The following is a 61,397-nucleotide window of genomic DNA, read 5'->3' on the forward strand; positions in this document are numbered from 1 at the left end:
TGCTGCTGGTGGGGGAAGGAATCTGTCACGAGTGGAACGCTGCTAGTGTTCCCATGTCTACCTCTCTTCCTGCGTGATTCAAACAGGCGGCCTCTGATCGGATCACTGTAATTTTAAAACGTGCTTCCTCCCTCTCTCAGCCATTGTTTCAATTCTTTTCTCTTTGTTAGCTCTCCGGGAGGAGGCAGGAAGAAGAAAGTGGATTTGCGGAGGTGCAGCAGCTCCATCTGTCACTGGCAGGATAGGTGAGGGAATAACATTAGCAACTTCTCACCCAAAGGCTGGGTGCGTAGAGCGCTGTGGGTGAAAATAGAAGTAAGCCCAGCTTCCACACCACCAAATGAGAAAGCGAGCACAGAGGGAACAGCCAGAGATGCTTTGGCTTACTATCCAGTCTCAGACCTCAAAATTACAGCACTTTAGCGAGTTCCCCCCACTGTTGTATGTAACATTGATCCCCATTTGTACTCTATTCTAAATAAAAGGTTGGGGGCTTGGTTTTGTTTTTTTATTAAGGTACTGTATAGTGGTTTAAGAAAACACCCTTCCTCCCCTGAGATCCTTCTTCAGCTCTTTGTCCTGTATTCATACCTTGGGTGTCCCCATCTTCTCCTTGTATTCACCTTCTTTATGCTATATTCATACTTGGGCCATTTCAGGTCCTGCTGTTTCTTTATCCCCTGAGGTCGGTACAGCTGTCCATGCTGTATTTATACCCCAGGTGTCTCGCAGGCCACTGCCGTATCAGCATATGTTAAATGGGCACTCATCACGGAGTGCCTGCTCTTAATGTGTGCCAATGCACCTGCCCAGCCCCCAATTTAATATCTAAATTACCAGCTAGAGTAAAAAGGAGGTGGTAGCTAAAATTGTGCATCCCTAGCACCTCCTCAGCATCAGGCACCCAGGCAAGGTGGCTGAATGAGGTTAGGATAAACAGCCACTCACTTTTATAAGCAGGCCCTTGTCCTAAGCTGCACCCCTTTTCCTAACCTGACAGCTACAGCAGGGCACATTTGTGAAACAGGTTATAGGACCCCACTACTGCAGCAAAGAACGTGAGCAGGCTCCCTCCCCACACTGTTTGGGGAAGATCATAATCTTTTGCTAGCCAAGTACTGAGCTCCAGGCCCTAACACATGTAACAAAAGCAGCCTTAGCAGGAGCTCTGTCTTATCAACCTGGTTTGGTCGGTGTGGAGTTAAAACAGCAGCACCAGGTTGTCTCTTTCCTACTTGAAACTTTGAACTGATTCACTTACTTTCCAACCTCTCTGCCCTGACACACAAACCCCCACTTTTAAACTGGATAACGTTTGAGTTTGGTTTCTTGGAATCCGACTGGAGTCAATTATGGAAAAAGCAAACTAGAACAGGAAACAAGCTACGGGCACCTTAGTTCTGCTAGAAATTGGATTCAGCAGCCATACATCAAACCCAAGTGCAGGCTCTGCTCTCCAGAAAATGTTAGAATCTGCAGGCGGGAGGAATGGGGAGAGCAGGAGGCTAGTGCCGTCTGCTAGCAGCACAAAGGCACAACCTGGCAGTGATTCAGCCCCCCCCCCCCCTTCCTTCTGTTCACACTTGTAGGAAGCAGCGCAGGCAGGTTGCTGACACAGCAGCACTGAAGCATAGTAGGAGGAATAAAAACAGGGAGAGGAACATGAGCAGGACTGTTTAACCCACTTCTGTAAAAAGAAAATATAGAATTGTGGCACACAGCCCTGCTTTAAAGAAAGCTGAAGCAGAGCTAACAAGAACTCAGCAGGAGATGGAGCGGGAACCATTTAGGCAAAACTGAGGCAGCAGCCAGCAAATGGTACTTCGGGAAGGAGTATGGAGGACCACAGTGCAATGTGATTCCAAGGGGTGGCTCTGCCAGCTCTGTTTAAGGTACAGGGTACATGAAAGACAAATCAGAGAATGCAGCCTCCTCTGCCTCAAGGCTGGTATGTGATAGGGGCTGACCTCACCCCACGTCTGCAATACTGGCGCTCGCCGCCATCACATTTGCTCCCACTTTTGTTAAACCAATTCTCAGCAAAAGGTAAAAACTGAAGATCGGTGCCCACATAAGATTGCCTCCCTTCCGTCCAGAGTTGCACAGGTTCACAGGTGGTCCCACCTCATTCGCTCCAGCCGAGATTAGCCACGAAACCCATGTTCTTATAGATGGCCTAGGCTGAGGGAGGCCTGCTTTTCCTCCTGGCCTTTTAGTGCTGAAAGGAAATGAGTTACAGCAGCCGTTCATTTCCCAGCATGCAACAGCATGCACCCAGGAAATGAGACAGCTGGTTAGGTGCATCACTGAACAGCAGCCCACTGGCTGTCTGGAATATAGAAAAGCAAAGCTGACCGCTCAGCCTCTGAGTGGGCAACATAACTCATCCCATTCAATATTCCTTCCTCCCCCCTCTTACTTTGAGCTGCAGTGAGGAGCTGGGGGAGGTGATAGGACAAAAGCTGAGGCAGGTTATTCCATCCTGAAACACAAAATGGAGTCTGCCTCAGCCCACCCTCATACTGACTGATGAAGCTCACCTACAATTTAGCATATGTCTTTTTGTAAAAAAAAAAAAAAAAAAGCCCAATAAACAGAACTTTAATTTAAAAAAAAGTTTTATTCTGTCACAGGTTGTCATCTTTTCATATGAAAAGCAGCAGCAAAATGAAAAAAAATCCAAAGATGAGAAAAAGCAGTGTAGAGGATAAAAAAAAGCAAAGAGCCAGAGAAGACTGGGAAAAGTGAGGAGGGGGGTCATGGCTACCAGCTTTAGGAGGTGTGGGGTTGCAAATCATTTTAATGTGGTGCGAGTTTTAGACCAAGGAGGGGCCTCCCTACAGCCCCAACAAGAGATTGCTCTGTGAATAAAGCAATCATCCCCCTTCACCTCAAAAAACCAGCAGGGCTAAGCCCCCCCCCCCCCCCCAAATATTGGCAAGTGGTGGAAGAGCAAACCAAAAAAACAGGGTCTTTAGTTTTTTTTAAATTCCTACTGGGGTTGAACCAGGGAGGGAGGGAGTACCCAGTGCAAGAGAACTGGAATTACAAGTCCCAGAGATGATATTTGGAGGGGAGGAGAGAACCAGAACAAACTGTCTGTCCCTGCTGGCCTAGATACTCAGAAGCCCAGATCATTGCTGCATGCCAGTAATGAAAGGCTACAGAGTTTGGACACTCTTGAAATAGTTTGGACTCTACTTTTGAAAAAAAAAAAAAAAGACATTAGTAACAAAAACAGGAATAAAGACAACCTATGTGCAAAACAACAAACAAAAACACACTGTGTGGGAATCTGTATCAACTACTGATATTCGTGTCATGTTTCCAGATCCTTCATTTCCCCTCCCACATTCGTTAACATGTTCCAAGTCAAGGCCTACAGAGAGATTTTGCTGTGAAACCTGCACAAGGCAAGCACAGAAGCCACTCATACACAGTCACAAACAGAGAAAGAAAAAAGAAGAACGAACAAGGTTTACAAAGCAAGAGAAGAGAAACAGGAGGAGGAAAATGCTCTCTTTAATGGCATCTCAGCAATAATTTACGAATGGTAAAAAAGAAACAGAAATAAGTGGGGAAAAGTCCAACCTGTAAGCTGAAAAAAAACAGGGCCAATCTTTGGACCACTCAACCAACCACCTCCCTACCCCCCCCAAGGTAAAAGCTTAGCAGAAGGAGGTAGAGGTTTCAGATTTCACATTTGAGCGGAAAAGAGAAGGGAGAAAATTAAGAAAAAAGCTAATTTCTTTTTTGTAACATTTGCTTAGGCCTCCTCCTCCGCCTCCTCGCCGAAATCTTCCTCTTCCTCAGCTGGTGGCATCTGGTACTGCTGGTATTCGGGAGACCAGGTCGTTCATGTTGCTCTCTGCCTCGGTGAACTCCATCTCATCCATGCCCTCGCCCGTGTACCAGTGGAGGAAGGCCTTGCGGCGGAACATGGCGGTGAACTGCTCCGAGATGCGCTTGAACAGCTCCTGGATGGCGGTGCTGTTACCGATGAAGGTGACTGCCATTTGAGGCCTCGGGGCGGGATGTCGCAGACAGCCGTCTTCACGTTGTTGGGGATCCATTCCACAAAGTAGCTGCTGTTCTTGTTCTGCACGTTCAGCATCTGCTCATCCACCTCCTTCATGGACATTCGGCCACGGAAGACGGCAGCCACCGTCAGGTAGCGGCCATGGCGCGGGTCGCAGGCCGCCATCATGTTCTTGGCATCGAAGACCTGCTGGGTCAGCTCAGGCACTGTCAGGGCACGGTACTGCTGGCTGCCCCGGCTGGTCAGCGGGGCAAAGCCGGGCATGAAGAAGTGAAGGCGGGGGAAGGGGACCATGTTGACCGCCAGCTTGCGAAGGTCGGCATTGAGCTGGCCGGGGAAGCGCAGGCAGGTGGTCACGCCGCTCATGGTGGCAGAGACCAGGTGGTTCAGGTCACCATAGGTGGGGGTGGTCAGCTTGAGGGTGCGGAAGCAGATGTCGTACAAGGCTTCATTGTCTATGCAGTAGGTCTCGTCCGTGTTCTCTACCAGCTGATGGACCGACAGAGTGGCGTTGTAGGGCTCCACCACAGTGTCTGAGACCTTGGGTGAGGGCACCACGCTGAAAGTATTCATGATACGGTCCGGGTACTCCTCCCGATCTTGCTGAGGAGGGTCCCCATGCCGGAGCCAGTGCCCCCGCCTAGTGAATGGGTGAGCTGGAAGCCCTGAAGACAGTCACAGCTCTCGGCCTCCTTCCTCACCACGTCCAGCACGGAGTCCACCAGCTCAGCCCCTTCTGTGTAGTGCCCCTTGGCCCAGTTGTTCCCTGCTCCACTCTGGCCTGTGGGAAGAGAACACCCATGAAATCATGAAAAAAAAAAAGGGCGTTTCTTCATCTCTAACTAGGACAGCCCAAGCTTAAATCACAACAGTAAGATGAGTGTCAGACATTAGAACACCATAACGAGGACTGTGCTACCCAGAGAAGTGACCCGAGGTGGAAATATATTTAGAAAATTATTTTTTGTGGAGCCAGGGAAAAATGTTAATTGCACTTCAATATATTTTTTTTTTTTTTTTTTAAAGTGTGATTTTCTGAATTTTAGGCTCCTAAAATTTTACCCAGCACTAGAGATGACCATTTCAGTCACTCTCCAACCTGATTAAAAGCCTGCAAACATCTGTCCACAGTAGTGTCCAGAATAAAGTTGATCCTCTACTAGATCCCTCCCAGCCACCCCCGATTCTAGATGCCTTCCAGTGCTATTTCAGTTTTCCTCCCTGTACCAAATTAAAATTGAGCAGAATAGCTTTCCATCAAGTTGCCTAAGAGCACCAACTGCAACGTCACGTAACTAGTCCCCGTACCCCTCCCAAGTCTCACCAAAGACAAAGTTGTCAGGTCTGAAGATCTGTCCGAAGGGTCCAGACCTGACGGAATCCATGGTCCCGGGTTCCAGGTCCACCAGGATGGCTCGGGGGACGTATTTTCCACCTGCCAAAAAGCATGAAGAAACATTTGATGAGGTATTTGCACAGCTGTGCCATAGAGGCCAAACTACCTTCAAAGGCCCTCCGTGTCCCTTTCCACTACCAACCGTTACTGCATTTAAAAAAAAAAAAAAAAAAAAAAGATTCCTTGTGGCGGGGTTTGCGTGCAAGTCACAAAACGAGGATATCTGCTCCAGCACCCTTCCAGACCTGCCTCGTTAAAGGCTGCCCTGCTCTAGAAAAACATCTCAAGCTTCGGAGGCTGCTGCCACTCTGCAGTAACTGAGCCCGTAAGCCAACAAAAAAAAAAGCTGAACACAAATAGGACCTGAGGAGTCACACTGGGCACAGGCTCAGCCCAGCAAGCTGCCTGAGATATCTTCAGCTGATATTCTGAGCCTCAAGGAACCTCTCCCCCTGTACAGAGATGCCGGCACCTTACCTGTGGCCTCATTGTAGTACACGCTGATTCTGTCCAGCTGCAGGTCACTGTCCCCGTGATAGGTACCGGTGGGGTCAATACCATGTTCATCACTGATCACTTCCCAAAACTATAGTGTACAAAAAAAAAAACCACAACCCTCAAGGGTCAGACTCCCAAAACAGTAAAGTTACACATCATTCCGCTATCCCCCTGCACCCGTCCCTCAGCTTACAATACACTGGCTTGGGAGGAAAGGAGGGTGCGGACTGGAGCAGCTGCAGGGGCAGTGGATCATGGAGGAGGGAGGAGCGTGGGGCAGCCGCAGGAATGATGGGCATGGTGAGAGGGAAGGGAGGGCGAGCAGTCACGTAGACCACTGGAATGTGTCTCCAAAGTCCCTGCTTTGGGGGGGGGGGTGAGCAATCTCTGCCCAGTGCTTCTGCTTAATCAACAAAGCCGTGGCCAAGCCCAACCCCCCAGAACCTGCCAGCAGGGCTGGGATCACAAGATGCGGCAGGGAAACAGCTCGCTGGGCCGGAATCCAACCCAGGCCAGACAATGAACCCTTCTCATTCATCCGCCAACCCCAGCAGCTGCACAGGGATTGGGGGGAGGGAGGTTGAAAGTGGCAGATCTGTCACCTGACACCCATTCTCCTTCCTCCCCTCCCACCACATTTCCTTGTCTGCTTCTGTATTTTCTACAAATAAAGCAACCCTAGGAGGGGGAGCGAAATCTGCTGTGTCCCCCCCATGCAGCAAACCTCAAGTACTAGAAGCTGTTGCCCCCTTGCACCAGGTCTCACCTCTTCCCCCCCCCCCCAAAAAATGGAGGTGTGCTGGGGGGAGCCAGGCTTTACATCCAGACTGAGCCAACATCAGTAACACTGTCCCACTGAATCAGTTGGGGGGGGGGGTATAATGAACATATCCCAGGCTTTCTATTCCACTGCCACTCTGCAGCTTCAGAAGTGTGGGGGGGGGGGGGGTGAGTAATCAAGCTGAAGTCATGAGTAGCAGTTACAAGGAGGCAGCCTGTCCCTGCACAGTCAGAGGGGGGGGGGGGGGGGAGGGACATCCCAGCAAAGCTAAGCAGCCTGAAGTTTGAACAGACCCATGATCTGCCTCAGCAATGCTAATCCTGCGATGTTGGGCTCAGTTTGGGGGGAACCTTAATCCCATTTAAGAGCTGATCTGAGCAGAGGCAGGAGTCAGGGGGGCATGTGCAGGCACAGTTCCAAAGCACGGAAAAAGACCAAGACCGTATCAAGCTGTGACTCGTGTGCGTGTATAGAAAATGGAGGATAAAAGCAGCAGCAGACCCTACACACACAGCCTCCATCCTTTGCCGGATACAAAGCTTGGGAGGGGGGGGCACTGGAGAGCACTGGACGTCCCCCCTCTGCAGCCCAAGTACACCCCAGGCCTGAATACTGCCACCCCCCCCCCACATGGGCCGAGATAAGCAGCTGACCTGGGTCCAGTTCGATCCACTTCTTGCTTTGGACCCCCAATGACTTGTGCTAGCCCTGCCTCTGCCCACCCTGTTCCCTCCCAGGAAAACTGAAGAGGCCACGCTAGCACTGGACCCTTCCTCCATCCCCATTGGCCTATAGCAGCTGTGATGTCACAATGGACCACGGGGACCAATCAGTTTGCACTCTGGGAGGCTGTTCCAAACATGGCCGCTCCTGGGGGAGTTCATTAGAGCTTGGATTGCAATGTGTGTCTTTATTCTTAAACTGAATTTACTGGGCTGTGTTTTCTCTGATCCTTGTTTGCGGTAGCGATTGGGGGGGGCATTAGCATCATCCAAGACCGTGTCCAGACCAGACTTATAAAATAGATTTTCAACATGCATATGACACTCAGTACAGGTGCAACACAGCTGGTTTCTCATCTTTTTCCAGTTCAGCTGCACCAATATATCCACCTTAGACCGGGAAACTAGAAAGGTTTCAACTGTCTGAAAAATGAGCCAGACATCCCCGTCTAGGAATCCAGGGCCGTGGGTCTCAGATTACAGCTGCCCGGAGGCACAGATTATACCTGTGAGAAAAAGGTGGGGCTACCTGCTGCAGACTGTGGGAAGAGATGGCGATGCTCAACACCATACAGACAAAGGGGGAAGCATTTTTACTCAGCCAGGGTTCAAATCCTAGGGAAAATCTGGTTACAGCCTAGCACAGACCCCACACACTGACAGGCAACTTCCACCCCAAAGCAACACTCAGATGTGGTCTCCAGCAAGCTCCCACAGGAGGATGGGGGGGGCGCAGAGCCAGGATCCTTGGGATCATCCACCGACCCCATTAGGAGAAATCTAAGAACCTGCAAGCTCTCATAAGGCAGCAGAAGGGCTTGACCTTGGGTTTCCAAAAAGGATTCAAGGCAGATCCTGCTGCCTGAATCCCAGACACCAGCATCAACCTTAAGGCTGGATCTTCCAAGCACCAAAAAAAGGTTTTATTTTATTTTGAATGAAACATGCACATATATGGTCAACAAAAGACACCTTTCATGGTCAGTGGAGCATGAATATTGCAGAGCTTGCCAATTATTTTAATATGTTTACCCCAATTTGGAACTGTTAGAAAGGGGAGGGTGTGTGCAGCTGTCACTGGAAGCCACCACTCAGTGAATTGTGTTTAAAAAATGACTGGCTGCCTGTGATTGGTAAAAACTAACTAGCCCCTTAAATATTTTCTTTTTTTTAAATTTGAGGTAGGGTGTTTTTACACTGTGTCCCCCAGCCTGTGTAGGGAAGTTGGTCCCCCCAGAAAGAGCTCATGCAGGTAACGGACTGCAGCAAGATGTGGGCTTGGCAACAGAGAAACAAAGCCACAACTCTAGCCCCCCTTACAGGAGGCAGGAAATGGTTCTGGTGGATCACCCGGCTCAGCATAAAGAGCACAGGTAAGAATTATCAGTTTAACATTTTCAAAAGGCACAGCTATCACCCACAGGCAAGGTGCAGGTTAAACAGGAAAAGAAATATTGTGGCTTGAAGTCACACTACAATATATATATATATATATATATAATATACATACATATACACAAAAACAGTTATCTACTATATTAGATAACATTCATCCTATATGTACTTTTAAGTCACTGGTTCAGAAATGTTTTAATGAAAAAAGGTTTTTACATTTTCCTGGATTCCCACCCATTTTTAGTTTCTGATCACATTTCTGGAACTAGGTCAACAAAAAAAAAAGGAAAAGGCAAAATTGGTATAAAGGTGATGCAGCGCATGAAGTTTTGATTTCTGCTTGGAGAGGTAAAGTGGTAGGGAGAGGGGATGTTGTTGCATGATCAGAGGTTACCCTGCAAGGGTGGGGGGGGGGGCTGGGACCAGGGGTTGATCCGATGGGAGTGGAAGAGAGGAGTAATGAGATTTTAGGAGAGCAACAGTCTGCTCTGCAGAGCCTTCAATGCAGACAAAAGAAAAAAAGGAGGGGAATAGAAGGGGGAGGAAGAGGGCGGAGGAGGGGAAGGGGAAGAGAAGGGGAAGGGAAGAGGTGGCTGACTGGGCTTCTCACACTGCCGCCATTTCTGATTCAGCTTCCCCTCTTTAAACAGCTTTTTTTTTTTTTTTTAAATAAAACCCATCCGATTCTTTTAAGAGAAAAACGATTCCCCTCCCCTCAACCTAATTACGACATGCATGATCTATGGGGTTTCTTTGCTACAGGCCTTTTTTGGTCTTTGCTTCAAGCATTTCCGGAGGAGCATTTTTAAATTTAAAAAAAAAAACCCTGGAGTTGAGCTCTCGGGGTCCATGTTAAGCAATTTACAGGCACGAACAGTCAGATCCAGAGAAGGGGGTGAAAAGGATCTGTAATCGGAGGTCGGGATGGGGGCGCGGAGCGTCGATCCCAAAATCTGCATTTTAAATAAGCTGATCTCACTTCCTCCTCCTCTCTCTCCCACCCACCCTTTTTCTCCTTTTGTTACAATGAATTCTCCATTTTGCAACTCCGTAGCCCGTGCCCTCCGGGGTTAAGTTCGTCTGCAACAATCTTACATTTTTAAATGTAAAAAGCTGACAAACGGCGTTCGATCTCACTGCCTGCTACATTTTTTTTCTATCCCTCCAACCCAATAAAAAAAACCCTCAAATGCTTTAAGCTCGAGTCACGCCGCTGCATACCACTCCCTTAAACCAGAGGTACTAAAAAATATGCATTAAAAATAGTGTACTACCCCCCCTTCCCAAGCCGAGCTAGTTTCCCCTTTACAGATACGTTTTAGCAACCCTGATCCCAGCCAAAATATGCAATTCCTAACTTTAAGATCGGTTATTAAATACTGAAGGGGAAACAAAAAAAAATAAAGAGATTATAACATTAACGGAGGTGCAGAATTGCAAAACCCGATTTCTGTTTGCAAAATGTTTACTCGGAAAAATTCTGTATTTTTAAACCCCTCCCATGCGGCAAAGGGTCATTTGGCGCTAAACGTGCAGACGTTAGGGATTCAGGCGCACGTTGCTCCCTTACAATTAAGAAAAGAAAAGTCGCAAAGCATCTGCTCCCAGGGATTAAATCTAGTTTTAATATAGATTTTCAGCTTCTCCGACCTTTATTTCGGAGTCTTAAAAAAAAAAAAAAGCCTGCTTGACCACCCCAAAAAAAGAATGGATTCAAAAGCTAAGATCACGTCCCTTCTATAAAATATTTAAATGTTTTCTACTATAACTTTTCACTCTTTACAATAAAGAAAGATTCTTAATCTCTAACGATGTCTTTCATCTCATATCTTTTAACCTCCCTTTATGAATTACATGCACATACAATGTTTTATATAAAAAAAGGGGGTCCTCTTTTCTGCCCATCTACTACCAAACCCTAAATACCCCGATGCTCAACCGGAAGTCTCTGCATTTCTCCCAGCTCCAGAGATTAAAAAAAAAAAGCATTTAAGTAACATCTGGAAACACTTTAACCCAACAACTTAAATCCAAAAGTGATCTACAAGTCTTTTACTGTTGCCAGCAGATCTAGTCTTTTCACCTAAAATGTCGACTTTTAAGCTTTAGATTTTTTTTTTTTAATGTAGATCACAGGTTAACAGCAAAAAAAAAACAAGAATATAACTAATGAATTAGCTTGAAATGTTACAGATCCATATAAATATAGGTACATTCATGCTAATATATACATATACAGAGAAAGAGGGCAGATTAAAGCACTTTAGAGAGATAACCGAAAGATTTAAGGCTAGGGAAATTCTGCTGGGGACGAGACGCTGGTGTTGGCTGACCTTAGCCCCGATCTGGTTGCCACACTGGCCGGCCTGGATGTGCACAATTTCCCTCATCCTGCGCTGTTGTAATGGGTGACACGAGGAAGGGCTTGGCACGAATGGAACGTTCCCGGGAGCGCGAGGCAACGAACGTGTTACCTCTACGAGCGCGGAGCACAATGGAGCACGCCACAGGCGCGCGAGACCTTAGAGCGAGCCAGACGTTCCGCCCCCTCACAACAAAGCACTCACCGGCTATCACCAGTTGGTTGGCGCAGGGGGGAAGGTGGGCGTGAACCATGCAGAAAAAAAAAGAGAGAGAGAGAATTCCAAGCATTAGGGAGCGGCCCGTGGCACAAGGGATGCTGGGAGTGGTAGTTTTTTTCCCGCTGGTCGCAGGGAGGCTTTTTTTCTTGCGCCATGGTGGATCAATGAAGCAAGGATGGTAACCTTCAAAGAAAGGGATCTAGACCTAAAAGAGATTTAGGGCCGGATGCATTAAAACTTTTTTTCCCCAGTCTGTGCTTATGAAAAAGAAAAGCTCGGTGAATCAGGTCCTTAGCGCCTTTTTAGTGTTAGGCGGTTTATAAATGCAATAAATGTAATGAATGTATATGTCTTCATTCCTTAAAAAAATGCATTAGTAAACTTTTTGTTTCTTTTTTTCCTATTCTTATCTTGGATGAAAAACATACCTGAGGACAAACAGAGCCTCAAGGCCTCTCAAGTCTTTATCCCTTCTTCTGCCCTCCTGTAATTCAGCAGAAACCACTAGATCTATAGCTGTTATCCCTCCCTCCCCCACCACTGTGTCTGTCTCAGCCTCACTTTACCACCCCTGAGCCTAACCCAGGCTTTATCCTTTTATCTTCACCTCTGAGGATCTTCTGTGCGTGTCTCAGACTTACCACTCACGCCGTCCTATTGCTGAGGATCCTCTGTGCCCGTCCCAGGCTTTATCCCTCCTTCCCACATGCTTGAGGATCTTCTATGCCCATGAGGCTTTACTCCTCATTCCTCCATCACGAGGATCCTCTATGTCCATCCAGGCTTTACCCCTCATTCCTCCATTGGCTGAGGATCCTCTGTGCCCGTCCAGGCTTTATCCCTCCTTCCCACACTGCTGAGGATCTTCTATGCCCATCTGAGGCTTTACCCTCATATCCTCCATCACTGAGGAGCCTCTATGTCCATCCCAGGCTTTACCCCTCATATCCTCCATTGCTTGAAGATCCTCTGTGCCCATTCCAGGATTTTCCTCTCACTCCCCCCACCACTGAGCATCCCTGCGCTCATCCCAGGCTTTTGGGAATCTCCATGCTGTTTCTGGCCCCACCCAACAGTTGATGCTGAGTTTCCTTGAAAATAAATTCTCCGTAGCCTCTGAAACCTTTTTTTTTAATTGGCTCACAAAATTATCCAAACACTTGATGTCAGTTGCATGACCCTTCAACCAGACAAGACAAAGGGCTAAGGAATTTATGATCGGTAAACATGAAGGACTGGCCCCTGCCAACAGCTAGGAAGTGGTCAGTGGCAGGATCTTCACAGGGATCCATTCCTGGGGAGACGAAGGGCATATGAGGACCATGATCAGCTCCTTTTACTTCCAACTCCTCACCAAAGAGAGGCAGATTTTGGGATTACCCAGAAGCCAGGAGGAAGAGTCACCCCTTTCCCACTGCCAGTATGCACGAAGCACTCCCCTTCCCCACCCCCTTTTCTGGCCTGCCTCTGCCCTGGGATTGGGCAGGCCCCACTGCCAGATCAGCAACTCCCAGCTAAGGACTTTTGTTATACCCATCCCCCCCTGCAGGGGAAGGGGGCAGCACTGCAGCATTTAGCATGCAACCTCCAAAGGAAAAGGCAATGGCTGACTCAACTCCACTGACTCCAGAGACCAACAAGAACAAAAAACAAAAACAAAAAAAAAACCAAATCATGCCTGCATAAGAGATTCATTGGCAGGAGAGAGAGAGAGAGACAGAGAGGCTGTTTCCCATGCAGGAAGCAGATGGATGATTCTCACTACAAGAAACAAAAAAAAAAAAAAAAAGAAAATGCTACTATCCCCTGGAGTGATTATCTCACGCCACACCCAGTCATCACCGCTATTGACTGTGACCTGATAATAGTGTCCATAGTGTATTTTATTTTTTTCCTGGGAATTTCAGTGTTTTCTACACAGGGAATAGAGATCACCTCCAGGTGTTTCTTTCCTATCTCACTGTATCACACGTTGCAGGAAATAGAGACCATCCCCAGGCATTTCTATCCCTTTAATCTCACTGTTTCACACGTTGTAGGGAACAGAGACCATCCCCAGTTATTTCTTTCCTATCTCACTGTATCACACGTTGCAGGAAATAGAGACCATCCCCAGGCGTTTCTTTCCTATCTCACTGTATCACACGTTGCAGGGAACAGAAACCATCCCCAGGCATTTCTATCCCTTTAATCTCACTGTTTCACACGTTGTAGGGAACAGAGACCATCCCCAGTTATTTCTTTCCTATCTCACTGTATCACACGTTGCAGGAAATAGAGACCATCCCCAGGCATTTCTTTCCTATCTCATTGTATCAAACATTGCAGGGAACAGAGACCATCCCCAGGCGTTTCTTTCCTATCTCACTGTATCACACGTTGCTTGGTTTGATAAAAGATTTGGGCTTCTTCGTGGAAGACAGGTCCGTCAGCAAATCTTAAGCAGATAAACTTGCAGATCACTACCTGGAGTAAGCAACAAAAAAAAAAAAAAAAGGATCTCCCCATCAGGAGCGGCCAGGTAGGTCCAGGCGACCCAGACAAAGACAGGATGCTGGGCTCAATGGACCACGGCTGTGACCGAACCTGCCCCCGCTTATCTTCTTACAGACATTCCCAAGCATTTCTACTCCTTTGTGAACTACCTCGGGAAGGCAGCAAAGGGCTGTGGGAAGGACAGAGCCTGCTGTCTGCTCACCTCCCTTAGGTGAAGAAGTGCAAACGCTGTCCTGGATGGGAAGAGAGAGCCACGCTCTGGCTTGGGCAGCTGCGCTGTATCTTTCGCAGGGTGGTGAGGACTGGATGGGCCAAGCTGGTCCTTTTCTCAGCTGTCACGTAGCATAAAGCCGAGGACTCGGGGGAGCAGGGACATTGGGCGTTGAGAAATAGCACGGGGGAGGGGGGGGCATGTGTGAGGTTAGTCTGGGAATAGGGGACACCAGGGGCAATAGATGGAACGGTGCAGGTAAGCTGGCGGCAGGTGTCAAGCCGGGCGATTACCACGCCATAAATAAAGACAAAGTGAAACAGATTTCACACACGAGATTACATGATCATTTATTTTGGTAACACAGAATGATTATATCCTGAAACACACAAAACACTTTCTACAGCCAAGAGTCATGGGCAAAGCTAGGAGGAAGGAAGCCTGGAGGGGTGGTGGTGATGGCGGGGGGGGGCTTTACATAGTGGCTACGTCGGATGCCTCTTCCTCTCTGAGGCCTTCGTAGTGGTAGCAACCTAACAACACCTGAGAAAAAGTCAGGGGAGGGGACAGCACTTACAGGATGCGAGCGTCTCTCTGGCTGCAGGCGAGCCTGGGTGGGTGCATGGACGTCCTGCTCATAGGCCGCTGTATTGTTTCTTTTTAAGTAATAAGTGCTTCAACGTTTCCACATGCGTTTACTTTAGTCACATCATCGCTTAATGGCGCACGGGGCAAAGCTCTAGCTATTCACAAGTCAGATTAGCAGCTTCAGAACCTCTGGGTCAGCAGTGCATGCTGGGACGAGGGGCATGCAAGGGGGAAAGGGTGTGCACCAGGGCCAGAGCCCCCACCTCCTGTCGCCCTCCCGTTTAAAAGGCAGAGGAAGAGGAGCAGTAATGCGCTGCTCAACCAATTCCCTTCCCCGAGCATGCAGGAGCTACCATCTTCCATCCAGCGTCAATCTAGCACCCGGCCCAGAGTGGAATCCCATGCAACATCACAGCCAGCGCGCACCAATCAGATGCAGTGAGCCTGTGAGGTCACAGACCTCTTTGGCAAGATGTCAGCTCCCAGGATGTGGTCAAGGCAATGGCTTAAAAATGATCCAAACCAATGGCGACTTGTGGTGATAAAATCAAATAAAAGTAAATTTTTAGTCCTTGAGGGGATAGGAGAGGGAGAGAGAGTTCACCAAAGCAGCTTGCGCTGCATACGTAACCAAAGCCAGCACGGAAAGCAGAGGTCTCCATCAGCCCTCTGCTGGGATGGGAGTGGAGCCCAGCAGGTGAAAATAATTTACAACGAGTGATAAGAGATTTCTTCACATTTTGAAAGGTACAGCACTGAGTGAACGTGCTGCAGGATAATGAGAATAGGGGGAGGGGAGAAGGAGCAGGCGATTTTTCTCTCCTCGAGGCAGGAGTTGGGGGGGGGATTGTGGTGGGTGAAGGCTGGGGGGGTTGGTTGGGGAGAACAGGCATCCAGGGCAGGTAGGTAAGGCACTGGCCCAGCACAAAGGAAATAACATTTTAAAAAGGCCCCCAGGCAGGACCCCTGGTGGACACGGTCGGCAGTGCGGCTCCCGGCGGCGTTAGGACATGCGGCCCGGCTTCTTCTGGCCGCTCTGTGGAAACCAGGAAAGAGAAAGAGGGGAAGGAAAATGAACATTGATGAAGTTAAAAAAGATTTTTAATAGGTTTGACCACCCCCCTCCAGAGAGGGGGGAATATAATTAAAAAAAAAACAAAAACCCAGCAGAAATCGGTAGAAGGTGAGGGAGGGAGACAAAGGCAGGATTCTGACTCGCCTGGGGGAAGAGCGCCTCCTCTGAGAAAGCAGAGGTTGCCGTGTGCGGGAGGGGGGGGGGTTCCACAGAAATATTACGGGGCTGTGTCTGCCTTCCCCCCCCCCCCACCTCAGGGCCAGCAGGGGTGAAAAAATGGACTCAAGTGGGAGAGAACCTCCCCTCCCACACCAACCCCAGGGACTTGGGACAGGGCACGACTCAATTTGGTAGCAAGCTGGTGCTAGAAGTGCTCCAAGGAGCCAGGGGACATTACAGATGAACCCCCCCCCCCTTAGGGAAATGTGTCCTGCAGTCCAGGAATATCCTAATTGGCAGAGGTAACGCCCGAGGGGGCGTTGCATCAATGGCCCACGGGGATGTCACTCAAACGCATGCACGAGACACGCCGCTGGCGCTGCTGGGTGGCAGTGGCAGAGAAAGGCCAGGAAGGGTTGGCCTACATTATTCTCATTCGGTGCGGAATAACCCGGAAGGATGCTAAAGAGTTGGTTCCCAAAAGGTCTGAGGGCTGGGGGCAGAGGGGAGGAGGAGAAAGCAGGGCCTGTCCGACAACCACGCGACCCCCCCCCCTTGGCTGGCCGTCTTTGACAATTTATTTTAAAGCAGTCAGGCCCTGGGGGAGGCTCACCTGGGCGATGCCGATGCCTGTCAGTTTCTCCACGGTCTCTGGCAGCCTGTTGAGGATATCCAGGACCTCCCCGGTCAGCTTGGAAGCCCCCACCTCCCCGTTGCCGCTGGAAACCATTTTGATCTTCTTCACCTCTGTGAGGGGCCTGCTGATCTCAGCCGCCACCTGGAAAGAGAGGCGAGAATAAGATATAAAGCTAATTATACAGATTGGGGAGGGTGGGAAGGGGAGAACCCCCTCAAACCATCATCAAGACAGTGGGGGGGAGAGCTGGAAAAATCCAGCCCTGTGATTGGACCACCACTGTGCATTAACTTCCTGCAGTGGGAAGCCCCAGCCAATGGTAAGAGGGCTTTAACAGTGCCCGACATCATCAGCGGACGCTCTCCCAGCCGCAGGTAGTAGGATGGGAACAAATAAGAATCCCCCTCTCGCCCCCAGGAGGACATCCGATGACTCTCAAAAGGAGATGCACCCTTCTACTGTGTAGAATAAATAAGTGGACAAGGTCGCTGATTGTCAAGAAAAGCCCCTTCCTGCCCGATTCCAGCGTACAAAACCATGCATACAATAACTTATTCCTCGGGTCTTGGGTACGTAGACTAACAGAATTATCCTTGGAGACTCGATGCCCAATATTTCCCCAGGCTGGGCCCGATCCTTCTCACACAACCATCAGCAACTCCCGCCGCAGGTAAATTCCACATAGACGAAGCCATTAGCTATTACCGCCCAAGGCCGGAAAGCGTGCCCAAGAGGCCAGGCGCCCAGCACACGTCTTCTACGCTGGAAAATTAACTCCAGCTCTGGAGGGCGGTGTAAATGCATTCGCAGTCCAGGGCTGATGAGAAACATCCATGTTGCAATAAATGTGCCCCTTGTAGGGTTGGGCTGTTTAGAGAGCTTACTATAAGATTGAGTTCTTTGGGGTTAGAACCAAAAATAATGTATAGGGAGTAGTGGAGCGGAGCATGATGATCAGCTAAAAAAAAATGGTGGGCGATTCCTTTCCTTTTTGCAGTGCAGATTTCTGTAATTTCATGCAAACGATGCACTTTTGCTAGCCACGCCTTCTTTAGACATCCATGTGCCCGATGCAATGAACTTTTGGCCGGATCCTTCTCCAATCCTGCGGCCACCATCTTTACCACTCCTCTGTCCAGTGTCACTGCTATTAACATCTCCTCTCCTGCAACCCGGTCACATTACCACTTACCCCTGCTGCTAAACGCACCCTCTTCTCACAGTGCACCTCTGCCATTAATAAGCCCAGGATCGCGCATCATTCCATCCTGGATAGAACCAGCCCAACATTGTACCTCTGGCAGCTTCTCCAGCAGCATGTCCACCATGGCGGCCTCCTGGAACTGCTGGAAGGCCTCCGCCTTCTTTGCCATCTGCTCCGCGTCTGCTCGAGCTTTGGCCTCGATCGCAAAAGCGTTAGCCTCGCCTTTCACCTAGTTTCGGAGACAGACACAACAAAGAAAGAGGATTCATATTCTGTAATAAAAAAAGTCTTCTCCTAAATCAGTCATATGACAAAATGGCTGACAGAACCAAGAAACCTGATTGGTTAGCTGTGGGTCACATGAGCTTGTATGGTATAAAAAGGGCTCCCAGCAAACCCACTGAGTTATGTTGCTTTGGGGTTGAAACCCCTTAGCTTTATTATGGTTGTCTGAAATGGTAAGCTTACTTTTGCTTTTTAGCTGGAACGCTGTGGTGATCTAAAAAATTCTAACAAACAGAATTAAAAAAAAATAGTTAATATAAAATGGCTGGGAAACGTAGCTGGTCAGTAAAGGATCATAGGAGTACATTCAGTATAATAAAATGGCTGAGAACAAATGAGGGCACTGAACCCAAGCTCGTATGGCAGCTCCATGCCACCAGGGCAGAGTTGCCCCAAACTGGCCTGGTGTTGTCACAATATCCGTGGGGAATATGCACGAGATAGATTTGAGATGCACTGGGTCGCCAAAGCCTTCAGACCTACCCCATGCATATTCCTGGTGGATATCCTGCCTGGCTATGGGGCGGTCGCCAGAGACAGAGCCATTCCAGGTTTTACCGCAGAAACTAGCATCCGACAGCAGATCGGGACCGCACGGCCCATCCAGCCTCGGCCCGGTTTGCTTCCTGGTGCACCGCTGGAGACACCACTCGATCTCTGGCTTTGCAAGTAGGGATCCCCTGCGCTTAGCCCAGGCTTTCTTGAATGCCGTTCATGCTGTGGTCCCCATCACTGTTCCCCTGGGAAGATCTTCCACACATCCATCCCTTTCTTTAAAACTTATACATCCCTTTTGCAGTTAGTACAAAGAGATGCATAGCTATTGATAAAGCAACCATAATTACAAAACCAATCGGCACACACCTATAACCCATCACACCAACCAAGTAACAGTACGCACACTCAACTAAGGGAAACCTACACCTTAAACATTAAATGAAAGGAAGAGATTCAAGAGTCTGTGCCCGGCCCCTAACGGACAAGGCCCAATGTGCACGCAGAACAGCTGCTGCCCAGGTCGCCTCCTTCGCTCCAGGCAGCGCTCTCCCTCATCTAGAGACTTTGCTGCTTCCTGAACTAAGATCAAGCATGAGTTTTCTGCCTGAACGGCAACGCTTGAAGACCCGACACAGCTAGTTCCAAAGCGTCCATGGTTCTTAAGAGTCCATTTCTCCCCCTCCCCCCCCCCATGGGTCCAGAAACAAGGCCGTTTGCTTAGTCCTCCAATGCTTCTTGGTGGTGTGTTAGAGGTTGGCCAGGGTTGCAATCCCGTTTGCCCATTATGATGTTTGATAAAAATACTTTTTTTTTTTTTTTTTAAAGTGGGTGGATTCCGAAGAGTAGGTGTTTCTGTTCGTATTATTCCAACACGGGCGGGCGAGGCTCGGCTCAGGTAGCATGCCCACAAATATGCCTGGCAGCACTCTCGGAATGGGAGTATCTCTATAGGGCGTGGCCACCACAATGGGTTTGGATGAGCAGAGCAGGGGGGTGGAATTTTTTTTCAGTGTGGAAGTGCGCAAACCATACCTGAAAAATCGCTATGATCCGGGATGTTCTCTCTCTCGTTGTGTGGATGTATTGCCAAGGATCTGCCTCCTACCTATGTTTCTGGATGGTCAGCACCGGTGGGGTGGCTGGGGGGGGCTTGTGTTTATTTGATACTCCTGTGTTCCGTTACAAATAATAGATGCAGTATTAAAATATCTGTATCTTTGTACGTCTGTACAGGTTATTTTAACCCTGTTCTGTAATCTGCAGTATATGGGCTCACCATCCACAATTGCAGAATATAAATCCTGCACTAAATTAAATTTAAAAGGATTACAAGAGGAGAGCACCAGCATAACAAGCATGAACTTCAAGGTCATAGGGAGGGCAATCTTCAAAAGCCAGCTGACATGCTAATTGAAATTTTAAAGCAGCAAATAAATTCGGCCACACATTAATAGGAGATTTCAATGACCCCAGTACTGGGTAGGTCAACGTCTCATCAGGACATGCTGGAGAGGTTAAGTTTCTAGATGTCATAAAAGACAGCTACATGGAGCAGTTGGTCCTAGAATTGACAAGAGAGGCAGCTACTTTAGATCTAGTCCTCAATGGAACTCACAACCTGGTGCTAAGCAATAGCAATCAGAATGAAAATCAAACTCAACAGTCACTGGTAGAAGAGCATCAAGTACAAGGGAGAATATGATACAATGAGGAAATTAGTTAGAAAAAAAAAAAAAAACCTAAAAAGGAGCAGTTGCAAACATTAAAGATTTGTGTGAGATGTGGCCTTTGTTTAGAAAAATACTGTCTTAGAAGTCCAGATAAAATGTATTCCATACATTAAAAAAAAAGACTGAAGAAAGATCAAAACACTGCCAGCACGGTTTAATGGTGAGGTAGTTAAAGCTAAAAGGGCATCAGTCAAAATATAAAAAGCAGATCCAAATGATGAAAAAAGGCAAGAGCATAAGTGCTGGCAAGCTGGATATAAAACATAGTAAGACAAGCCCAAGAGAGAATTTGGAAGCTTGCCGGAGAGGCAAAAACTAATAATAAAAGTGTTTTCAAGCATATTTGAAGCAAAAAGCCTGCGAGGGAGTCAGCTCTGCTGCTAGATGACAGAGGGGGGTAAAAGCGATGGTCAGGGATGACAAGGAAATAGAAAAACGGAATGAAACCTTTGCCTCGGTCTTTCCTGAGGAGGACGCTGGGAACATACCCGCACCTGAAATAGTCTTTAATGTTGGAGATTCTGAACAATGAGAACAAGAACCTGTGACAATGGAGGACGTAACAGATCAGAGGGACTAAACTAAAGAGGAACATACTACCAAGATGGGATGGCATCCACCTCCGAGGTCTAAAATAATGTAAACATTGACTGGGGAGTTTGCAAACGTTGGGTACATAAAATGAGGCAGTTACGCGTGTAAAATGCCATAGTCACGAGTACATGCTATTTTAGACACCTCAATGTGCACACGTAAATCAGGGTCAACGAATAAGGGCGGGGCCAACATTTGCACAAGAAAGTTGCTATTTTATAACCAATTTATGCATGTAAATTTGGCAGCTTATGCGCATAGTTATGCCTGCTCAATAGCTGGAGCAAGTGATCATAAACATCTTAAAAAAAAAAAAAAAGTGAAACACTGACTGGGTGGGGGCATTCAGCCTGGTCTCGATGACCTGCGGATGGAGTGGGCCAAGCTGGCAGACAGATTCGCAAAGCGTCATTTTCAACCCCGTGTACGGGTTAGAAACTCTCCCAACTCAAGCGTGGGAAAGCTGAACCACGGGGAGAAAAGTGTCTAATTTAAGCATGTTCAAGCTATTCGCAGATCGCTGCAATTAAATGCAAAAATAGCTGGCTAAATTCCGATTTATATGGTTAAGTAGAAGCTTTCCTGAACTTATCTGGATAAGTTCTGAGTTTTCCGGCTAGGCAGCAGCAAAGCCACAAATACAATACCCGGGAACGCGGGTGCGTACGTTAAATCGTGCAAATGCAAAATTCCAAGTTCATTTATTTGGCTACGTGCACTATGCATTTGCACGATTTAACATACACACCCACGTACCCCGAGATTTGACTCTCCCTCCCCCTCACTGGTGAAGCTTTACTCAGCTAAGTCAATACCCAGGGAAAATTTAGCCAGATAAAAAGAAGAAGGGAGAGGATGGGATCTCCCTAAAACATAGCCAAGCTAAGTCTGGTCAGAACCATCTCCATTCATTTCCCCCACCACCGAGGTCAGAAGCTTCACATTCCTTCGCTTTTGCAGCATCTCCATTCGTTTCCCCTACCACCGAGGTCAGAAGCTTCACATTCCTTCGCTTTTGCAGCATCTCCATTCATTTCCCCCACCACCGAGGTCAGAAGCTTCACATTCCTTCAGCTTTTGCAGCATCTCCATTCGTTTCCCCCACCACCGAGGTCAGAAGCTTCACATTCCTTCGCTTTTGCAGCATCTCCATTCGTTTCCCCCCCCACCGAGGTCAGAAGCTTCACATTCCTTCGCTTTTGCAGCATCTCCATTCGTTTCCCCCCACCACCGAGGTCAGAAGCTTCACATTCCTTCGCTTTTGCAGCATCTCCATTCGTTTCCCCCACCACCGAGGTCAGAAGCTTCACATTCCTTCGCTTTTGCAGCATCTCCATTCGTTTCCCCCACCACCGAGGTCAGAAGCTTCACATTCCTTCGCTTTTGCAGCATCTCCATTCGTTTCCCCCACCACCGAGGTCAGAAGCTTCACATTCCTTCGCTTTTGCAGCATCTCCATTCATTTCCCCCACCACCAAGGTCAGACTAATGGGCCTGGAGTTTCCAGTCTTTTCCCTACTTCCACTTTTATAACAAAAGGGACAATCTCCGCCCTTCCCATTGCCAGAACTGCTATGAACCTCCCTAGTTGCATCCCATCCGGCCCCGGAGCTTTGCCACTCATTCTGCCCAAACCCTCTCACCTGCAAATGGCGTGGTATCTACCCCATCACCCTGCCAACAATCAGTGGTCCTTCTCGAATCTCTCCCTCTGTCAATACAGAACAGGAAATGCCGTTTCTGCTTTTTCCTCATTGCCATCCACATGTTCCTCTTTTTCTCCCCTCAGCCTCACAAACCAATTTCTCCACTTCCAACTTTCACTGACAAACACAGATGATGTCAGTAAGAAAATGACCACAGGCCCACCCCATCGGCTCATCAGTACCTGGGCTACTGTGCTGTCATCTGGGGTCTCTTTCCTTCCCTCCTCCTGCCACTAGGATCCCTTTGCAGATCCATAATTCAGCATATTTGTTCCAGCTAAGTTTGGTACTTAGCCCACATAGCATCCCTGACATCGTTATCTGGCTACGTCAGGCTGGTCTGAGGCCCTTTCAGGGTGGAGCCCCTTTATCTGACTAAGGTAATCAGATAACCCCAATTTTCAGCATTATCCGGCTAACCTACCTGGATAACTTTAGGACAGTCGAAAAGGAGGCCTAAAATTAGCTGGAAAAATCTATCTGCATAACTTTAAGATAGCAGGGTATGCAGTATCCCAGCTCAGTTACCCGGCTAACTTTGCTAGCCATCCAGCGGTTAAATACAGACCTCTTTGTGCCTCTCCCGGGATGCCTGAATCCTGCCACAGTTTTGGCTCCTGTAATCTCCGCCGGAAGTCTGTTCCAGGTGATCACCACCCTCTTGATGAAAAAGCCTTTCCTCATTTTTTTTTCAGCATCCCCTTGATGTATCAACAAAAGACCTATCACCTCGCTTTATCCCTTTACCTGTCTTTTCTTCCACGCGCGCCTTCGCCATCCTGTCTGCCTTCCCTACTTCTCTCAGCTTTTCCAGATATTCTTCCGTGTGCTCCTTGTTCCGAGATCCCTCGGGCCTTTCGAATCCTCACCTTTTCAGCCGCCTCCTTTGAAAACCATTCCGGGCCCTTTTTCCTCTTCCATTTATTTCCTCTTCAAAATGGGGAATTTATTTCCCTTCCACTATCTCCTCTTAGTTTAGCTCACAGAGATCATCCCTGCCTCCTTAAGGTGCACCTGCGTTTTAACAAAAGCTGGCTGTTATCCCTGAAGTCCAGGACGCTAACCTTCACTGGCACACTGGGTTATGTACAGGGTCAGCGAAACTCTTTGTCTCCATCTACTGGCAGGGAGGCAAAACCCAGGAGTCTGGACTGATCTGGGTATGTTCAGGAAACTCCCCTTTCTATAGCGTCTTCTCCTTTGCCCATGCTCTGATTTTACTTATTTAATATTCCTCCCTCCCCTCTCATTCCTAACAAGCTTTGAGCTTGCTGATAAAGCAGCTGTTGAAGCAAAATTAAATAAAAGACAAAAAACAAATAGCCCGATATAACCTTACCCTAGCCATGGGACTCGATGAACCACGTCTCTGTGACAGTCATGATATTCCAAATGTGTGAATCATAACATGGCTAACAAATTGAGTTGTAGGTCACAAGTCATCATAAAATGGCTGCCAATGAGAGCTGTTATCATTGGTCAGCTGCGGGACACATGAGCTTTACCGTATCACAAAATGGCTGACAATGGGAATTACCCCTCTCCCAAACATCACAGGGCAATCTGTTATTTGACATGAAATAATATCACCTCACACACTAGGCATAAGCCGGCTTCTGACTGGTTAATGCTTTCGCTGTGGTGAGGCATGACGTGAGTGCAGGAGATAGTGAACTGATTGTTATTAATGATTTCCGGAAGTACGCTCTCACCCTCACTGCCTCGGCCTCAGCCTCCGCCTGCGTGATCAGCTGCCGTCTGTTGGGAGAAGCAGACAGAAAAGGAGAGTGAGAGGCCGAGTGTGTTCCTCAGACTTAAGAGCGGGAGAGAGGAGGAGAAAAAGGTGGGGGCCCCTGTCCCTGCTCTGGACCCCTGATTCCCTCTCCTACTGCAGGTACCTCTGGGCCTCTGCTATCTTCTCCAGCCGGAAGCGCTCGGCCTCGGCCGGTTTCTTGACTTTGGCCTCCAGCTCCTTCTCCCGACGGGTGATCTCCTGTTCCTGCAGCTGGATCTGTTGGGTGCGCTCCACCACTAGAACCTGCATCTTCTGCTCTTCAATCTTCTGCTTTGTCTTGGCCACCTGCGGTGAGAGGAGTCATCACACGGGTTATGGGTGTACGTCAGCCGGACGACGCATCGTGCATTCAGTATCAGGCAGTGGCGTGGCCAGAACTGATTCTTTGGGTGGGCACAAGGTTAACATGGGTGGGCTGTAGGCATGAGGTCAGAGACCTACTAGTTGTATTCTTATTGATAAATAATGCCACATACTGCACCCAACAGTGGCTTTCTAAGCGGTTTGCAACAGCCATTGTGTATCATGTATGGAACTTTAAAACATTTTACCTCAATTATTTCAAGCACTTACCAGCATTAGAAATTCCTTATTAATCTGTATTTTACATTTATTGCAGTTTATAAATGCACAAGTATAGCATGCAAAAAGCAAAGAAAACAAAACAGATCCAATAAATTATGTAATAAAACAAAAAAAATGAATGTATCCTTTCATGAATCCTCTTTGCCGAAAGCCAGAAATCCTCATAACTACAATAAAATAGCATTAATCATCAGAACAGGTGCAGAGCAGAGCTAGGACAATGGACACATTACAACCAACATGAAGAAAATAAATATTCACATTCTGGTGTCACCTCAGCAAATAAATATCCCTCCACTGCTAAACATTTTGTGAAGTAACAAACTCCTGCAAAGAAACATCTAGAACCTTGCCATACCCTACAGTCACAGCACGGACTCTCAGGAGTCACATGAAACTCGATGCTGAACCAGTGGAGTACTGAAGAAAGAGCAAAATACAAAAATATAAGAAATGCACAGTCCCCACAATAACACTTAATGCCACAGAAAAAAAAACTTCTTTACAAAGCTTTTTTTGTGAAAATCTGACAAAAAATGCAAACCACATTTTTGGAAAAGTCAAGAAAAAACTAAAAATCACCATCTGCTACCCTACAATGCAGAGCACAGAAAAATTCTGTAAAAGCAGGAGAGGTCCCAGAGCGGCATCCCAGGATCCACGCCTGCGGCGGCTGCAGCCAAATAGAGAGAGAGCACCGCCGCAGCTAAAGTCGCACCGCCCTCCTCGCTACCTGAAGCTGATAGGCCAGGTCCGACTCGGCTTTCTTGGTGTTCACCTCGATGTCATAGGCTGCCTTCTTCAGCTCGAAGTCGCGCTGTGCCTTGGCCATCTCGATCTCACTCAGGTACTGCGCCGACACCTTCTCCTGCATGGCCTTTGCTTCCTGGTGGGGATTGGGGAAGACACATAAAGGTGGGCGTCAGGGCCACGGGGCAGGATTTGGAACCCCCTCAGGGGCCACACCCCACTTGCGGGGCTTCACAATCCAAAGGGGATCCCCTGTGACGGCAAAAGCGAGGGGGGGCCAACGTAATAAGGTGTGCGCGGCAGAAGGCACCGCTTTATCCGCAGTTGTGGGCCCAGTTTTTCTGCACCACCTACAGCTCAACAAAACATAAGCTCTCCTGGGAAGGCACCTTCAAGCTGGATAGTGTGCACTATGGTGTTGGACATCCCAGCTTTGATGTACTGTTCAGCTACAGGTGCCCTCCCCAGAGAGCTTACACATTGTTCAGCTGTAGAACTTACGTGGGGTCGGAGGTGGAGTACCACACTGGACACACAACCGGGGCCACCAGAAATGTGAGTTTACGCCACCCTCAGAGCCAGGAGGGACATTTCCAATGTAAGCTCTCTGAAGCAGGCACCAGTCAGAGGTCTTCTTTGTTTTGGTGAGCAGCTTATAGTGCCAAAGTGTTGTCTTCAGCTGTTGGTCCTCACCCTGGACAGCCTCTGCTTTGTTCATCTAGCTGTAGGTGCCTTCCCCAGAGAGCTTATACTCACATTTCTGGTGGCCAAACGTTATTCTACTGCCATGCCCAGTGTGGTAGAAAAAGCCAGACACTACCACATGGGCACGGCCATAGAACACCATGGCCACCAGAAACGCAAGTTAACCTTTCCTCCACCTCAGAAGGAGGCGTTAACCTGAAAACAGGAGGGCGGGAGGAAAGGGCTTGAAGTTGGACGGCGTGTGACCAAAATGACCTTGCATGCAAAACTGGCCCTGGGCACGGTCTCGCATGCCAAGGCCGTTTGGGCAAGGCACACCCAGTGAAATCAAAGGGTAAGCTCTCTGGGGAGGGCACCTCCAGCCATCTGGGATACGCAGCACCAAAGTGCCTACTGTTTGGCTGGAGGTGCCCTCCCCAGAGAGCTTACTCCTTGATTTCACTGGGTGTGCCTTGCCCAAACAACCTTGGCATGCGAGACTGTGCCCAAGTTTTGCATGCAAGGTCATTTTGGTCACACGCCGTCCAACCTCAAGCCCTTTCCTCCCGCCCTCCTGTTGTAAAGCACTTTTCTGCATTAGTGTGGGGATTTGCTCACTGCGCCCTGCGGCGACCCGCGTTCCTGGCGTGCGCGTTAAGTAAAACCCGCGCTAAAACGTAACTCCAATTTTAACACAGGTTTTATCACCCCGGCGCCTACGTTTCTACCATTAGCTGACCGCATCGGGACTTTAAAAAAGCATTTTTAGCGTGTCTGTTGAGAAACCGCGCTCCGAATTCCAGCGCCCAGTTGTCAACGCTCGGCCCTCCTGCCCCGCCTTCAATGTCTCCCGTGCGGAGAGGGTGGGGCTCCTGCAATCCATGGGCACTACGGCTGCCCAGTGCACGCCAGACTCCTCTCCTACCCCCACCCCCCCCCAGGAGAAGCAGGGAACAAACCCTGCCTCTCATGGTGTGCGCATGCATCCATCAGGCTGATCCTGAGTGACTGGGGGGGGGGGGGGGCCGCAGAGGACACTATCCAACTTCAAAAAAAAAGTAATGCCCAGCCAAAACTTCCTGATCCTTTTCTGCTCTGCAGGAAGAGCAGGGGAAAAAAAAAAAAATAAAGATGAATTTCTGTTTCAGCACTAAACTGAGCAGATGAAAATCAGGAAGACCCCTCAAAAAAGAAAAAAAAAAAAAATCACCATTTTTTTTTCCTGGAAGCTTTACCTTTATTCCAGCATCTCGCTTCGCCTCTGCCTCGCCTATCCTGGCATCCTTCTGAACCTGGGCTGTCCTGGCTTTCCCCAGGGAATGCAGGTAATCCTGGAAAATAAAAAAAAAAGGGCAGGGAAGGGAGACCAGGGGTAGAGAGAAAGAGAGAGAATTACCAGTCACAGCGAGTCATCCTTGCCCAATTCCCTCATCCACACCAGCTCCAGTAAATCCCGAGTCCCTGGCCCGAGTTCTGATCCCCGCTGTGGGGCCGATTCTTAGGCTCCTGGAAGTGTTACAGGACGGATGATAGGCGGGAGGGCCTGGTGTCGGGATAGCGCTAATTCTTTCTGGCGCTCGTCACCTGATCGTCGTGGATATCCTTCAGGGTGTAGCTGACGACGCTGATCCCCATGTTCACCAGATCCGAGGAGGCCACCTTAAACACCTGCTCCGAAAACTTCTGCCGGTCCTTGTAGATCTCCTAATAGCACAGAGAGAGAATGTAAGTAAAACTGGGAGCAGCGCTGCTGTGCTGCTCATCATCAGAACACAACTGACAAGGGGATTCAGGGAGGTAGATGCTTTATACACAAGGGGAACAATCATAATTAAAGGGGAATACATTCATTTTCTAAAGAAGACCCCTGTCAGACGGTGCCAGAGGATAAGGACAGCCCCGGGGAGGTTACCTCCACTGTCATGTGTGCCATGATAGCTCTCTGGTGTCCCTCCAGCGTCTCCAGGGAGATCTGAGCCACCTCGGCCTCAGACTTCCCCAAGAACATCTGACAGGCAGCGGCCAGCATCTCCTTGTTCTGTCCCTGGATCTTCACCTGAAACAACCGACAAGTAGTAGGGTAGAAGATCATGGCATCCACATAAAAAGTTAATGGGATCTTAACCCAGTGATTCATTTCAGTGAAAAAAAGAAAAAAAAAATTCCAGACAACTACTTTACTGGCTCCAAGTTCTAATCCCTACACTTCTGTGAAAAAAAAAAAAAAAAGAGAGAGAATTACAGAAAAAACGATTGCAGGTGAGGGATGGAGGGCAAGAGGTGGAAGCAGAAAGAAAGAGCAGACTGGTGGGCACCTGAGCAATGCCGGTGACCGAGATGGGGACGCCATGCCTAGTGTACACCTTCTCGCTCTTCACATTCAGCGTCAGGGTGTTCAACGAGATCCTGCGGGCGAGAGACCGGGAACCGATCAGCACTGACCCCCCCACTCCCTTATCCCAACCAAGTCGCAGCAAGACGACACCCGGGTGGGTAGCCCAAAACTCTCCTCCACGGCTCCCCTGCTAAGAGGAAGAGCTCGGCCTGAGTTTTCAATTTCCATTTCTTCTCTGCAGCGAGCGTGTCAAATAAGCACAGAACCCCCACAAGCACTTATAGAAGGAGCATCTAGAAAAACCTGTTGCCCTCGGAATTGCTGGAATGCATGGGGATGGCGCATTACAGGCACGGACTTCTGCACAGCCAGGTAAAATGGGAGAGAGGGGGGGGGCATGGCACCTACCTCTGGATCTGCTGCACGCAGGGAAACACAAACACGCGCCCCCCTGCCACCATCACTGGGGGGCTCCGGCAGAACCCTGCACCAGAGAGAGACGGAGACGTGAGAAGCTCGCCTGCGGCCTGGCTCACCGCAAGCAGCGGCAACGCGAACGTCACGCGCACACACACACAGACAGCAGCGGTGCAAAATTAACACGCACTCCCCCCCTCCCCCATCATAAGACCAGGCAGGGCCGGGCTGAAGATCTCGGCGACCCCTTTGAAGCCGTGCCAGCTTCCCTTCGACCCTGGATATTCGGTGCCCCCCAGGCACGTCGGCTATGCCCCAATCCAGTCCTGACGACGGGGGCAGCGCAGGCAGGAGTGGCACGAGCACGCAACCCCTGCCAACCGTAGCGCGGGGGGGGGGGGGGGGGGGGCAGCAAGACGATGGAACTGGGCTCTGCAGGCTAATAAAAAACAAGCTGCGGCTGCTACGGACACAGGAAACACAGGATCCATGAAGATGCTCACCCGAGACCACCATGGCTTCGTTGGGTCCGCAGGTGTAGAAAACCATCTTGAAGGCAGTGGAATCGTCTGTGGGGACAGGAGAGAGAGATACCCACGGTATGAATACAGCACAGACAGCTGTGGGGTGGGGCAGAATGAGAGGCTGCTAAGAGGGTTTTTTTTTCTCAAGGGGGGCGAGTAGGAAGAGTTACCTAGCCCAGGATCAAAGGGGGGGGGGGGAAGAGACAGGCTGCCCAAGATCTGGAGGGAGAGAGGGCGGTGTTAAAAGTCCAAATAACAGCCTGGAAAGGAAAGGGATGGGGGAAATAAGTAGCCTAGGATCCGAGGAGGAGGGGATAGAGGGAGGGGTGGGAGTAGAGACAGGTAACCAAGTAACGAGGGGAGCCCAAGATCTGGGGGGGGGGGGGGGGGGGGGGGGTGTAAAATTCAAATGACAGCCAGCTCGGAAGGGCAAGGGAAGAGACAGCCAGAGATCAATCCTACTGCAGCCCCTGCCCCTCCAGTCTCTCTTCTCCCCTCCCTTCCAGGTCACAGATCAAAACCAAAGCAAAAATAAAGACAGATCCCCCCCATCACTCAGCACCAGACAGTCAGGATCTCCCCCCATTTCCTAGCACCGCACCCCCTGCACCAACCAAACAAGAGTCAGCCAGGATCTTCCCCCCCTCCGACTCACCTCTCCCGACCCGGGGAGGGCTCCGATCTTCCGGCTCTCTCTCCCGTCTCCTCGGCTCTCTCCGCCCAGGCGTGGCTCTGCCCGACCATAGACTGGGGACGAGGCAGGGCGAGGGCCCGGGGCGGGCTTAGCCCCCTCTGCTGGAGGGAGGAGGGAGGAGAGCTGGGTCCGGGCGCGGTGGGACGCCGGCTCGCTGCAGAGTGGCGGCGTAAGGAAGCCCCCGTCAGCGGAGACTTCGGGATCGGGCCTCCAGGGAGCAAATAATGCAGACAGGAAGTCAGGGCACAGAGGGAACCGACGGCTGCATGGATCCCACTCCCAGGGGAGAGGCAGCAAAAACAGGAACCCTGGGCAGGGCACAGAGATCACAGTAAGGAGGGAGAATGGGGCAGACATGGGATCTCTTATCCGCTCCGGGCCATTGGAAGTTAGGTTGCCACTTCGCCCCGGGTCAGTAAGGCAGGCGGATCTTGCACCCTGGGCTTTGTAGTAGTGATGTTGGTAGGGAAGTGAAAGGGGAAAATCAGAATCACCCTGCATGCCAGGGGTAAGGTGGCAATCCTAACAGGGAAGCTCCATTCTACAATCCCCCTCCCGGTCCTGGAGATTTCTCATCCTCCTTTGTGGGGGGTTTACTGGCTCCATTATTTGTATTTATTTTTACAGGACCATCTAATTCCAGTCCTTGGTTGTTTTTTTTTTTGCCTCCAATTAATCCATGTGGGAGGCCCAAATCCAGGACTGGATTAGCCTGGAAAGGAATGGAGCTGTGTTGTCAAAGCCATATGCAGGAGAGCGGGTCTGAGAACCTCTTGGAGTTGTGCCATGTCCTGGCCCGGACCGAGAGAGGTGAAAAGGCCTGACAAGCACAGGTCATGTCCCTTTCCACAGGGGGTCTGGTTTTCGGGATTTGCACAAGGGATATGCAGGAGGTCTGTTTGCATGGCTTGCCTCCATTTGTGTACGTGGATGTCGCGCATGCCTATTTCATGGGTAGGCAGATAGATCTCCTGCTTATTCGCTGTGGCTGGCGGCCCTTGAGGACTGGGTTTGGAGCAGCCAGGGAGAATCTGAATCCACCTTACAGTAAGCCCTGGGTGCTAAAAAACACCCAGCTGCCACCTAGTGGCTGGAGCTGACATTACACAGTGGCCTGAATACACAAGTGACTGTGGTCAAAGCAGAACTGAGACCAGGCAGAACGAGTTGGGGCGGGGCAGATTATCCATACTGAATATTCATGAGTTGCTTTTCCATGCGCTGTCCCTGTTTATGGTGGATATCTGAAATCCTGACTGGTTTGCAGCACTCAAGGATCAGAGTTGTCCATCCCTGGCTAGCGCGTGCCATCAGAAGTCTGTGGGTCACACGGGAGAGCTGGAGCCAGTTCTTGTTTTGGAAGCCATGGTGCACTTGCTGACGTGGGGGGAGGGATACTGCATCTGCCTTTTTTTGTTCCTATTTCAGTCCGATCTGCAATTTTGCGTTTCTTTACAGGGAATGGAAAACTACAGGCTCCAGCTTGCACCTGGGCAAGCAAAAGCTGATAGAGGAGGAGGAAGAGGCCTTGTACCGACAGGCCAGCCAGCATGTGATCTCAGAAAAAACTAGGGGAAGCTGTGTTAGCGGCATTTCTCAGAATGCCTGGGCGAGTTCCAATCTTCCGTTAATGAGATGAAAGGAATAAACAGGATAGAGTCAGGCCAGAGGGTGGGAACTAAGATGGTCAACAGTCTTCATGGTAAGGCATATGAGAACAGACTTAAAAGATCTGAATGTGGGTCCCCTGCAGCCAGGGAAGGGGAGATATGAGAGGCATTTAAATATCTGCATCTAATATTTAGACATTGGTTAGCATGCAGAGGAGGTGGATCTCTTTCCAAGGAGGTCATGGGCTACTCAGGAAATATTTCGTCACAGAGGGGGTGCTGGATGCATGGGACAGCCTTCTCACGGAGGTAGTGGAGACAAGGAGGTTGTCTGAATACAAGCGAGCATGGGACAAGCACAGAGGATCTCCAGGGGCGAAGAAGGGGCTCTCAAGCTGAGCAGATGTGGATGGAGCGTAGGGTCTGGTCTTTCTTCACCCTCCTGGTCTGTGCAAATCACAGGACCCTGGCATGGGCTGTCCGATCAGGTGCTAGGGCACGGCCATCCCCTCAGCCCTGGGTTATGCTGAGGGGCTGAAGAGGAGACGCCAGCAAACTGGACAAAGCTGCTGGGATAAGCTGCCATTCTATTCTTTAATGCGATTGGAGGGAGCCATTGCCCAGAGTGGCACCATTCCTCCCCTGCCAGGCACCTGCTGCATTTATAGTCAAGGGCTCACTGCAGCCTTCCAGGGAAAATGTATTGCCCCTGCGGGGGGGGGGGGGGGGGGATGAAGTACTGACCAGCAATGGCCTGTAATGCATGCAGCCATAGGACTGATGGGCCCCTGCAGGTAAGGAACCAGCTCGCACCTTTTCGTTTTTGCATTGTAGATGCACAGGATCCACACAGCCAGATGTGTTTGCATAACACGGAACGCCATTGTAATCCCGCATTGTGGGATTAAAACCTGCCCCGGCGGTTAGAGCAGCGGGGCTGAGACCCAGGGTTGACATTCCCCTTCCCCCACTGCCACTCCTACACTTGATCTCGCATTGCCTCCGGTACCCACTTAGACTGTAAGCTCTCTGGGGAAGGGACTTATTGCACCTCACAGCTTCGGAGCATTGTACAGCACTGCATCCAACCAAGAGCTCTTAAAACGTTCTTGTTTATTTGGGTGCAGAGTCTCCATCAGAGGAGGGAAACTTGGGCAGCGAGCACGCAGGGCTGTGGTTTCATTGATTAAACGCACGGACGAGCTGCCTGATGCTTTGCACAGCAGAGGCAGCTTTCCCATGGCCAATTTTTCCTCTTGTTTTGCACACAAGACGCACTAAAAACTACGTCTCCGTCGGCAAGGATTTAGAAGCAACGTACACCTTTCTGCACGGTGTTCCTTAAAGCACCACTCTTGTGCGTGCCCGCTTACAGCCTATAAGCAACATGGTTTACGTCAACAAACCTGACACAGCAAAAAAAAACCAGACAATTATAAAAATAATGCAATTTAATTATTAAACTGGTTTTCCCACATACTCTTTGCAATATCAAATAACTTTCAAACATACTTGCAATAAATACACAAATGATAATATTAAATACATTAATATTTTGGTTTTAATATTCACAGCTGCCCTTCCCGCTCCACCTTGTCCAAACTCTGACATGGAAAAAATATATATACATTTTTCTCCCCCCTCTCCCAAAAAATGGCCTAGTGTAATTGATTTTGGCTTTCTTCTAAGGGTGTAACTAGAAGCAAGTTCATCCCCCTTCTTATAAAACTTTTCCCTAAGTCCAGACACACAGCCATCCAGTCTTCCATGGTCTTATAATCTCGGAGGTCTCCCCTGTTCATTGTGCTGGCACCAGAGGAAGCCACTGTCCCGAGTGGCTTTATCAAGTCTCAGGTGGCTCGTAATACAAGTGAATTGCGAAGAATCCGGTCTTTTTTTTTTTCCCCTCCACAGAAGAAAGTCCTGCTCCTGCTTTGTACCTATGGGAAGGACCAAATCCTTTTGTAAACCTGCCCCCCATGCCTGGCAGTGCGGCTCCCCTGCCTCAGTACTTAGCCAGTGTTCCCTGCCAGAGCTCTGTGATGTCCAGAGAGATGGGGGATTCGACTGTCGAGGCCAAGGCGAGCAGCTGCCCTGGTGCCAAGCTGTCTGCCGACGGAGCCTCCCTCTGCCAGTGGTCCTCCAGCCCCTCTCCCGCTGGGGGGCACCGTGGGGCTCCTGTCTCCGGCACGCTGCAGGACACCATGGCATCCTCCTGGTTCTCGCTGGCGCTGTACACCTGCACCGAGACGACGGCCAGCAGGAGGAAGAGGAGTCGCTGGCCCTGGCATTTTTCCTCAACAGGCAGGTACCGCCTCACCTGGCAGAGACACAACAAATCAGACTATTAATGGCTAGCAATAGTGCTTTCCTCAGATGTGAAAAATATGCTTTTTATCTACAACCCAGCCGGCTGCCCCTTTCCTTCTCTGATCCCACGGATCCCTAATTCCTCCCCACCCCTTCTAAGTTCTTTGGGAGAAGGGTCATTGCAGTCAAGTGAATTATTTTGCACAGTGCTGTATGCATGGATGGCCTCCCTGGTGACAAGAGTTTTCTGCTCAGACTTCAACCGCACAACTGAACAATCTGGATCACTGTATATTTAGGGTAGGGGGAGACTTTACAATATAAAAAGGAACTTAACCCCTGGCAGGGGCTGACCTCAGCTATGAGCAGGGGAGCAGCTCTACAAATCAATGCATTTGGTAAGAGCTGACAGGTTTCATCGGATAACCCATCTTTATTCGCCTGGTCTTTTGTTTCAAGGACAATTGTGCATGTTCCACTTTCAGATCCGGCCAGCTTTTAGTATTTATTTGTTGCTGGACACCAACTCACCACTGGCGGGTAGAGCACTTTCCGGCAGCGCTTCCTGCTCCTCGCGGGGCTCCCGGACAGGGGGTGAAAGGCTCGCCCGTGCGGCGCGTCCGTCTGTGCCGGGGGCAGGCGGGCGGCCCTCGCTCCCCCGGGATCGCGAGCCTTGCACATCTCCGCAGGGGGCAACCCCTCCACACCCGTCGCAACCATAACAACAACAACAACGTCAAACTCGGCCTACGAGAAGCCAACACGGCGCTCTTTATGAATGGGGCACGGCCACGCCCCCGTCGATCCGATTGGCGGCGGCGAAAGGGCACCTCCTCCTCAATGTTCCAACCACAGAACACCGCCCTGGCTTCCGATTGGCTGATGCGGACAGCCCTGCGCGTGTTTGTGTTCTGGAACCGGGAAAGCTGGCTGCACGTGGCCCGCGTGGCGAAGCTCTTAACTTAAAGCAAGCCTTGGTGGTGGGTTTTCGGGGCGAGAGGCGACTTTGCATTGGATTTCATTTTATAATTCGTTTTTAGAGGTGCGCGACGGTGGTTGGGGGGTTCAGAAATAAAAACAAGAGCTGACGTTTGCCTGGAGCACTTTAGATCCTTCCCCAGGTCTTCCCCTATGATCATAATCCCCCCTCCTCCGATGAGTTGCAAAAGCAAGGGGCCGATACAATAAACTCGCTTACAAAGCTGGCGCTGATCAGCCACGGAAACCAACGCCGATAACCCAGCATCGGTTTTCGTGACCGGCGTTGGTTTTTAGTGGCGCATGGTAGTCGCAAAAGCCAACGAAAGCCAATGCTGGGTTTATCAGCGTCGGTTTTCCTGGCTGTCCGACAGCTATTAACGCCTGCTCCTGGCAGGCATTAATAGATGACAGTTAAATGTGCGTCTGAGACGCACTTTTTTGTTTTTTTTTGCGTTGGGAGTCAATGCCTAATAGCCTCATTCACATGTATTTGCATGTTATGAGTGCTATTAGATTCACTCCGTGTTGGACACGCATTGAATATGCGCTAATCCCCTTATTGCATTAGGGGATTGATTAGCGCCTATTCTACCCACATCCGACTGTAGGTTAACAGTGCGCTCGGCTCAGCGCACAGTATTGCATCAGCCCCCTCTTTTGCATTCTTTGTCTTGATTTTTTTTTTTAACTTTTAGTCTTCTGGCCAGTTTTTTCTCACAGCATTGCTCAGACTGCAGATTTGTTATTATTTTTAAAGGTTGGGTGTTTGTTTCAAAGCAGCTGGACTAGCAGGACTGCTCAAAATAGCAACCTGCCTAAGGCTTGATTTTTTTTTATTTTTTTTTTAATCTTGCCTTGTGTTCTTCATTTCTGTTCTCTTGATCTATTTGATTATTTTATTTTGCTTTGCGTTTCTTGGACTTGAAGGTCAGCATACTTTATCATAGCCACCCCTCCTTATTTAAAAAAATTGTGGATTTTTAAGATTTGATTACTTGCCTTTTCAAAGCCAAGCTATTTACTAAAGGTTTTCTCGCATTGTTGTGAGTCTATGGAAAAAAAATGCTGCTTAAACAGGGCCCAAAGTTTGTACGCAATGCAATAGAGGGTGAAGTGATTTGGCCAAGGTTCAGCAGGATTTGAACCCGGGTCCTAAGCCCACTGCTCTAACCACTAGACTAGACCTTCCTTTGGTACTTGCCTCTGGTTGTTGTCCCTGCCTGTCTCTTCCTGCTCCCCAGCAAGTTCTGGTTCTTGTCTCTGCTTTCCCCCTCCCACCACCCCTCTCTCATCAGCAGTTATAGTATTTCTGTTCGCTGGCCTTCTTTAGTAAATTAGAAATTGCATTTTGTTCCTTCGTGACCTTGCATGCCCTTGGTCTTTGTACAGAGGCTCTGCGGATGAATGAATATCGGTTCCCAGGATGCCCCTCCTCCGGCTCCTTTCACCCTCCCTTTTGTCTCTTCCTCCTTATCTCCGCAGTCTCCCCTCCCTTATCCCTTCCCTGCCCATCCTTCCCCATCTCCCCTCACCCTGACTTTTTCTATCCCCATGACTACTTTCCCTCATCTCCTCCACATTCTTTCCTTTCCATTCTCCTCCTCCTCTGGATAGGAAGGGGAAGGGGTCATTCCAGCCTTGGTGCAGCCTGGAGGCTGTTGTGTTCCTGCTGGGTAACCCTGTAGGATTTCTCAATTGTTTTCACTGTGGGGGGTGTTTACTGTGACAATTATTCCTGGAGGGGAGGGTGCAGCACTCATTTTTGCCAGTCAGAGTGACTAATATGTTCCAGTGTTTGGAAAACTGCTTCAGAAACTTCCATTAAGTTCTCTGTTTTTCTCCCCCCCCCGCCCCTTACCATCTATTTTATTTATATTGTTATTTTATATGCGGTCACAATGGTTTGCAAAACCGTCTGCCTCTCCCCCCTGCCTTCACCTAGCCCAGTTTCCCCTTTAGCCTCCTCCTTTCTCCGCTTCCACGTCTCAGCACATCTTAGCCTCACCCCTGGCCCCAGGCAGGGCCACTGCAAGGGGTGAGCAAGAGGGGCACCTGCCCGGGGTACCAGGGAGCCGGGGCATCTCCCCACCCTTTGTAGTCAGTCTGTGAGCCTGACAGGGTAGGGGGGGGAGGCACCAAACGCAAGCCTTGCTCGGGGCCTTTTTATCCAGGGACTGCCCTGTTCCCGGGGCCCAAGCGGAGCTGCCCGGTGCTCTGGCCCTGCTTCTGCGACTCCCGTGTAAGGGGGGTCTTACTCCCCTGCGTCTCTGGGATGCTGAAGAGGGTAGGTGTGACCCGCCAGGGCAGAAAAAGGATTGCCCCAGAGGAGCGGCAAGAATTGCAGGGTAACCTTGAAAATCCCCAAGAGCTGGGGTTGAACTTTCAGCTGGAGCTGCCCGAGGCACTCGGGTCCTGCGGGGCGACCTTGCATCCGTTTCCTGACCGGCCCTTCCTGCAGCATTCTGGGGAACGGGGATGAGCAGCAGGGCCTACGAATAGCCAGGCGCTCGTGTGAGACAGAGGGGGGGCCCTAGGATAACACAGGCCCTCTGTGGAAGTGGTTAAGAGCAGTGGATGGAGAACCAAGAAATGCAGCGCTCCAATCCCACTTCCTCCCACTGATGCTGTTAGTGAGCTTGAGCAAGTTACTTCACTTCTCTCTTGCCTCAGGTAAACACAAAAGCTGGTAAGCCCTCTGGGGTAGGCACCTACCAACTGTAACCTGAACTTGTACCTCACCTGCACCAGACACTCGCCAGTGTGCTGACACCTAGTGGCTGGAGCTAGCAGTTACACAAGAGGTTGAATATCTGCTGAAAACGTTCCCCGTGCTGCCCTGTTATTACCTTCAAATGGAGGGATTTTTTTAAAGAATATATTGTTGACATCAGAAACTCATATGGGGAGGCACCCTGAGGTTTTCTGCACTTCCAGTTGTAATGGGTGGGGTTGTATTGACAAGCAGAAAGCCGTTTTCATTTGCTGTAAAGGATCTTGTTGTGGCAGCCTTTTGGCCGGCGGTGGCCCCTGCGTGCGCCGGTTCAGACCGGCTCGGAAGCAGGGGCTTTGCTACAAGGGAGCTGTGAGCGGCCTGTTAGATCCAGTGACCGGCTGGAGCAGCGTGAGCTAGCAAGGTCGCAGGAGGCAACTGCGGGCGAGAGCAGGCTGGCCACAGCTCTCTGCCCCTGGGCCTGGCCGTGGAAGCTTCCCCGGGCCCTGCTTACCTTCACCTCAAAAGATGAGTTTATTACGGATGGGAGCTATTGTACAATTATCTGTTTGAAGCTCTTTCACATTTATTAAGAAAGAGAATGTTAGAAGAAGAATACACAAAGTCCCTGTGAACAAATGAACCTCTTGCATGATGTATGTGTCTGCATGGCTTGACGGCCAGCTAAGATTTGCCATGACACACCAGGACTGTGCAGAAGGGGTGAGTGCTCCTGTAACACATCCTGCCTTGCCACGGCAGGGACTGTGCAGAAGGAGTGAGTGTTCCTGTAACACTTCCTGTCTTACAACGGCAGGGATTGTGCAGAAGGGGTGAGTGTTCCTGTAATACATCCTGTCTTACAATGGCAGGGACTGTGCAGAAGGAGTGAGTGTTCCTGTAATACATCCTGTCTTACAACGGCAGGGACTGTGCAGAAGGGGTGAGTGTTCCTGTAACACATCCTGCCTTGCAACGGCAGGGACTGTGCAGAAGGGGTGAGTGTTCCTGTAACACATCCTGCCTTGCAACGGCAGGGACTGTGCGGAAGGAGTGAGTGTTCCTGCAACACATCCTGTCTTACAACGGCAGGGACTGTGCAGGAGTGAGTGTTCCTGTAACACATCCTGTCTTACAACGGCAGGGACTGTGCAGGAGTGAGTGTTCCTGTAACACATCCTGTCTTACAACGGCAGGGACTGTGCAGGAGTGAGTGCTCCTGTAACACATCCTGTCTTACAACGGCAGGGACTGTGCAGGAGTGAGTGCTCCTGTAATACATCCTGTCTTACAACGGCAGGGACTGTGCAGAAGGGGTGAGTGTTCCTGTAACACATCCTGTCTTACAACGGCAGGGACTGTGCAGGAGTGAGTGTTCCTGTAACACATCCTGTCTTACAGTGGCAGGGACTGTGCAGAAGGACCTGTGGTGTGCCAGGCTGGGTCACAGCAATGAGCCATGGAGCCCAGCATCCTGTCCTCCCACAGAGGGCAGTCCGGGTCGCTCAGTGGTACCCGGCAGGCGCTGGCAGGAAAGTCCATTCCGTAGTGCTCGCTCCCAGAGATAAGTTATTTATGGATCTCTGCGACAGCAACTTGTCCCAACCTTTTTTAAAACTCTGCTATTGCACGAAGCCTGACTACATTCTCTGGCAATAGATTTCACAGCTTCCTTGTGAGATGACTGAAAAAACCTCATTTTTTGGTAAACCTGTCACTAATTAGCCCGATGGTGTGTCCTGGAGTAGTAATGGGAGGGGTATTCCCTAGTAATTTGAGTTAAACGCCGTCCTGAGGCACCTCTCTCCGTTTGGATAAGGGATTGTTTAAATCTCCTCTCTGTTTCCGGTCCTGCGGATTGAGGGGCCCTGTAACGCATCTCTCATGAAGCGGGAGAGACCGTGTAGAAGGGCCGAGCGTTAGCCCCTTCAGAAAATCCCGGTGACTCGGCCTTACCGCTGAATCAAGCCGGGAATGGCAGAGCATGGCCAAAGGACACAGCCTGATGCCATTGTCCCCTCTCCTCCCAAGCCCCCCCCCGATCTAATTCCAGCAGGTCTCCTCCGGGTCGCTGGCCAAAACGGTGCCTGCGGGCACGCCTGCTCTCAGACTCACGGACTGACCTCACAGGTGACGTGGGGCCTTACCCTCTCTCCCTCCACCCCAGGTGGGCACCCTTGTTGCGCACCCCTTGCAACGGCCCTCGTTCCTGGACTGGGGTCCCAGCTATGCTGCCCCCCCCCCCCTTCCCCCTCGTTCCTGGAGGGTACTGGCACCCTGTCAGCGGCCTGCTTCAACCAAATCTCTGTAGAAACCGTGGCCTGCCAGGGCAGGACTGACCCCAGGGCCCTTATACTGTATTTGTAAATCTCGGTGGCCCCCAAATGTTTGGCTGAGAGTCCCTGCACCCCGAGCTGGAGCCTGGTTTGGTGAACGTCCATCCCATCCTCATTGCATTGTGGGATTTGTAGTCCCTGGGGTTCCACGCGCGCTCAGCAGGAGAGGCCTCTTGCAGCCTCCCCTTCCTGTCTGTTAAAGGAGTCACAATAAGATCTGTGGCATTAGGTGAAGGCATTTTCAGTGCGGCCACTTGCGGGATGCAATGGCCGCAGAGGATTTTTCGAACAGTGCCTTGAAATAGGGCAGTTAGGAGAGGTGGGGGGTGGAATCAGGAAAACCAGGACTGGATGGGAAGTCTCCACGCAGATCCTCCTCTGCTGAAGGAGAATCCAGCAGGACCGAGATTAACTGAAGTTAGAGTCCGGGTTTGCTTATTTCTGCGTACAGTGGAGGCAGTGCATGCAAACCTTATCTCCTTTTGGGAGCCCTGAAAGCCTGGCCTGCTTGTGGTCTCCAGGACTGGACTTGGCCGCCCATGCCCTAAGGTGGCAGGTGGGACTGGGCTCTCTGGCAGCTCCCGCTTTCCTTGTGCGTTAGTTCTTACTGTGCTTGCTTTGGGTGATTTGTTCGGGCTCGTGCTCCGCCGTGCGGGCTGTTACCGCCGCGCCGGGCGACCTGTTAGGCCGGGAGGGCAGGTTGAGTCATTCCACAGAGAGGACGGCGCCCCGGGTCCGGGCGGGCAGGAGGCGACAGATTGGGCGGCTCTCGCCGCTGCGCCGCCTCCTTCCCAGATGAGAGCTTTTCCTGCTCATTCTTTGCTGGGAAGTCTCTGATTTTTATTTTTTTGTTTTGGGGGGGGGGGGTCTCCCCGCTCTGGGAATGCGTGTCGCTCCTGTCTTTGGATTCTGCACGGTCCGAACACAGGACAAGCTCCCTTCATCCGCTCCGAGCTACCACTTGTTTCTTGCCTGCACAGTACAGGAGGAAAGGCGGTTTTTCCTCCGGCTCCAGCCATCTCCTCAGACCCTGTCTGACCCTGTGGAAAGCAACCTGAGCAAGATCCAGAGGGGAGGGAGAAGAGGGTCGGTCCTTGAGCTGCTAGGACCTACAGTCCCCAGGAAGGGGGCTTTCCAAGAAGTGCATGGCAGCCTGCCAGCCACCCCCTGCTGCTGCTCCACAGACTGCCTCGCTCCAGCTGCAGGCCGGCCGCCTGCAAAGGAGGAGAGGTCAGGTGCGATGGCTCCCTGATGGGAGCGTGGCGGATGCAGGGAACAGGGAGGCCCGATAACCACCACCAGCTAGATAGGGAGTAAAGATAAAGGTGAGAACCTTCTAGGCTTGTGAGAGAGGTTTGTTGCCCATTGTAAGATGACCACTGTGAGCTAGCGATCAGCGCGCTGGATGGTGACCAAGAAGCCACGGCGCAGAATTTCAAGGCTTCCTTCTGTCCCTCACGCCGGGCCTGACGTGCTAAGCAAGGCGAGCTCGGCAGAGCGCACGATTTTAATCGCAGCTGCATGCACGGTTTTTTTCTGTGCAAATGTTACTCCTGATGTAGCGAGGAGCTTTGCGCCCCCAAAATGTGCGTGGAAAAGCGTGCATCCTGTTTAGCGCTGCCCCTCACTGCTGGCTTAAGGCGGGTTTTCTTAGCGCTGGAGATTTTACTCCTGGTCAGCGGTGGAGTCCAAGTTTCCAGGGCCTGCTTTGGCATGTGATGAGCGCTATTAGTTTCGGGGGGGGGGGGGGGGGGGGTTGGCCGCACGTTTTCGAGGCGCCTCGAAAACACGCGGCCAAACGGGGGTTAAACGGTGCGCTCGGCTGTGTGTGGGGCCGTACGCTGTTTCCCCGGCTCTGTCGGACTCTCTTGTTTGTTCTGGGTTCGGAAGTTATTCCTTAATTTGGCGGGACGGGCTGGAGGCTGTGTGAAGGTTTTACTGGAGTCCCCCCCCCCTGCTATTTCCAGCCCCTGCGCTCTCTGTGTGTTGCTGGAATCTCCTCTTGCATTGGGTGTGGTTTCTGTTTTGTTTTTTTTTTACTTTTATTTATACGTAAAGACAAGTGTTACAATAAATTGCAGATAAGAAAACCAGTCTAAGCAAACACACAACCGTCACAACAACAACAACGTAGCTTTTTTTAGTGGCACATCTTAGTTTTGCCAATAACACGAAAAGCTGCAGCAGTAACTTACCCAGAAACACACACGTGCACACCCAGTCATAACACTTACAACACACACACACACCTCATTTCTTTGAAAGACTGTATTAAGTCAAGGTTTCCTTTTTACACAATCTTGCATATCTCTGAACTTATCCTGCAGTTGGGCCTGTAAAACAAGAACAAACAATCATTCCCATGGGCTCCCATAACCTCCAGTGACTTTCCTGCGTGCATTGACCACATCAGTTCGTTCTGGCTGCATCCAGTCAGACATCTGTTGGCACCGGAGCACAGCAGCAAGTGAAAGGCCTTTGGCCCAGAGATCGCAGCATACGAGCTTCAGCCAGCGGAACTGCCCTTTGGGCAAACTGCCCTCCGGCCCGTGGCTAAACCAGACGCCCAAGACACCGATCCTAAAAACCCACTTACCACAGAAGGGTGGCTTTCATCAAGATAACTGGTTTGATAGGCGGCCCAGAATCCCGGACACCAAATGGCTTGGTGCATAAAGCCAAGTTCCGGACTAGTTTTCCGTGTGCAATAGGACACTTGACCTCTTGCGCAGTTTGTTCTCTGCACCTGGCCAGAGTTTCTTCCAGCATTTTCAGCAATTGTGCACCTTTAATGACTCTGTTTGTGCTAACAGCTGACGCACTTATTAATGAACATTAAGGCGAGTTAGGAGTGTAACTGATTAATCAAGTCCCCAGCAACATCGGTTTCCCAACTCCTCTGGCCCTTGCGCGTTTCCTATCGCGCCCCCTCGCATTTTTCTTTTTAAACGAGAGACCCAAACAGGTTGGCGTGGCCGAGGCGACCATGTCTTGACGCCTCGGGAGTCAGAGGAAAGTTTCACCTGCTGGACCTTCCACCAGGGTGTCCATGTGTGGGGCGGGAAGTTTCACCCCCACCGGGCCCCCCCCCCCCCCCCTCTGAATCGAGGTGCGCTGATGCAGCTCACAACATCGCAGGAGCCTCCACGTCAGCTGGAAAAAAAAAAAAGATGTCAAATTTGAGCTGACCCGTTTCCCCGGACTTAGCGCATTCGGCGAGTTCACATCCAGCCTATTTGTAGAAACCGTTTGATCGCCCCGGCCTGGCGTCCTGCCACCTTTCTTCTGGGACCCGAGGAAGCGGAGCAGAGCCGATAGCGTACATCGCTTCTGGTGGGCGCCTAAGGATGGAGGCCCACTGACGCGTAAGGAGGATGAAGAGTGCGCCGAGGTGGGCGTTTGGGGGAGAGAGGGAGCGCGGGCTCACACCTGCCACAGGCCCTGACCCCGTCATCCGTGATTTGGTGTTGAACTAATGATTTATTTAACTCTGATTCCGCTCACGCAGCTGAAGAGGAGCCACGTTCAGGAGCTGCAGGTATTTCCTGAACCCGATCTAAGGACCCTAGTTATTAAAGCATTTTTCCCGCCCCGTAGGCACAGAATGGGAGAAAAGCCTTTACTAACTCGGGCCCCCTACGTTCGTACACCACCCCCCCCCCTCGCTACTGCCGACTGAATGGCTTAGTGAGGTCCTCGGATCGAGCCCCGCTGGGGTCAGGAGCACCGAGAAGACAAACAAGGAAGTAAAATCCGTAAGAAGGTCTCCGTAGGCAAAGCTCTGGAAGGGTCCTTGCCGGGGGTGGGCACGTGGCACGAGCCACCCTACGGTCACTGAAACGTGCACGGGGCTGGAGCGTCTCGCGGGCGGGGCAGAAAGGGGGTTGCCCCTCTTCCCGTTCCACAGATGTCGGGACCAGGGCCGGTGTGGGAATATTTGGCGCCCTGGGCGGATCTTGGCTCCGGCACGGCGCTGCCTCCTGTCCGTGAGCGATAGGTGGCCTCCCATCCTGGTTTGCTCGGCGCGTGCAGGGGGGAACTTGGGGCAGGTTTTCGGGGGATATGCACGTATCTTACGCGCGGACCCTTTTGAAAATCTGCCCCTTAGTGTGTACTACGTGCTTTATTATGTTCACATTTAATTACGTAAGTGCATAATCGATCGCCTATGTGCATATTTCGTTTAGTGCGCACAAACTGAAACGAACATCAGTGCCCGGCGCGGGGAACTGAGATTTATAGGCCCATGGAGAGAGGCATTGGTGCCGCGAGTGCTTCCTTTTCTCCTCAAGCTGCCGCAGGGGTCCAGCAGACCCAAGAGGTGATGTGGCAGGTAGATCTGATCTTGAAGGGGGGGTGGCTCGAGTGCCCAGAGCACCCACAGAGTTGCGCTAGCTAATCTAGTCCTGGAGGGTATGAGAGAGGGCAAAAGAAGAAGAAAGCTGAGCGCAGTCTGAGATGAGGACTTCTGTACTAGAAGTTCCCAACGGAACCAAATGGATCCTGCTCCAGAATTCACGGCCCCTCGCTTGGACACGCCTGTGTGGGTCTGGGGGAAGAAAAAAAAAATTGCTCGTGTCCAATTCCCCTTGGTCTCCCCAACATCTCCTGAAAATTTGGCATGGATTGGATGCAAATCCAAAACATTACTGGGTGGCATAATGGCGCATGGGGTATTCATGAACTATGTGGGATTTCGCCCCCCCCCCCCCCCATTGGATCCTCACGTACCCCTTGTCATGCGGTGAAACTTTGGGGTGGTCCGAGTGCAGAACGGAATCCAAAACGAAAATGTTATTAGGGGAGGTCAACGGTCCATTCGTATTTGTGGACAATGTGGATCCCGCAAAAAAATATCCATGTCCAACTCCTCTTGACCTCCCCTAGAATGGGGAAGCCATTAGTGGGACCTGTACAGAGGCCAGGGGTAATAGGTTCACAATGAGACGTCCAGCCATGAAAGAAAGGGCACCACCTTTGTGTCAGAGTTCCCATGTATAAAATAAGCCCTTTGGTTAATGTGAGAGCTTCTCCCCGCGCAGACCTGCATCGTGGACTAAGCTAAAAACCCCTTTCTCCCATCAGTCACTGCAGAGCGCCACTGGAATAGAAAGCCCAGGCTGCGTTTTGCTGTAGCTATCCTATGAGGTCATCCGGTGACAGTAAACAGCCCACACTTTGCTTCGTCCAGCAGTGATTGTTAAAGCCAGCAAGCAGAGCCACCTTAAATCGGGCCTTTAGAGAATGACTACACAGGTAGGATCAGAAGCTCTCAGCTCCAGCTCATTTCCTAGAATAGATTCAGATCTCACTTTCTATGTTTACAGCGAGAGCCAGAAGCCACCAAGCCTGTATTCCTGATACAGCTCAGAGGGGTCACAGGGTCGCTCTTTACCAGTCGTCCCCATTAAGGAGGGCCCTTGACCTGCCAGGTCCACTTATTCTCCAGTGGCAAAATTCAGAATCTGGACCTTTTTGTTTCCCTCCCTTCTTCTCCCCATGCTTGGCGCAGCATGGCTAAGCCCACCACCGCCGCCTCGGTTCCCACCCCGTGGCGGGGGACGGGGCAGGAAGAGAGGCAGGCGAGTTGAGCTTCGTGGCTATCCGGACCACGATGGACAGTTGGTCATTGATCCTCGGGGGGGGGTGTCCGTGAAGCTGGAGCTGCCGTCATCTCCCGCTGCCAGCGGCAGGTGCTGCAGGCCTGGCAGCAGCTGTGCTTGCAGTCCAGGGGCACTGGGTTGGCGGAGCAGGCGGGGAAGAGGGTCTCCTGCTGCAGCTCGTGGCCGGAGCTCGGGGGTCGCCATCACGGCGCCTGCGGGGTGTTTCCTGTTGGCATGAACTTGTCGGCTGGCATTCCTCAGTGCAGAGAGAAAGAGGGAGTGTGTGTGTGTGTGTGGATCTGGAGGGGGGGGGGGGAGATATTCTGCCTGACAGAGATATAAAAGGAGAGGAAGAGACAAAGGAACAAACAGAAAAGGAGTTTGCATCACACACCTCTGCAGTTTGGGCCATCTCTCTCACACACACACACCAGACACAGCCCTGGGATTAGGGATGACATGAAACAGCCAATTAGGAGCTGAAGAGAGCTGGCAAGCCCTTCCCTGTCTCTCTGTGAATTCCTTTCCACCCTGCTGGATGCTTGCCACTGTGACTCATGGGGGAGGGGGATCCCGGGCGTCTGATACTGTGGCAAGGAGGTGGGAATAGCCTAAAACAGATACCCACTCTCTGGCCAGAGCTTGAGGAGGGGTGTCTGGGATTCTGGGGGCCACTGGAGTCAGGGTGGGAAGCCAGGTACTCATCTGCTTTAAACGCTCACCCAGACAAAGCAGATGCAGCAGACCGTGAAATTGTAACTGCATCAACAGATATTTTAATACATATTTGGGTTATTCTACATTTACATTTGTCCTTTTAAATACATAAATAAGGAGAACCCGATGCAAGCCTTCAGGCAATGTTAATTGTGTATCTTACAGTCCATTCAGTATATTAAAGCAATAAATAATGTGCTATACAGAGAATATTAAATTATATCTATATAAGGTTATTATGTAGAAAAATGCTATAAAACAAGATCAGGCAAGCTAGCAGAGGGCTAACAGCGCCACCCTGTGATGGAAAGCCGGTACTGCACCTCTTATGGAAGATGGGTTCTATAGGGACCCCAGAGGCAGAGTTCAAACGGGGAGAAGACCCCAACCCACCGTCACAGTATTGCCACCCCGTTGTCGGTCATTCCATGTCACAGTCAGCGACCTCTGTCACAGGATCACCACATCATAGTCAGGCCTACCCAGCCCCAGGACTAGATGGGACCATTTTGGTCTTTCTCTGCTAGCATTTTAACTATGTTACTATGTCACATTATGGCTGGCAGTCACAGTTCCAGATCACCAACCACAATCTGCTAAAACCCACCAGTATGGTGTTGGAAGATAAACTAGCAGTTGAAAACCTCCTCCCACGCTTAGCACAGAGTAAACAGGATTGTGTGCAGAGCCACGGGGAGCTGCTGGGACACACCTCCCGCCTGAATCCTGGGAAGGCAGCTTTTAGAAGAGAAGTCTGGTAAAACAGGCAACAGAAGCAGCTTAAAGCGGCAGCTACAAGACACCGTATCGCTTAAAGAGAATCACGAGGCTCCTTCACTTTATGGTATTTCTTTCCCAGAGAAGATAAGTTAGTGTTTCTAAAAGGTTTTGACAGCTGCTCTTGCTGTTATGAAGCTGAGTAAATTGGGTGCTGCTGCACTGCTTGTCATTAGAACTCCCCCACCCCCATGCACGTGTTACACCGATACACATAAATCACGAATACAGCACAGACAGCTGACAAATGGATCTTCATCAGAGCCTTGTGCAAGCATCCTGCTGATAGACCTAAAGCATGACTACAGCACAGACAGCTGAAGAGCCCTGTGCAGGTGTCATCCTGATAAAGGTAAAGCATGAATTCAGCACGGATGGCTGACAAATGGATCTTCAACAGAGCCATGTGCAGGCATCACATCGATACACATAAAGCATGAATACAGCACGGACAGCTGCAACGTGACTCCGTCAGAGCCCCGTGCAGGTGTCCAAATGATAAAAGTAAAGCATGAATACAGCAGGGCAGCTGAGGCACAGGGCTTGAGGAGGGGAGATTTTTAAAGCACTGGCAGGGAGTGAGTCCATAACAAAAGATGCATACATTTTACACCAAAAAAAAAAAAAGTAGAAAAACATAAAAAATAAAATATACAGGGAACGAAATAAACAAACAGGTGCTAAGAATCAGCACTGGTAGGGAAGCATTAGTGGTAAGTCAGAGTAGTCAGCGGTGCATTGGTCCTGCCATCCTTCTCTCTCTCAGGATGCCTTGGCGGCCACTGTGGGGGTCTGCGGAGAGTTAGGGCATCCCGTGGCACTGCCCTTCGTGGACAGTGAGCGTCTGTGTCAGTGGCAGTCCTGAGGGGAGGTAAGAGTGATAGGGGAGGAAGCAGTTAGTCAGAAGGATGCAATCCAGGCACTGTAACTTAATAGGTAGCCTTGCTTGGAACATAAGACATCACGTGCTTGACTCTCTCCGTGTCACGGCACGTGAGAGGGTTAATTATGCTGTAGTAATTTCACCCCGGACTGTCCTGGAGCCAATACTGGGAAGTTTACCTCCAGGGATAGAAAGGCACGGAAATCTTTCTCTTGGCCACTGCTCAGCAGCAATGGATCAGGAACCTCTGGCTGTGTTCTGCGAGGTCTCCGGGCTCTCCTGGACTTTTGGATCTGTCCAGTGGCCGATGGCATAGCGAGCGCAGCCTGGGGGGTTTTCGCCCCCTGTCTGCTGCAGGGGGGGGGGACCAGCATCCCGTCAGCTGGTCAGTCCGCCAAGGCAAGCGGTCGCCCGGGGACTTTCTATTCCCTGCGCAGCACGGCGCCCGGGGAATGAACCTCTAGCTCCAGGATGGGGGTTTTGCCTTACCTTCTCCCCCTGGTTGAACACCATGGACCGCGTGGCGGGGCGCGGCTGAATCCGCCGTCGCGGCTCCCGCCCCTCGGCGGGGGCAAAGTTGAGGTTCTTGGCGATCCGGACCATGACGGCCAGCTGGATGTTGGTCCTCAGATTCCTCTTCTCGAAGGCGCGTCCGCAGCAGGGGCACGAGAAGCCCGCGCCGGGCCCGGCTGGGACCGCCGTCGCCTCCTGCCGCCAGTGCCGGGCGATGCAGGCCCGGCAGTAGCTGTGGTCGCACTCCAGGGTCACGGGGTCGTCGAAGTAGCGGGAGCAGGCGGGGCAGAGGGTCTCGTCCTGCAGCTCGCGGATGGGTCCGGTGGTGGCCATGGCCGCCGCGGCGTGTGCAGCGAAATCGGACTCCGTCTGCAACTGAGACAAGCTCGCCTCTGCTCGCCCTTCTAGTAAACAAGGAGAAGGAGGGAGGATCCTAGCCGGATATAGCCCGAGGCTCTTACCTGCCCCTCATCCCTCTTCCCAGCAATTAAAACGTGTTACATAAATTCCTCCCAAACTTAGCCGTGCGCTGCGCAAGGGGAGGAGCCCTCGACTTTTCATGAATGATGGGGTTTTTTTTGTTAAAGGCATTTTCGCAGGTGGATCCAGAGGCAGGACCGGTGCCAGCTTGCAGTCGCTTCTGGGGCAGCGTGCTAGAGCCTGGTGCTTCCCGCCCCTCCTCTCTAAGGACCCCCCCCCCCCCCAGCCTTTCCCTCCAGTTTTTTCTGGAATTCCATTACCCTTCCTGCCTCCACCCTGAAGTAAATAAATAAATAAATGCACATGTTCTGATGTTGCTCCTAGGTCTTCCCGGGCGCCTCCTACTGCGACGTCTTGTTCTAGAGCATTCTCTCTCCCCCCCCCCCCCCACCTCGTGCATTATTTAGACCTCGGAGGCGTTTGAAGGCCTCTAGCCTGCTCCCCGTCTCGCCTTTCTTTGCAGAAATACAGACATTTCAGGCGCCGTTCTCGGAGCGCCTCCAGCCTCTCTGTGTCCTACGCCTGAGGGGAATTTCTGGGCAAAAAAATGTCCACATTTCAGTGCACAGCCTTTTAACATTCTGCAGGCTTTGTACTTCACAAAATAAAACGGTGTCAGTCTCCCGGTAATTTAATTTCAAATGCAAGGCACAAAATAGTTTCTCCTCAGAGACGCAGGGGACGTTTGGAGAGATTTGCGGTTGCCGTGTCAGTTCCCTTGGACAGGTGGAAACAGCGCTGGGCCTTCACGCTCCAAAGCTCACCACAGATGGATTTGTCACTCCAAGAAAAAGGCATCGCCTCGATCCCATGCGATACCTCTGGGAATTCCCCCATCCCTTCCACCACCCTCTCTCCCCAGTCCTGACCCCCGACTTGTCAACCTCTGGGGTGTGGGGAAGGGGCCACTCCAGAAGATTCACCCCCAGGTCCAGCAATCTTCCAAGGTGAGCCCTGCCTTCCAGGCCCGACCTCCTCAGCTCCGTGCTGCCAGAGCCTCCCAGGCCTGACCCCTTCTGCCAGGAGCTGCAGAGTAAACACACACACATTATCTAAAGGGAGTCACAGAGCAGACATACACACACACACATTATCTAAAGGGAGTCACAGAGCAGACATACACACACACACATTATCTAAAGGTAGTCACAGAGTGCACACACACACACACACATTATCTAAAGGGAGTCACAGAGCAGACATACACACACACACATTATCTAAAGGTAGTCACAGAGTGCACACACACACACACACTCTATCTAAAGGGAGTCACAGAGCAGACATACACACACATTATCTAAAGGGAGTCACAGAGCGCACACACACACACATTATCTAAAGGTAGTCACAGAGCGCACACACACACACACACACACACACATTATCTAAAGGGAGTCACAGAGCAGACATACACACACATTATCTAAAGGGAGTCACAGAGCGCACATACACACACACATTATCTAAAGGTAGTCACAGAACGCACACACACACACACACATTATCTAAAGGTAGTCACAGAGCGCACACACACACTCACATTATCTAAAGGGAGTCACAGAGCGCACACACACACACATTATCTAAAGGGAGTCACAGAGCGCGCACACACACACACACATTATCTAAAGGTAGTCACAGAACGCACACACACACACACACACATTATCTAAAGGGAGTCACAGAGCGCGCACACACACATTATGTGAGGGGAGTCACAGAGCAGACACACACACACACATGTGAGGGGAGTCACAGAGCAGACATACACATGCACACTACAGCAGAAGGGATCCTTGCCATATGGTGACCTCTATCACTGGAGGAACATTTTAATAGCACAGAACACATTCTGAGCTGCTTCTTCCATTGCCACCCTGCAGCAGATGAGCAAAGAAGTGAAGAGATGCTTTGCTAGTTTGTAAATATAGCGCTTTATTATGGATATTAAACTACGAGAAAGCATCTCCTTATCCCCAAATGATTCTGGAGAAACCAAACATTCTGGACAGACAACAGCGAAAACTTAGGGAGAAGAACCAAGCTGAGAGAGCTGACGGGCTCAGAGCCAGGAAGCAGGAGCAGGTTTTACTTGTCTTGGGGTTGTCCTGAAGCTAATTGAATAATTATGAGGAAGGACCTTTTATTTTAAAAAGAGAGCTAGAATAAAAGAAGAATTGCATAATTAGTTACTAATAATAAGGAATAAGAGGAGAAAAAGGGACTCGCCCTGAGGTCATGCACAAGGTCAATGAAAGAGCTGGGGATTAGAAGAGAAGCAAAGGGAGATTTCAGAACTCAGCCCAAAGTTACACACAATCCGTGACAGAGCCGCAGATGAGAGAAAGGGACTCACCCCAAGGTTACCCAGAGAACCAGTGGCAGAGCAAGGGATTAGAACTCGCATCCTCAGAGCTAAGGGCTCTCAACCTCAGAAAACAAAGCCTGTCTGGCACCATCAAATCCTCTCACTCGGCAACATTCCTGGAAGTTGTGTGTGAGAGGGAGGGAGCCTCTGAACCTAATCCTTTCAGACTTTCAGAATGAAAAAGCACATCTTGCCGAGGGGGAAGGCGATGTGAACAAAGAGGGCCTTAAACCGACCACCCACTCGGGGGCAGATGCCTTCACGGATCATGCACGTAAGAGGATGCCAAAGCCGAGCCAGGGCAGCAGTCTCCGTTCGGCCCCGCGTGCTCTAGGACTGGAGGCCATCCGTGGCTTCCTCTTGTGTGCACACCCTCCTCACAACCTTTGCAAAACAACACTTGTGCACACATTCAAAAGCCCCCCCACCTCACTCCATAGCAGTTTCCCCAAAGCTAGCAAACAAATTCCTGTATAATTTCCCTCCACCACCTGGATACGTCTCTTCTTGCACTGCCTGTATAGATAGGAAGAGTTTTTGAAAATTTCTGGAGCTCCCAGCTTTCTCTCCATTTTATGTTTGGGTAAGTAAATCAAGGAAAACAAAAATTAGAAACAACTAGATTATTTTAGTAATTATCTTAAGAATTTGTTTTCAGCAACTGCAAGGTCATGGACTTGATGGGGTAGAAACCATCAGGCACTGGCAGGAGTCACCATTTGGGTCCATGTCACACGGCTTTGCCCCGTTGCCTGCTGGGACTTGCAGTGAATTTCTGTGTGTGTGCCTGGGAGAGGCAGTAGAGAAGTGGTGGGAAGGGGCCTAGGGTAGAGACCACCCTCGGCTCGGCCTGCTCGGGTGAACTCCCTCATCAGTACAGGAAGCAGCCTGTGTTACCGAGTCATCCTGAAGGAGGCCGGAAGGCTGCAGTCATCCTTTCTCACATATTTAACGTGGCCACCTAACTGAAGTCACTCATCCTGAGCAGGCTGAAGGAATCTCAGGCATGATGGCCATACCTGGAAACGTTGGAGGTGTATTCACCTGGAGCTAGCTGTGAGGGAGGAGGAGGAGGAGAGAATAATGCATCAACTTTCTCTGTTCCACTCCCTTCCGCTAATCCACACTCTCTCCACCAGCACCTCCCTGACTCCAGCATCTGGATTTTACAGCTGTGGGGCTGCTGCAGGCCCCCTCTCCAGTGTCTCCCCACATGCTGCCTGCCCTGCCTGTGCTCCAGGCTGACCCCCCCTCCCCTGCAGCGGTGCACAGAGAGGTCCGGGACTTTCTGCTATTGTTCCCGGAGACCTAGCAATGGATGCCAGTTCCCTGAAGCTCCAGACCAAATCCCAGCATGGTATGTAAAGGGTGCTCAAACGAGCCCCCAGCCAGTCAGGGTTCCAGGATATCCCTAATGAATATGCAGGAGATGTATCTGCATGCGCTACCTCCTAGGAATGTAAATATTTCTCATGCATATTCATTGGGGGTATTCTGAAAACCTGACTGGCTGGGGGAGGGAAGGGGGGCAGACCTGTGATGCAGGGCTCTCTTGAAACCAGTCAGGTGGACTGGCCCAGAGATGAAGGACCCGGCGTTTTGCAGGTTAACCTACCCCCCCCCCCCCCCCAGGCCCTGTCCTCCTCTGGTGGTACAGCAGTGCGCAGGTTTCCAGGAGCCATTTTGGGTGCGGCCTGGAAAAGCCCGGAGTCTTTGCAGGCCGCGATGCCCGTCGTTTGGCCGACAGAAGAATTCTCCACAGATTGTGGCGGGACGCCAGTTTACAAGACCAAGTCACCAGCCCAGGGGGCGCCAGTCTGAGGAAGGGCCTGTGCGTGGTCTCGGAAACCCGTGTTACCCTGACGTCTGGGGAGAAGTCTTTCCAGCGGCCCAATAAAGGGGACTCCAGGCCCAGCCTGGCTACGGGAGCTCGGCACTCACAGAAGAAAAGCTCGTAATGCCTCAAGTCTTGCAGTACTAAATCCAATACCTTCCTGCACATAGGGTTACCACCTCACCCAGGTCAGTCCAAACAGGTCAATCCAGTCCTGCTCTTTGCCCCGTTGCATGCTTGGAGTTGGAGTTCTATTTTCCCAAAGAAATCTCCCAACTGGACCAGCTTATTTGGGTTGACCTTAATGAGGGGACAACCCTACCTGCACAGGGCTTCTGATTTTAGATTTTAACCAATAAAACCCGGATATAAAAAAAAAAAAAGGTGTTTATTAAACAGTTGGAAAAAAACATCACACCTCCCATATCTCACCCCTTTGCCTAGCCTAGATCCGACCACTCCTCAGCTAATTAGGGGATCTTTGGGGAAAATAACCTAAAATTAGAAGCCCTAGGCGTACTGGAGACCCCAGGTCACCTAGCACAGGCCGTGCCAGTCCTGACTTTACCCCACTGTATGCATGGATGCTGACGCCTACCTGGGAACTCTTCAGGATTTCCCCCCGGAGACTCAGGAAAACCCCCGCTCTGGCATGTCTCTTTACTGCCCCAGCCACTCTCCATTTGGTAAGACTGCAGGTAGGAGAGGGGTGAGCCTGGAGTGCGCACACACACACACACACGCACACACACACACACGTGGGGCTACTGCACCCTTGATTCCAGGACTTAGGACTCAGCTGAGGGTGCACCACTTGGTGAACTGTGACTTTATACAGGGGTGGGAGCAAAGAGAGGGAGGGAGGAAGGCAAAGAATGCTGGGCTCATCCCTGGAGGGGGGAAATGGCGGAGAGATGTAATGTGGATAAGCAAGCAGAGAAACGTGATGGGACGACGGTGAAATGGGGGTGCATGCAGGAGTAAACCAAGGAGATGCTTTTTACAGGGTGGTGGGCGCATGGAATAGCCTATCCGGGGAGGTGCTAGAAACAAGGACAATATCTGAATTCAAGAAAGCATGGGAGAAACCCAAAGGTTTGCTGAAGGACTTGTAGGGATTGTAAAGGTGTGGATAAGCACCAGCTAGTTTGTCACATTTCTATGTTTTTATAATACACATGATTTCTTCCTCTTACCTCCCCTCCCCCTCCTTCCTAATTAACAGTTACCGCAGGGTGACCACAAATCAAAAGTTCTCAGGTATGTTGACAACTACATCTCCCGGTATGCAAAACCAAGACAAACTCAGTCTGTTCCACATAACATGGCATCATTTGGTAACTTGATTCTTGGACTTTATGTCCTCAGTGTAGTCATGGTCTTCTAGATGTTTACACCCAAGCTTTTAGCCACTGCAGGTAGCCCGGCCTTACCCATCCAGAACCTCTTGAGTCTCTTCCCTATCCTCAACTATGGCCTTACGAAGCCGGGCCCAGAACAAGGGCTGCTCCCCAGCATTCTCTGTCCACTCCAGGTAGGTCTTCCTCTTGACAAGCCGGGCCATCTGGTGGTAGCGGGAGAGCTTCTCCATGGAGACCTTTTCTAGGAAGACCATGATGAGTGTGTTCTTCCTCTCAGCCATGAGGCGGTAGGTGGCCATGCGCACTTCCATGGAACACCAATGGCTCTGGACATAGTGGTGGCTGATCAGGCAGATGGTCCGGCGGCTGCGGTAGATGCTGTCCACGATATTATCCAGAATGTCCTTTCCCGGTTCAAAGTCCCGGCTGTGCAGGCAGACCTTGAAGAAAGGTGGTCCCTGCTCTTCCAGATTCGGCAGCAAATCTTGGACCACCCAGGGCTCATCGTGACTGCTATAGGAAACAAAGACGTCAAAATCATAGATTTGCTGCCCATCCTGCCTACCTCGGTAGTTCCACCAAGTCCTCAGTATGTGCATCAGGTAGAGGAGATACCAGCGAACGTTATGGTATAGGAGGGCAATCAGGATGAAGGCAGCTTGAAAGAAGAAAGTCCCAATGAACAAGGAATACTCATACTGGGAACTACACTCTTTCTCAATAAAGTTGTGCCAGTTCCTCTGCAAGGGACCAAGAGAGCAGCTAATGGCACCGATCTTAGGACTTCTCACCTTGCTGTGGATGGCCAACCAGTCACCAAGCCAGGCTTGGCCACAGGAGCATTCCAGATGGACATTTATCAGATAGAGGTATTTCAGTCTGTTCATGGTGTCAAACAGCCCCTCCTGCAAGGTCTTCACCTCTTGGGACTTGAAGACCAGGAGCTCTAGAGCAGTGAGGTCTGTGAACATAGAGGCTGTGAAGTGCTGGATTCCAAAGTCCTCCAGGATCAGGGTCCAGAGGCCGGTAAGGTTACGGAAGAGCAGGTGTGGATCTAGGACATTTTGCTGAAATTCCTTTTTCAGGCCCTTGAGGTGGAGATGCCGGAGGTGAAGAAGATGGTGTAGGGTGTCATTCAAGGGGCTGATAAACTTGGTGAAAGGTATGTCTTCTGAGGAGCTATAATATACCCTCTGCACGCTGGGAAAGGATCGGAGTCCAATTGTGTAAGTCTGAGGGAGTCCCATTGGTAAGCAAAGCACTTCATAGTTTCCCTCCAGACGAAGCTTCTTCACCGATCTAAAAGGTAATGATTTACAGTTGGTGATAGCTAAAACGGGAGCCTTCACCTCTACCACCTCAATGGCACTACAGTTATACAAGCATCCAATGTCAATTTTGGAGCCCTCCAGATGAAGCTTGGTCAGGTGAGGTTGTGAGACTTGGAATATCCCTATTTTTTCAAAGCTTAAGGAAAGTTCCTCTAACAAGGGCAGAACCTTAAAGGAGTCATTGTGGTTCTTTATCTTGTTGCCCTCCAGATCCAGGAGCTTCAGGACTGGCAGATGCTCAAAGTAGAAGTTCTCCAGAATAAAGATGCCATTAGATTTCAGATTAAGGACCTCCAAATTGTCCAGACCCATGAACACACTGCTTTTGAGGTCCACGATGTGATTTGAGCTGAGGTCCAAAAAAATCAGGGCAGGGAGGCAGGAAAGCTGCTGAGCACCGAGGTCCGTGATCCGATTGAGGGAGAGATCCAAGTGGGTGAGGTTTCTGAGAAGGACGGAACCTGATTCAGAAAGACACAAATCGAATGTCTTTATCATGTTGTGCCACAGAACTAATAACCTAAGGCTTGGCAGCTTCCTCATCAAGGGGCCAGAGAAGATTCTCAAGAAATTGCCTGACAAGTTGAGGGACAACAAGCCAGAACATCCTTCTAAGGACTCAGTATCAAGATGCCCAATGAAGTTTTGGGCTACAGTCAGGTTCCTCACCTTGAGATGTGCCACCACCTTGCAGACATCCATCAAACTCATATAGTCTTGGTTTTTCATGGCATTCAGAGATAAGACCTCAATCTCCTCAATCCCAGACTGGAGAAGCTCCTTAGCTTTCAAGAAGGTGGCATCTGCTTTAAGGACCTTGAGATGCTTGAAGTTGCATAAAGAATCTTTCTCCACTTTTTTGAGGTCGTTGCTAGATAAGTCCAGGGTGGAAATGACAGGAGAGAATCCCATGGCCTGCAAGGGTGCCCTGTTTTCAATACAGTCCAGCTCTCTAGTGGCAATGATGTTATTTCGCCTCACTTCCAGGATCTCCAGCATTGTGAGGGATGCCAAAATGTTGGTTAAGAAGGACAACCTATGGAATTCATTTCCCGAGAAGGATGCAGCCTGCAGGGTCCTCAGTGGCTTGAAGATATTGGGCTGGAAAGCAATGTTAAGAAAGACATTCTCCAGCTTGAGATGGGTCAAGTTTTCCAACCCTTCAAAGACCCCATCTTCCAGCTTTATGTACTTATGGATATCCAGTCCTCCACGCATCTCCAAATATCTCAGGTGGATGAGTCCATGGAAAGCTCCACTTAAAGCAAGGAAGCTTCCTTGTAGATATAGGGCTGTGAGGTTGTCCATTCCTGAGAAGATGCCTTCAGAGATGTTCTTCACCAATAACTCAGTGAAACACAACATTTCTACATTTTGCGGCACCTCCTTTAGGATGATCTCCCAGTGATTTACATTACTGCATCTGGCCAGGAGCCCCGAGCCCATTGTGAAGAAGCTGGGGCAGGAGACATCCAGAACTCCATCCAAGCCCTTCAGATCCTGCTGGAAAATGTTACAATTGGTGGTCACCAGAGCATCAGAAAAGGCCATGAGGCAGCCAAGAAAGGTGCAGAGAGGAGCAGCCCACTCCACAGCCATCTCTTGAAGAATGAAGAGTGAGCTGTTTACCTCCGGCTTCACGAGCCCTCATTGTATATATAATTCCTCTATTCTGTTGTTTATCCACTATGCCAGTGTGTAAATGCAGAAGTGACAGAAGTTGAACGTAAAGGGAAGGAAATGGTCTTGTGATACAAGACTAGCTATATAGGGACATTGAGGTGTGAAGGAAATGTTCAAACTGTGGGCTTTGCACAGAGCTGGTCAGCTAAGCCATATATGTGTACATTTATGTATATATGTGTGTGTTTCTGTATGTGAGGGGGTGGAGAGGTAGGATCATGGACGTCACACTCACGGATCTTGAATGACACCTGGACCTCAGATGTTAACTGTAGGATACTGAGGCCATGGGGAGGGGGGAGAGCAATCGTGGGGTCTTTGGAGGGGGTGTCTGAAAGACAACTTTTCCAAATGAATGAAGAGGAGAGGGGTGCAAATCTCGACACAAAATACCCCACTCATCCCCCCGCCCAGCTCCTCTCAAGAACACTTTTGTCTGCAGTGCACTTCAGCCAATGCTGTAGCGATGAAAGCGTTAATCGTAAGCCACTTGGGGGAAGACATAGCTGTGTAACTTCAGGAGTTACATGGGTATAGCCTCGTAGCCGGCGCAGAGTACGGATATCTTTCACTGCATGCACAGTTTTACCCTCCACGTGAAAGTGGTGGAAGATATTAGGAGGTGCAAATCGACACACTTTCTTTTTCCATCTGCTTGGGCTTTTTCGCAAATTTGCTAGAACGTACCCGGTTTATTTTCGCTTTGAACAGCTGCTGAAGCTTAGCCCGAGTGCGAAAGCAGCCACGCTTCTTGCCACCGGGCGTCCTACTTAAAAAATATACCGTTTAAACACAGGAGGAAAAAAAATTGGATACAACCCCCCACACACACACAAAACAAAGTGTCAGGCCCGTGGAGGAAGTGCTCACAGCCCCTGGGGAGGAGGGAGTCTTAGTCATTGAACAATGCTGACACCTAGTGGCTGGCTTTAAGGCCTAGGACTGCAGGCTTCTGACAGGAGCCCTGGTCCCACGGTCTCCAGCCCAGGACCTTCACTGAGATGACTGGGCCTAAATATGTGTTTGTGGCCAACTACTAAAGGAAACTTGGTTCTTCCCTACTAATTTTCGTTCCTGTAAGACCCCAGATCAGGCCAGACCAGTGGGTTGTGCACTCCTGCCGGTGGGAGCGCATAACCCACTGGTCTGGCCTGATCTGGGTATGTCCAGGCATGGCATCAACTCGTTCTCAGCTGGAGCGCTTTTGCCATAGTCTTTTTGGGGTTGTGCCTCGGGGGTATAAATCCCCCACCCCCGAGCACGTGATCAGGGTCTTTGCTTTTTGCCTGTTCTGCGGAGGACTGGGGGGGGGGGGGGGGGTGGCTGTTCTTGGAGCCCTGTGACCTACTTCCTGAGGGACAGGCAAACCCCTGGTCTTGAGAGGGCTTTGTATTGGTTTTCAGCTTTGCGCCCAGTTAATAGCAAAGGGTGAGGGTCTGAGGGGCTCATTTTGAGAGCCGTTTTTCCTGGAAGGTTAGCCCTCCCTTGCTGGGGACATTGCAGACCCAGGACCAGGGCCAGCGAACAGGCTGCTGGTTTTCTGAAAAGGACTCTTTGGCATGACCTGTTCAGGCGTCTGTTTTTTGGAGAAACGGGGGCTGGTTTTACGATTGCTAGGGAGGACAATCATCCCCCCCTCTGTGGCGCAGAGATAGTGGAGACTTGCTCAGTTGGAGGAAGGAGAGACCAGACGAGGCACCATGGACCAGGAAACTATTGCTTTCCTGCTTACGATTTTTATTTTGCCCCTCGCGGTTTTTGCAAGACTTTCTTGGGTCGTTCTCCTCAAACCGAAGTCAAGGTTTTACGCCCCCACTGGCCTCCTTGCTTCAATGAATGATGACCCTGTGGGGGTGAGTTGGGAGCGAGTCTGTGTCGCTGGCCCCGGCACCAGGGACCCCGGAGGTGCAACCTGCCTCCTCGGCAGCCCAGGAGCTAAAGTGGCAAAGTCTTGAGAGAGAGTGCGTGGGTGATCTGGCAAGGAAGAGACAGCCCCAGGGAATCGGGGGCTCTGCCCCATGCTGCGGGTGATAATCCCCAGGTATGTGGGAATGAAGATCCCAGCCCTGGGGCCGCCTGAGCTGGAGGAAGAGACTTGTCAGATTGTTTTTAAAGATCAGAGTGAGTTTCACTTCTGTTTAATGTGATGGGGGGGGGGAGAGGAATTGGGGCACTTGTTCCTGTTCTCCTTTCAGTCTGTATCATGAGATAAAGCCCGGACGCCGTGTTGGGTCCTGCTCTTCTGGCTCTTCCTTTCTACTTTGCAGCACTGTCTCCCCCCCGTTGCTCACTCTCTCCAAAGCCCCTGCCACTCCCAGCTTCCACGTGGCTTTCGCTCCCGTGGAGCCTCGCCGGCTCCGCTGGTCATGCCACTATCAGCCAGCCTCGGCAGAACAGCATGGCAGCGCAGGTTCCCCTGCGGAGCCTGGAGTCGTATGCAGTGCTTTCTCTCACACCCCCTGGCAGAACAGCAAGGAGCTCCTCTCCATATTGGGGTGCGCAAGCATCCCCCCCGGCTCCCAGAGAACTGGCCTCATGTAACTTGCTGTTTCACCATCAGACGCCACTCCGCATTTTCTTGCAAGCCTGAGAACATGCACCACATCTTTTGTGTGTGTCTGTATCCATATGGAAGTGTGTGTCTGGAGCTCAGTGCCGTAGCCAGGCCATTCGGCACCTATGGCCATATGAACAAGTGCGCCCTCACCCTGGACACAACATACCACACCTGTTACGATTCCTCCTGTAGCTGCGCCACAGGAGGCATCTCACCTTTTTTCTGGAGGCCGCTCCGAAGCCAGGGCCTCGCCTGAGCAATTGTCCGGATCCTGCTCCACGGCCTGGGAGGCCTTCGGTGTTGTTCGGGGCCTACTCGAGGCCTGCTCCATTGCAGCCTGGATGCTCTGGTGTGGGCCACGCCCTTCTCCTAAGGGGCGGGCCCGCGGCTCCTCTCCACTCTTATAGAGCCAGCGAGGGACGGCCCATCTGGACTCCTCCCAGGGAGTTGCCTGCTCCTGGGCTACGAAAGCTTTGCTCCAGCACTCATGCCTGGCCTTGCATTGGAGTTACACCTCTCTGGATGTCTCCTCTTCCAGTGCGCCATCAGGCCTCCATATTTGCTTCAGCTTGATGTTCTGTATCATGCATGCCCTGTTGTTTCATGATGTTCCTTGGTGTTTGTTCCTGACCCTGATGTCTTAACTTGCTTCAGACTGCCGATGCGCAGTAACTTGCTTCAGACTGCCGGTGTGCAGTACATTACCCTGGACGGCTTTGTGCAGCATTCTACCTTTCCCGTGCTGGTTCCGCTCCCGCGGTTGTGGGACGGGGTGGTCCGTGACCAGACCAGTGGTACTGGCTGTGTAGGGCTCCCTGAGGGACAGTGCCAACGTCTCCACCTTCCTACTTGTTTCAGAGCCTACGTCTACAGTCTATGGTTCCCGAGTCTTCGTCTATTGCTTTTGAACCTTCATCTGCCCACGCCCTGAGTCCGGCCTGCTGCCTCTTGCCATCCCAG

At 50.7% G+C, this 61,397-nt stretch overlaps 4 protein-coding genes and 1 pseudogene across 4 annotated transcripts; all 5 read right to left on the bottom strand.

Moving 5' to 3' along the window:
• Positions 1-3,627: 3,627 nt before the first annotated feature.
• On the bottom strand, positions 3,628-11,339 carry LOC115081178 (annotated as a pseudogene).
• Positions 11,340-14,453: 3,114 nt separating this feature from the next.
• On the bottom strand, positions 14,454-30,492 carry LOC115081179 (flotillin-1). Its single transcript, XM_029585701.1, has 13 exons — positions 30,342-30,492; positions 29,666-29,731; positions 29,154-29,229; positions 28,726-28,816; positions 28,323-28,466; positions 27,995-28,114; positions 27,646-27,741; positions 25,710-25,862; positions 24,495-24,676; positions 24,309-24,354; positions 17,875-18,012; positions 16,556-16,720; positions 14,454-15,744 (listed from the first exon to the last, which is right to left on the bottom strand). The coding sequence occupies exons 2-13, from the start codon at positions 29,709-29,711 to the stop codon at positions 15,712-15,714; spliced, it is 1,290 nt and encodes a 429-aa protein (XP_029441561.1). The 5' UTR covers positions 29,712-29,731; positions 30,342-30,492; the 3' UTR covers positions 14,454-15,711.
• A 3,352-nt stretch (positions 30,493-33,844) lies between these two features.
• Positions 33,845-35,072, bottom strand: IER3 (immediate early response 3). Its single transcript, XM_029585087.1, has 2 exons — positions 34,832-35,072; positions 33,845-34,310 (listed from the first exon to the last, which is right to left on the bottom strand). Exons 1-2 carry the CDS (start codon positions 35,018-35,020, stop codon positions 33,996-33,998), a joined length of 504 nt encoding a protein of 167 aa, XP_029440947.1. The 5' UTR covers positions 35,021-35,072; the 3' UTR covers positions 33,845-33,995.
• An 11,608-nt stretch (positions 35,073-46,680) lies between these two features.
• Positions 46,681-49,409, bottom strand: LOC115080786 (RING finger protein 39-like). The gene is made up of 2 exons (XM_029585193.1): positions 48,797-49,409; positions 46,681-48,285 (listed from the first exon to the last, which is right to left on the bottom strand). The coding sequence occupies exons 1-2, from the start codon at positions 49,151-49,153 to the stop codon at positions 48,274-48,276; spliced, it is 369 nt and encodes a 122-aa protein (XP_029441053.1). The 5' UTR covers positions 49,154-49,409; the 3' UTR covers positions 46,681-48,273.
• Positions 49,410-53,874: 4,465 nt separating this feature from the next.
• LOC115080363 (toll-like receptor 13) lies at positions 53,875-57,796 on the bottom strand. Its single transcript, XM_029584508.1, has one exon. The coding sequence runs from the start codon at positions 57,794-57,796 to the stop codon at positions 54,935-54,937; it is 2,862 nt and encodes a 953-aa protein (XP_029440368.1). The 3' UTR covers positions 53,875-54,934.
• Between the last annotated feature and the right edge of the window lie 3,601 nt (positions 57,797-61,397).

This window comes from Rhinatrema bivittatum, chromosome 19 (assembly GCF_901001135.1).
Source record: "Rhinatrema bivittatum chromosome 19, aRhiBiv1.1, whole genome shotgun sequence".
Classification (NCBI taxonomy): domain Eukaryota; kingdom Metazoa; phylum Chordata; class Amphibia; order Gymnophiona; family Rhinatrematidae; genus Rhinatrema; species Rhinatrema bivittatum.

What these genes read in the sequence shown, in the direction of transcription:
- LOC115081179 (XM_029585701.1), bottom strand. Translation starts at nt 29,711, where the DNA reads ATGGTTTTCTACACCTGCGGACCCAACGAAGCCATGGTGGTCTCGG. An exon ending in AGCGAGATGCTGGAATAAAG is followed by an intron (nt 25,863 to 27,645) that starts GTAAAGCTTCCA and finishes AATCCCCACCAG; the next exon opens with GAAGCAAAGGCCATGCAGGA. An exon ending in ACCTGGCCTATCAGCTTCAG is followed by an intron (nt 24,677 to 25,709) that starts GTAGCGAGGAGG and finishes CTCTCACCGCAG; the next exon opens with GTGGCCAAGACAAAGCAGAA.
- IER3 (XM_029585087.1), bottom strand. Translation starts at nt 35,020, where the DNA reads ATGGTTGCGACGGGTGTGGAGGGGTTGCCCCCTGCGGAGATGTGCAAG. An exon ending in AAGTGCTCTACCCGCCAGTG is followed by an intron (nt 34,311 to 34,831) that starts GTGAGTTGGTGT and finishes TGTCTCTGCCAG; the next exon opens with GTGAGGCGGTACCTGCCTGT.
- LOC115080786 (XM_029585193.1), bottom strand. Translation starts at nt 49,153, where the DNA reads ATGGCCACCACCGGACCCATCCGCGAGCTGCAGGACGAGACCCTCTGC.
- LOC115080363 (XM_029584508.1), bottom strand. Translation starts at nt 57,796, where the DNA reads ATGGCTGTGGAGTGGGCTGCTCCTCTCTGCACCTTTCTTGGCTGCCTC.